This window comes from Nicotiana tabacum, chromosome 10, assembly GCF_000715075.1.
Source record: "Nicotiana tabacum cultivar K326 chromosome 10, ASM71507v2, whole genome shotgun sequence".
Taxonomy (NCBI): Eukaryota; Viridiplantae; Streptophyta; class Magnoliopsida; order Solanales; family Solanaceae; genus Nicotiana; species Nicotiana tabacum.
In genome coordinates, this window is record NC_134089.1 from 165483568 (window position 1) to 165555656 (window position 72089).

General features: G+C 41.3%; 2 protein-coding genes across 2 annotated transcripts; one reads left to right on the forward strand and one right to left on the reverse strand.

Annotated features, from left to right (window-relative positions):
• Nucleotides 1-20095: 20095 nt before the first annotated feature.
• On the forward strand, nt 20096-24326 carry LOC107779379 (uncharacterized). Its single transcript, XM_016599813.2, has 6 exons — nt 20096-20540; nt 21417-21524; nt 22207-22368; nt 22450-22621; nt 23689-23762; nt 23875-24326. Exons 1-6 carry the CDS (start codon nt 20205-20207, stop codon nt 23953-23955), a joined length of 933 nt encoding a protein of 310 aa, XP_016455299.1. The 5' UTR covers nt 20096-20204; the 3' UTR covers nt 23956-24326.
• Nucleotides 24327-50577: 26251 nt separating this feature from the next.
• LOC107780902 (pentatricopeptide repeat-containing protein At5g50390, chloroplastic-like) lies at nt 50578-53305 on the reverse strand. Its single transcript, XM_016601518.2, has one exon. The coding sequence runs from the start codon at nt 52882-52884 to the stop codon at nt 50779-50781; it is 2106 nt and encodes a 701-aa protein (XP_016457004.1). The 5' UTR covers nt 52885-53305; the 3' UTR covers nt 50578-50778.
• Nucleotides 53306-72089: the final 18784 nt, after the last annotated feature.

The window sequence follows — 72089 nt, forward strand, 5'->3', positions numbered from 1 at the left end:
AGGTGTTCATGGACGACTTCAGTGTTGTGGGTGACTCGTTTGATGAATTTTTAAAAAATCTTGATAGAGTGTTGGCCCGTTATGAAGAAACCAACCTTGTGCTTAATTGGAAGAAATGCCACTTTATGGTTGAGTAGAGCCTAGTCCTTGGCCATAAAATTTCAAAGCATGGTATAGATGTAGACAAAGAAAAAATTGAAGTGATTTCAAGGCTCCCTCCCCCTACTTCAGTCAAGGGAGTTAGAAGTTTTCTTGGGCATGCGGGGTTCTACCGGAGATTTATCAAGGACTTTTCAAAGGTAGTAAATCCTTTGTGAAAGCTTTTATAAAAGGATGCCAAGTTCGTGTTCAATGAGAGATGTATACAAGCTTTCGAACTTCTCAAGCACAAGTTGACCACCACTCCTATTATTACCGCACCCAATTGGAGCTTGCCTTTCGAGCTTATGTGTGACGCGAGTAATGTTACGGTTGGGGTGGTCTTGGGTCAAAGAGTGAATAAAATGTTTCATCTGGTGTACTACACGAGCAAGACAATGAATGATGCTCAAGTGAACTATACGGTGACTGAAAAAGAGCTTTTGGCTATTGTGTTCGCAATGGAGAAATTTTGGCTGTATCTCATGGGTGCCAAGGTCATAGTTCATACTGATCATACCGCACTCCGGTACTTGATGAAGAAGAAGGATTCCAAAGCTAGGCTGATGCGTTGGGTCTTGTTACTTCAAGAGTTTGATTTAGAGATTGTGGACCGGAAGGGCAGTGAAAACCAAGTGGCGGACCACTTGTCCTGCTTGGAGGAGGAGGGGAGGCCTTGTGATGGCCTAGAGATCAATGGTTCATTTCCCGATGAGCAACTCTTTTCTGTGTCGGTGAATGGTATGCCATGATTTGCGAACGTTGCTAATTTACTTGTGACTGGTATAATCCCGTGTGAGCTCTCTTCTAACCAAAGGAAGAAGCTTAAACGGGATAGTTGGACTTCTATTGGGATGAGTCGTACTTATTTAAGATCAACACTGACGGTGTGATCCGGAGGTGTGTCTTGGAGGAGGAGCAATTGAGTATCTTAAAGGCTTGTCATTCCTCTCCCTATAGTGGTCATCATGGCGGGGCGGGGACAACTTCAAAGGTTCTTAGTTGTGGGTTTTACTGGCCAACTTTGTACAAAGATGCAAGTGAACTTGTGAAGAGATGCGACGAATGTCAAAGAGTGGGTGGAATTTCGAAGAAAGATGAGATGCCTCTCAATACTATTCTCAAAGTTGATATTTTTGATGTATGGTGCATTAATTTCATGGGCCCATTTGTTAGTTCGTGTGGGAATACATACATTCTAGTGGCAGTTGACTATATTTCAAAGTGGGTTGAAGCCGTGGCTTTACCCAATAATGAGGCCCGGAGTGTTGTTGCATTCTCAAGAAGAGCATTTTTACTAGGTTTCGCACTCCTCGAGCAATCATAAGTGATGGGGGTCTCATTTTGTAATCGAACTTTTGACACTTTACTTACAAAGTATGGTGTCAATCACAAGTTTCTACTCCTTATCACCCTCAAGTGAGTGGCCAAGTTGAAGTCTCAAACAGAAAAATAAGAGTATATTGTCAAAAACGATAAATGCAAATAGGACCGATTAGTCAAAGAAATTGAATGATGCTCTATGGGCTTATAGGACTGCTTACAAAACTTCGAATGGTATGTCTCCGTACCGGTTGGTGTTTGGGAAAGCTTGCCATCTACCAGTTGAGTTAGAGCACAAGGCCATGCGGGCTTTGAGAAAGCTGAATCTTGAATGGGATGTGGCAGCAAATCTTCGTGTGGAGCAACTTAATGAACTTGATGAATTCCGATTCCATGGCTACTCCAGTTCGTCCTTGTATAAGGACAAGATGAAGTACCTTCATGATAAGTATGCTAGTGGCAAGGAGTTCAAAGTGGGTGATTTGGTTCTCTTGTTCAATTCGCGGTTACGTCTGTTTCCGGGAAAGCTTAAGTCAAAATGGAGTTGACCTTTTGAAGTGGTGCTTGTGACTCCGGTTGGCGCATTTGACTTGAAAAACAAAAATGGGGAGGTCTTCAGAGTTAATGGGCATAGAGTCAAGCACTACCTTGGCAAGATTGATGACAACCATGTGGTGGCACTGATCTATCTAAAGTGATTTGATGGTAACTTGCGTCGTGCCACGATGTTAAATCAGACACTTCTTGGGAGGCAACCCATGTGTCTTTCTTTTTGTTTTTTCTTTGATTTTCTTTTAGTGTAGGATTTGCTTTTGGACTAACTGGTTGTGATATGTGTGTAGGGTTGTTTTGATGTAGTGTATGACCAAATTGAAAAAATATTGCACTCTCTGAAGTTTGGACCACTGCCGCAATTGCGTTATTGTGGGGGCAAATTATCATTGCGGTCCACAGTGTTGAATGGTCAAAAGTGGGGTTTCTCTGAAGTTGTCACCGCGGCCACAATGCATTTTATGCTGTCCGCGGTGCCCTACCGCGGCCGTGAAGCATTTTCTGCAGTCCGTAGTGACTGCCACCCCAGTGCTTCATGCGTTTATGTACCGCGGACCGCGGTGCATTTTGTGTGGTCCGCAGTGGGTAAGTAACGTGGGTCCCAGATCCTTTTTCTATAAATAGATTTTTAGCTTAGGGTTGCATAATGTTATTTAGATTAGGCTTAATTAGTTAAATATAATGGTTGACTACCTAGTGGGTTTATAATATGTGGATTAAGGCTAAAAATGAGAAAACTTTTGAAACCTTAGGTTGGTATTGTTGAGTGTGGCTTACCATGACCGTGGTGCCTCTCTGCGATCGCGATAGTTTTTCTGCGGTCCGCGGTGGAAAACTTCAAAGGGGTCAATTTTGGGGACCGCGATCGCGGTTCATATTTTGCAGTCTGCGGTGCCTTACCGTGGTCGCATAACATTTTTTGCGGTCCGCGGTGTCCTGAATCAGAGAGTGGGTATTCTGAACCCCACTTCAATGCGGATCGCGGTGCCATTTTGTGCGGTTCGCGGCGGTTCCTTTGCAGTCGCACTACTTTTTATGCGGTCCGCAGTTAGCTAATTTCAATCATAATCTTCATTGCTTCATCTGGTACTGTGATACTAACAAAAAAACTGAATGAATTCTCCTTATAGATAATGGTTAAATCACGAGGTGGAGGTGAAAAATATAAAGGCAAAGGAGAGTCCTCCCGGGGTTGAGGACGAGGTATGATCAGATTGAGCCCCTAAGTCCGGAAAGCAATTAGGGACACCAGAAAGTCAATAAAAGCTGCAGATAGAGCTGCTTCCCATTTAGAGGGAAGTGAGTATTTGCCCTCTCGGGAGGCATCTGACTCCGATTCAGTGCCGGAGTATCTTCCTGACTGGCCGGAGAGGCGTAGATTGAGATATGAGTCCACACCTCCGGGCTCTCCTACTGCTCAAGCTTCTGTTCAAATTTCTTCTGAGTCATCTGAGGGCTCAACTTAGGGCAGTGACAGTGCAACATCTACTTCACCTAATGGACACGGCTCCGAGACATCCTAGGACACTTTAAAACCTTAGGCTCTGATACCAAGTTTGTCACGCCCCAAAACCCGAGGGGCGCGACCACCGCTCGACCGGGTAGCCCCCAGCCAAGCGGACCTGGGTGCCTTTCCTATTCCACGTGATACCATGCGTTTCCATTACCCATTAACCAAGTGAAATAGCCATTTATAAATTTAAACACATTCTTACGAGATTTACATAACATACATAGTTACTTAGCCTGGTTTACAGTTATACTGCCAAAAATACATAAGTACATAACCCACATTTCCTGTCTACGGAGCCTCTAGAGATACAGAAGAGTGTTACAATACTTGCCGGTAACAAGGCTCCGGCTATACCTTACGCAAATACCAAAATAATATTTTTGGGAGGATAAGCGGTATGAGCCACGTAGGGCCCCGAGAGGAAAGGGGCTCACCAATTCAGCTGACGGGAGGTGAAGGCGTGCTACTGTCGGTGGACTGGAGTACCTGTTATGGAACCACCTACAATTATAACACGAATGTAGCGCCCCCGGCAAAAGGGACGTTAGTACATTTGAATTGTACTGGTATGTATGAACAAACTTTACCCCAAGTAAAATTAAGAAATACACAGATAACAAACAGTAATAGAATCAACAATCAAATGCACATGAAAGGAACAACCAACTCCACAATCTCTCCTTTTCCCCTTTAAACATTATTTCATCACATCAATGATTTCACAACTTTCACATATTTTTATTTCAATAGTGATTTCGATCACTTTTCCACCCTTATTACCTCGTCCACCCTTATTACCTTGGCTACCCTTATCACCCCAACCCACACCTTATAACTTCGTGTTGCGGCACGCAACCCGATTCCACCGGACAATCACATTTAACACGATAACAACAACAATTCACAAAGAATTTTCATAAACGTCAATACCATTTCCATCATATGCAACAGCCCGTATACAACTTAAGTCACAACGATAATTACTCGCGACAAGTCACGTATGATATTACCACAATTGTTTCAATTGCATCAATTACGATTTCTTTCCATCATTTGTTACACAGCTCTTACCACATAAACACGTTCACACACACACTTGGTTTGTTGCCATTTACTTACACCCTTATATTGGGAGACTTAACCAACAACATTCAAGGCATATTAATCACAATAATTAGCAAATAGTCCACATAAGTAACACATACCAATTACTCGTACACCAAACAAAGTGATTTTACAAAGGTTAAAGTTAGCAATACATACCTGGAGTCGAATTCCCCCCCTTTTTTTCTTCTATTTCCAATTCACCAAAAACCTAGTACCGTCAATCTAGTTCACAAGTTAATACATATAACTTAGAATTGAAGTTCACAAACTCAGCCCGAACTTACTTAGGTTATCAACCCCTCTTTTGCAAATCTTTAGTTCTACCCAATTTCTCTTACTAGATTCTAGGTTTTAAAGGACATGCATGTGTATCTCAACTTCTATTTTCAAGAATTAACGCATGAGAATCCCCCTTTTTGTTTAAATCTGAAAACAATAAAAAAGGGTTGGGGATTTTACCTGCAAGAACGGAGATGAAGACAATTACTTGAAATTCCCCGGCCCCAGTGACTTTGAAGAATCAAATTGATGAAGGTAGACCTTTATCTCTCAAGAATTCTCTCTTCCATCTCTCTAGTTTTGTTCAGAAAATATGTTAAAATAAGGGGTTGGGGTGTTTTATTGAAGAAGGGGTCAGATTTAAAATTTAGAAAAATAGGAGCCCGAGTTAGGTATGCGATCGCACTTTGCGATCACAGAGTGGAAATGCGGTCTGCATAATGGACCGCAAAAGTGCTCCCAAAATCTGAACACACTGCCTAGGTATGTGGCAGAAATGCGGTCCGCATACCCATTATGCGGTCGCATAGTGCACCGCAGAACTGCCCCTCATAAAATCCCAAGGGAAATATGCGACGACTATGCGGTCCGCATATCCGTTATGCGATCGTATATTGGACCGCATATTTAACCTCCAATTCGACCAACACACTGACTCACTTTGCGGCGATTATGCGGTCCGCATATCTGTTATGCGACCGCATTCTAGACCGCAGAATTGTATTTTCTGGAAAACAATATTTCTTGACTTTTTATATCATAGATCAGTACCAAAAGGGTCCGAACCGCGACTTGCTTAATTTTACACATTCCAAACATATATTCGGGACTTGGAACCACGAGCTACCCGATTTTGAGTACAAGTTTTCACGGGGCCTTACATCCTCCCCCACTTAAAATCATTCGTCCTCAAATGAGGATTTTGGAAATCGGTTGGTTTTGAAAATATGATATGCAAACTCCCAATTTTTGAAAAATAAAATAAAATTTGCCAGAGTTCCCTTTGTAATTAGACTTATCTACCTGTCAGAGAGCCCCCAAAACATTATTTCCAAGCACCATTACGCTATCCCTATTATCCCTACAACTGGTATACAATTCATTACCTCAACACCTGCACATAATTTGGCCACTTCAATGAGTTCCATACAGTTCAACCACTCCAATACACTATACGTATTCCAATTAATCATTACCAATCTACACTGCCTTTAATCATTCACTTATCACATGAGTTCTTACAAAACTTTCATTTACCAAAAAGGGGCTTGTGCATGACTCAATTAATCACAACACATACAATTCTTGCACAACTTGAGGAGTTACAATAGTAAAGCGTTTAGGGAAAAATATGGGGTGTCTTTGCACTAGATTGAACACAACATCAGTTTACTTAGAGACAAGAGTTCGCACGATCACTACTAGACTTGTTCAAACAGATGGGGATATTTTTCTTTCATTTCACTTTCCGCTTCCCACGTGGCTTCCTCGACTTGTTGACTTTGCCATAGCACTTTAACTGAAGCAACTTCCTTGTTTCTCAATTTGCGGACTTGCCTATCAAGAATAGCGACCAAAATTTCTTCATATGATAACTCTTCATTGACCTCGATAGCCTCGATTGGCACGATGGTGGATGGGTCTCCAACCACTTTCTTTAACATAGACACATGGAACACCGGGTGCACTAATGACATTTCAGGGGGCAATTGCAGTCTATAGGCCACCTGTCCTATCCTTTGAGTGAGTCGATACGGCCCGACATATCTAGGACTCAACTTCCTTTTCTTCCCAAATCGCATGACTCCCTTCATAGGAGATACTCTCAAGAACACCCAATCATCTACTTGGAATTCCAATTTTCTTCGACGAATGTCCGCATAAGATTTCTGGCGACTCTGAGCAGCTTTCAGCCTTTCTTGAATGATTTTAACTTTTTCCATAGCCTGGTGCACGAGATCTGGCCCTAACAATCCTTCTTCACCCACTTCGAACCATCCAATCGGAGACCTACATCTCCTCCTGTACAATGCCTCAGATGGGGCCATCCGAATGCTAACATGAACGCTGTTATTGTAAGCAAATTCTATAAGTGGCAAGTGATCATCCCAATTACCTTTGAAATCCAAGACACAAGCTCGTAACATATCTTCAAGCATATGAATAGTCCGCTCCGCTTGACCATCAGTCTGCGGATGGAAAGCCGTGCTGAGATTCACCTGAGTACCCAAACCTTGCTGAAATATCTTCCAAAAATTAGCTGTGAACTGGGCCCCTCGATCTGAGATAATAGAAAGTGGAGTGCCATGAAGCCTTACTATTTCCTTGATATACAATTGAGCATATTGTTCCGCAGTATCCGTGGACTTGACTGGCAAGAAGTGAGCTGATTTGGTGAGTCGATCCACTATTACCCAAATTGAGTCAAACTTGTGCTGAGTGCGAGGTAACCCTACCACGAAATCCATGTTGATCATCTCCCATTTCCACATTGGTATTTCCATAAGCTGAGTTAACCCACCGGGCCGCTGGTGCTCAGATTTTACTTGCTGACAATTCGGACATTAAGATACAAAGTCCGCCACACCCCTCTTCATACCGTTCCACCAATAAATTTCCTTGAGGTCACGATACATTTTCGTAGAACCTGGGTGCATAGAATACCTGGAATTATAAACCTCCGCCATTACCCTCCCCCCGAAGATTATCCATATCTGGAACACATAGCCTACCTTGACATCGTAATACACCATCCTCACCACCGAGTGAAAATGTCGAAGTCTTGTTATTCAAAACTTCCTCCTTCATCTGTGCTAATGTTGGATCAATGAGCTGCTTTTCCTTAACTTCCGCTACCGGTGACGATTCTGCTCCATTACGCACCATAACCTTCCCACGTCTGAGGTCGAAATATGAACCCTCAAACTGGCCAATTGATAAACCTCCCAAGCCAAAGGCCTCTGATCCGCTCCCAAATGAGCCAAACTACCCATGGACTTCCGACTGAGAGCGTTGGCCACCACATTCACCTTCCCTGGATGGTATAAAATATCAATATCATAATCTTTGATAAATTCTAACCACCGCCGCTGCCTTAAATTCAACTCCTTCTGCTTGAAAAAATATTGGAGACTCTTGTGGTCCGAGAACACATCCACATGGACCCCATAAAGAAAATGCCGCCATATTTTCAAGGCAAATACAACTGCCGCAAGCTCCAAATCATGCGACGGATAATTCTTCTCGTGATTCTTGAGTTGCCTTGAAGCATACACTATAACCTTCCCATGTTGCATCAACACACACCCCAAACCGACCCTGGAGGCATCGCGATAAACCACAAATCCTTCCGTGCCTTCCGGCAAGGTCAATATCGGCGCTGAGGTCAATCTCGACTTCAATTCCTGAAAACTTTTCTCACAAGCGTCGGACCATTGGAACTTAACTGCTTTCTGCGTCAACTTAGTCAAAGGGGAGGCGAGGATAGAGAATCCCTCCACAAACCTCCGATAATACCCCGCTAAACCCAAGAAGCTACGGATCTCCGTCGGGGTCGTGGGTCTAGGCCAATCTTTTACTACTGCAATCTTCTGGGGATCCACCTGAATCTCTTCACTGGAAACAACATGGCCCAAAAAGGTAACGAACTCCAACCAAAATTCATATTTTGAAAATTTAGCATACAACTGGTATTGATAAAGGGTCTGCAGAACTGCCCTGAGGTGATCGACATGATCCTCCCGGCTCCGCGAATAAACAAGGATGTCATCAATGAAAACAATCACAAAGGAGTCTAGAAATGGCTTGAAGACCTGATTCATAAGATCCATAAAAGCTGTCGGGGTGTTGGTTAGCCCAAAAGACATGACCAAGAATTCAAAGTGACCATAGCGAGTTCTGAAAGTGGTCTTAGGAATATCCTATTCTCTGATCTTCAATTGGTGATACCCGGACCGTAGATCAATTTTGGAAAAGAACCTCGCACCTTGCAATTGGTTGAAAAAATCATCTATCCGAGGCAAAGGATATTTATTCTTGATGGTGACCTTGCTAAGCTGCCGATAATCAATACACATCCGGAGCGACCCATCTTTCTTTTTGACAAAAAGAACCGGGACACCCCACGGTGACACACTTGGCCGTATGAACCCCTTTTCTAATAAATCCTTCAGTTGTTCCTTTAACTCCCTTAACTCCGCTGGTGCCATTCTGTATGGTGGAATAGATATCGACCGCGTATTTGGCAATACATCAATCCCGAAATCAATCTCCCTATCTAGAGGGATCCCTGGAAGCTCGTCCGAAAACACTTCAAGAAACTCATTCACTACTGGCACGGACTCGGGGACAGACACTTCTGAAGTGGTGTCCGCTACCCGGACCAAATGGTAGATACACCCCTTCCTAATAATCTTCGAAGCCTTAAGGTAGGAAATAAACCTACCTTTCGGCACCACACCATCTCCCTTCCACTCAATAACCGGCTCATTAGGGAACTCAAGCCTCATGACTCTCATTCGGCAGTCAAGTTTAGAAAAGCACGAATAAAGCCTGTCCATTCCCATAATCACATCAAAATCCACCATTTCAAGCTCAATAAGAACGGCCGTGGTAGCATGACCACATACCACGACAACACAATTCCTATACACTCGCGTGGCTGTAATAGAATCACCAACCGAAGTCGATACAAAGAACGACTCATGAAGCTGTTCGGGTTCTACCCCAAAACTTGAAGCAATGAATGGGGGGACATAAGACAAAGAGGACCCCGGATCAATAAGAGCATAACAATCAATGGCCTAAACAGACAAGATACCTGTAGCAACATCTGGGGAGGCCTCTATACTCTGGAGACCACTCAAGGCGTAAAACTGGCTGGGTACACCTCTACCACAAGCTCCACCCCTAACTACACCGCGCCCTGCTGGGGCTGGAGGATGCACGGATGATGTGGCAGCTAAAGAACCGGATGACTGAGCAAATCCCCTACCCATGCCCTGACTGGGCGCACGGCAGTCCCGCTGGATATGACCTCTCACCCCACATCTATAACACACCGGAATATCCAAATAACAAGTCCCGGAATGGAACCTCCCACACTTGGGGCATGAAGCCCTCCCCTGCTGCTATGATCTCCCTCCTGGACGACCGGAATGATGGGGTCTCCTATTGTCTGAACCTGATCTCAAGTGACTGCTCTGCTAATAACTGTGCACAGATGGCGGTGCGCTTGCTGAGGACTGGGCATATGACTGGGATGGCCCTGATGGCCCTCTCCCCGGAACTGGTCTCCCTGAGTGACTTACTGATCGGGCCCTGCTGCTACTCTCCCTTTCTGCTCATATTTTCAACTTCCTAGCCTCTCTGGCTTGAGCAAACCCCACAATCTTCCCATAATTCATATCTGAGTGTAAGGCCGCTGTAGCAGCCTCATTCACCACCAAAGGACTAAGACCCTGAACAAATCGCCGAACTCGAGCATCCATGGTCGACACTAACTGAGGAGCATACTTGGACAACCTCACAAACTCCATGTGGTACTCCCAAACACTCATACTGCCCTGCTTGAGGACCTCAAACTCTGTGGCACGGGCCACCATTGTCTTGGCAGGCAAGAAGTGGTCCATGAATGCATCTACAAACTCATCCCATCTAGCCGGAGGTCTTCCCTCTCCACGGGAATCTTCCCACATCTCGAACCACGAATACGCTGCTCCTCTCAACCTGTATGAAGCCAACTCAACCCCTTTTGTCTCTGTAGCCTTCATCACTCGAAGGGTCTTATACATTTCATTAAGGAAATCCTGCGGATCGGCCTCTGGGTCTGTGCCCGTGAACTCTGGAGGGGCCAACCGCAGAAACTGGTTGACTCTGGAGCTGGCGGAATCTCCCTGTCCGCTGGGGGGGCGCAGGGGGCATCATGAGATCTCTGGGCCTGAGTGGCCACTAACTGGGTCAATATATGGATAGCTCCTCTAAGGTCCCCATCAGAAACCCCGGGACCGGAAGTTGGAATTGCATCAAGATCAGGAATATCAGCGGGAGGGATGGTAGCACCCTCTGCCGCAGCTGGAACACGAATACTTGGATCTGGAATAGATGGGCCAGGCAGATTCAAGACCGGGGAGTCACTCTCACCCACGGCATCAGGTACATGATTCACAGCCGCACTTGGGGTGGCATTGGCCCCGAGGCCGAGTATAGCTCTCTTCTTAGGTGCCATTACTGAAAATTTGGAACAGAGCACGAGTTAGATGTAAATACTTCCACTTTTCACTTCACCGCACGATATAGAGTAACAAAGAAGAAGGTAATTTCCTAAATGCCCATGTAGCCTCTAACTTATAGATGTGGTCGACAACACACCGATAAGGTGGACTCTACTAGACACGGCTCCGAGACATCCTAGGACACTTTAAAACCTTAGGATCTGATACCAAGTTTGTCACGCCCCAAAAATCGAGGGGCGCGACCGGCACTCGACCGGGTAGCCCCAGCCAAGCGGACCTGGGTGCCTTTCCTATTCCACGTGATACCCTGCGTTTCCATTACCCATTAACCAAGTGAAATAGCTATTTATAAATTTAAACACATTCTTACGAGATTTACATAACATACATAGTTTCTTAGCGTGGTTTACAAGTTATACTGCCCAAAACACATAAGTACATAACCCACATTTCCAGTCTACAGAGCCTCTAGAGATACAGAAAAGTGTTACAATACTTGCCGGTATCAAGGCTCCGGCTATACCTTACGCAAATACCAAAATAATATTTTCGGGAGGATAAGCGGCATGAGCCACGCAGGGCCTCGAGAGGAAAGGGGATCACCAATTCAGCTGACGGGAGGTGAAGGAGTGCTACAGTCGGTGGGCTGGAGTACCTGTTATAGAACCACCTACAATCATAACATGAATGTAGCGCCCCTGGCAAAAGATACGTCAGTACATTTGAATTGTACTGGTATGAATGAACAAACTTTACCCCAAGTAAAATCAAGAAATACACAGATAACAAACAGTAATAGAATCAACAATCAAATGCACGTGAAAGGAACAACCAAAGCCAAACAACTCCACAATCTCTCATTTTTCCCTTTCAACATTATTTCATCACATAAATGATTTCACAACTTTCACATATTTTTATTTCAATAGTGATTTCGATCACTTTTCCACCCTTATTACCTCGGCCACCCTTATCACCCAACCCACACCTTATAACTTCGTGTTGCAACACACAACCCGATCCCACCGGACAATCACATTTCACACGACAACAACAACAATTCACAAAGAATTTTCATAAACATCAATACCATTTCCATCATATGCAACAGCCCGTATACAACTTAAGTCACAACGATAATTGCCTGCGACAAGTCACGTATGATATTACCACAGTTATTTCAATTGCATCAATTACGATTTCTTTCCATCATTTGTTACACAGCTCTTACCACATAAACACATTCACACACACACTTGGTTTGTTGCCATTTACTTACACCCTTATATCGGGAGACTTAACCAACAACATTCAAGGCATATTAATCACAAGAATTCGCAAATAGTCCACATAAGTAACACATACCAATTACTCGTACACCAAACAAGGTGACTTTACAAAGGTTAAAGTTAGCAATACATACCTGGAGTCGAATTCCCCCTTTTTTTTCTTCTATTTCCAATTCACCAACAACCTAGTACCGTCAATCTAGTTCACAAGTTAACACATATAACTTAGAATTGAAGTTCACAAACTCAACCCGAACTTACTTAGGCTATCAACCCCTCTTTTGCAAATCTTTAGTTCTACCCAATTTCTCTTACTAGATTCTAGGTTTTAAAGGGCATGCATGTGTATCTCAACTTCCATTTTCAAGAATTAACGCATGAGAATCCCCCTTTTTGTTCTGAAAACAATGAAAAAGGGTTGGGGATTTTATCTGCAAGAATGGAGATGAAGATAATTACTTGAAATTCTCCGGCCCGAGTGACTTTGAAGAATCAAATTGATGAAGGTAGGACTTTATCTCTCAAGAATTCTCTCTTCCCTCTCTCTAGTTTTGTTCAGAAAATATGTTAAAATAAAGGGTTGGGGTGTTTTATTGAAAAAGGGGTCGGATTTAAAATTTAGAAAAATAGGAGCCCGAGTTAGGTATGCGATCGCACTTTGCGATCGCAGAGTGGAAATGCGGTCCACAGAATGGACCGCAAAAGTTCTCCCAAAATCTGAACATACTGCCTGGGTATGTGGCAGAATGCGGTCCGCATACCCATTATGCGGTCGTATAGTGCACCGCAGAACTGCCCCTCACAAAATCCCAAGGGAAATATGCGACGTCTATACGGTTCGCATATCCGTTATGCGATCGCATATTGGACCGCATATTTAACCTCCAATTCGACCAACACACTGACTCACTTTGCGGCGATTATACGGTCCGCATATCTGTTATGCGATCGTATTCTAGACCACAGAATTGCATTTCCTGGAAAACAATATTTCTTGACTTTTTATAACATAGATCAGTACCAAAAGGGTCCGAAGCGCGGCTTGCTTAATTTTATAGATTCCTAACATATACTCGGGACTTGGTACCACGAGCTACCCGGTTTTGAGTACAAGTTTTCACGGCGCCTTACAGGAGAGGACTAGAAACCCCGAGGTATGGAGAAGAATATTTGTTAGTGAGATTGCTTACCACAAATTCCAAGAGTGGTGGCCTGAGAGGAAATTGATACTTGAGCAGAGATTCATTAAGAGGGACCTTCTGCCTCACAACCCTAATGTGAAGAGGCAATTCAGAGAGAGACCGAGCTGGGAATATTTTACAAGTAACGTTGAGGAGGCAAATGAGCACTTAGTCAAGGAGTTCTACGCTAATGTTGCCCACATAAAAAAGGTCACTAAAGTGACTAAGGTGCGGAATTTGACAGTGAAGTTCGATGGGAAGACAATCAATGACTACCTGGGCTTTCCGGAGGAAGATGAATCATTACACTTAGAAAATGTAGCATTGGATGAGGTAGCCCGTCCATGGTTGGCAGAATACCTGGCACTCCCGGGTACCACCCCACCATGGTTGACATCAGGAGTCCAAATTTTAAGGCAAACTTTAAACTTCGAGGCAAAGAGGTGTGAGACTTTCGTATGCAGCAGGCTAGACCCCACTACTCATGAGAAATCTCTACCTATCTCCCGGGCAATATTGGTGGCTTCTATCATAACGGGGTACCCGATCAACATTGATAATGTTATGTCTAGGGTGATCACAAGGATGGTAAATGAAGGTGATAGATCCTACCCCTTCCCAAATTTTCTGACAATGTACTTTGAGGACCAGGATGTGGAGAAAAGAAAGTTTGATTTGAAGGTGAACCAAAGATGCCTTTCTCCTGGTATAGCCTCAAGGGTGATGACAACCCCAAAGGCAAAGATCCTAAAGGTAAAGCTACTACTTCTACTAGCTATTCTGAAGAGCCAGTAGTGATAGTCCCTTCTTCTCAGCCACCTACAGCCATACATGATACTGCCCCAGGACCCTCTACTTCTACCACTCCAGATATTCCCTCATCCACAGTACACTTTGACTGCCCACCATTTGAGCCAAACCCTTGCCAGTATTAACAACTGGATGCAGTCAACTACTTCTAAGCTGTCTGTGCTTTCTAGCTCGGTAGTAGCCCAGTCCGTACCCGCACAGCCACAGGTTCCAGAGTTAGTGGAGGAGACTCTCAAGGAGCTTCTAGACAACTAGAAGAAGCTCTTGGAGAACCATCAATTGATATTGGATGTTGTAGGTACTCATGGGAAAGCATTGAAGGAGCTGACAAAGGAAACAAAGAAGCTGAGAAAGACTCGAGCATCAAAGGAGTCTGTGAAGGAGTTGAGGGTAGAAGTGGAGAAAATGAAGGTTGCTGATCACTTGCCATTGGAGTTGCTATTGTATGACTCGTTTCCAGTAGCCCAGCCTGAGCCGGAGTAGGAGTTAGAGAGGGCATCAAAGAGGAAGAGGGTGATCCCCCGAGCTGATAATGCAATGATAGAGTTGGAGGACCCGCAAAGAGGTTCCTCTAGCCAGCCTCAGGCCCCAGAGCAGCCTCAAGTCCCAGTGCAGGCACAAGATACCGGGATCCAGTCACAGGTTCCCGAGCAGTCATAGGACCCAGGGACCCAGGCTCATGATCCCATGCAGATGGAGGGCCAATAGGGAGTTTCTCTTTACTCTCTATATTTTCTTGAGCTATTTTTGGTTAGTTAGCATTGAGGATAATGCTAGCTTTCATTTGAGGGAGTAGCCCTATGTTGATGATATTGGGTTGTAAGTGATACTATTTTTGTTTTATTATACTTCTTCTTACTTTTGGTATGTATATAATTTTATCAGTTTATTTCATTTTTCGTACTTTGCAACCTTGGTCTATATATAAAGTTATTTTATGATGTATATATTCATTCCCTCTTATGTATATTCATCTAAATCCCCTATTGTACATATTCATTTTATTTTTCGCATTTTCTTACTAAGCTTTTTACTTCATTTTCGTAGCTTCTTATTTTGAGTTTTACGTGCAATAAGCCTTTGGTTTTCTTGATATTACGATTTTTTCCAAAGATGGAATTTGTGTGAACCGGATGGCTCTTCCCGATGATGGATGGCATGACAACCTTCTTAACGGTTTGAGTCTGTTTTCTTTTCGTTTTTGTGTAAATAGTAGCTAAAGAGTAATAGTGCCTCAAGCAAAGCTTCACTTGGGTCTAACATATTTGACTTTGATCTTATGGTCAAAAACAAATTGGTGTGTATAAGATGGTGAAAGTTGTGACCTTGAGACTCTTGTGTTGGCCGATAATCATCAAGTGGTTTTTCGGGACCATTTGTGTTGCTCAAATCTTAGCTAAGGTTGTTGTGGGTCCCCAACTCTGTCTCTTTAGCAATCCTACAGCTTGTGTGGTAAGAATTTGAATTACAAGTCCAAGTCCCGTGCCATTAGTCTAGAACTTGCCCTGAATATTTGTCTAGGCAAAATCCTAAGTGTAGTTTGACTTGAGAAGTGATTATAAGCTCTCCTTGATCCGAATGATATCTCGAAAACATCCATAGCCTACCAATGATAATATTCCTAGTCAACCCTTTTGAGCCATAGCCCTTTTTCTTTCAAAAACCATGATACAAACCTTTATCCATTCTAAAAAGACCCTCTCTTGGCACCCGATCTTTCCTTAGCACAAGGCAAAAACATAAGTTTGGGGGAGAGACAAGGATTATAACAAAGTGGTAAAAGGTACAAAATGAAGAAAAGGAAAGGCACAAAGAAAAAGAAAGAAAATTCAAAAAGTCAAAAAGAATGAACAATGTAGAAGAAATAAAGAGATTCAATAAAAATAAAGAGATGAAAGGCGTGGAAAGTTTAGAAAGGAGAAAAAGGTTTGAAATGAACAAAAAAGAGTGATAGTGTGTCTCTCTAACCCCTAAGAAAGAAGTAAATGACTCAAAAAAGTCAAGAGAATGTGTGCCAAAATGAAGAAATGAAGTGCTTAAGGGAAGATGAAACCTACTTAGACCAAATATTTCCTACCCTGAACCAAAAGCCTTCACTATATCTCCACAAAAGCCCTATATGATCTTGAGTTGAATGAAGCTTATATTAGTGGTGACTCACATAAGGGGAAAGCTTATGGTACTTAGAGCCGAACTTGTGACCTTTCTTTGAGAGAGAAGAGTGTGCTTTCCACAATAGTCGTTCTGAGTGATACAACCTAAAAGTGAGGTTTGCTTAGGGAGAGTTGAGGATGTATGAGTTTGGATTCCACAATGACCAAAGTAGTAGAAAGAGTTTCCTTGATGAGTTGAGTCAACTCTTGATGCTTTTATGTCGCACTAAAACCATGGTGCTTAAAAGGTTGAATGTTGTTAATGATTCATTTGAATTAAGGGCAATTGTCAGTCCCAATTAATGCTAGGTGAGGTCACTTTAGGTCAGCTGATTTTTCTTCGTTGTATTCTTAAGGAGGTGGGACTTATTTTATTTGCTTGAGGAAAGCAAAAGCTTAAGTTTGGGGGAGTTGATAAATAGGGATTCTAGTACAAAGGCTTACATGTTGTACTTGTTTGCAGGGTTTGGTCAACAAAGTGATAAGTAGCCAAAACCAGCTCAAAAAGGAGTGAAACCTGCACAAGTACCAAGAACAAGTCAAGGCACCGCTGCAACATAAAATTCACTACAACCGCAACAGACCCACCGCGGCCGCAGACCGTTTAGTGCGGTCTGCGGTGGATAAGTTCAAAGAGGTGCATTTCTGGGGCTTCAAGCAGTGCGGTCCATGGAAGATTGTTTGCGGCCGCAGTAGCCTCAACGCGACCGCAATCCATTTTATGTGGTCCGTGGAGAGGGGATTCAGAGAGTTGGGAGTTTGGAAGATTAGAAGCCATCGCGGTCCATTTTCTGCAGACCGCAGTGAAGCCATCGCGGCCGCGGTGCATTTTATGTGGTCCGCGGTGGCCAGATTCAGAGACTCAAAATTAAAGTCAAAAAGTCTCACCGCGGTTGCGGTGCATTTTCTGCGGTCCGCAGTACCTTCGTCAGGGGTATTTTTGTCCAGAAAATTCGTCCTTATATAAATACTTCTTTTTCATATTTTAGGTTATCTAATTCGTAGCTGAGCACGTGAAGGCCGTTTTGGACCTATTTTGAGTATCTTAGCTTGTAAACATATTATATGGGTTATTCTTCATCTAAATATCTGATATCTTCCATTATTATAAGTAGCTAGACCCATTAGCTAGGGTTGTGGCTCAACCTTAGTGTGGGTATTTGATGGGTCGTTTGTTTTAAGGCTTAGATGTTTATGGCTAGTTGATATTTGGACTGATTTGTATTTTTCATGTTGAATTAGTGGTTGCAAAGACTAATTTGTGCCTTTTTGACTTGGACTCTTCTTGAGAAAGAGAGCTTGAGTCTAGGAAAATCAGTCTAACAAGGGATTGGGGTGTATTCAAGAGATTGATAGCCTCAATTAAAGGGTTAAACCTATAGATAGTAATACCTGACTTAAGCCTATATTGCTTGCACAATTTTGACACCCAATTGGTCTTGAGAAAGTCAATTAGGGCAAAGTCACTCGAGCTACCGAGAAGTATAGAGTGAGTAGTTTCGTGCATTGGCTATATTGTAATCCCCAACATAACAACTTTGCCTTAGGATTTAGAACCTGTCAAGTATTCACCTAGGAGAAAGTCACTGCCCTAGTGCCTCGTTATCTATTTAGAAAACCTTACAAGCATTTATTCTTAGTAGCATCTTATTAGTATAAAATTAGAAGTAACAAACGAACAATTATGATTGGAAGTGTAATTAAGAGCACTACGCATTGGTAGTTTAGACAGGAATCCAAATCTCAAACAATCTAGCTTCCTGTGGATTCGATCCCGACCATCTGGGGTAAAAGCTGCATCGACCGCTCTTGCCACTTTATAGTGGTGTAGGGTTGGACCCGATCAAACTCCCAAGAGGATGATTTCAATAAGTGGAGGGACTAACTGTATAGATCAAAATTAGGTCTAGCTTAGCGGATGCAGACAGACGAGCTGAGGCCGAGGTCGAAACCAAGTATAGTCTAGTGGCGAGGAGGCGCTCGAAGGGCGAGACCAGTGCCGAGGTCGAGTAGAGAGCAACAACTACAATTGTTAGAATATTCCAATGATTGTGAATAGGAATATTCTGTTGAATATTCCCCCACATTGTACCTTTTTAGGGTTTTCTAAGGATATCCCTTATAAATAGAAAGAGAGAGGAAACAAAGAGGGATCAGAACCTTTGTGGAAAAACATCTTATAAGGAGTTGACTATCAGGAATATACAAAAAACTTGCTTTGTCTCTGTTTTTTGGTTCCATCACGTAACATCCCCCTTTAGCTCACAAGATCCAAGAACACACAATCCACTTCATTTGTTTGCTGTCACATATTGTAGTCAAAGGAAAGAATCATCCATCTCATCCAACACTTGGGTGGCAAATTCCTTCTTATTACATTAAATTCCATTTATCACATTTGTTGTATGTTTCCATCATTGTATTAATTGCTAGTCATTGAGCATTAATTCGTCATTCGTTAACTTAAGCACGGACTCGTACCACCTAGGTTGTTTAATTTCGAATCTAGAATTTATTACTTTTAACTTGGATTCACCCCTCATCTCTTTATCTAATTGGTTTAATTAAAAAGGATTCAAAACTTCTCGGTCAAACACTTTTCTCTAAAACCAACAGGAACAACACGCCAGTCGCATGTGAAAGTTAATTAAGCAGCTATAATAAATCATTGTGGAAGCCAATAAAAATGCACAACGTGGAGCTGGACGATCCCAAGCTCCTCAAGATGTGGTTTCTATATAAGTATATATAGAAATCAAAAGGCAACTATTAGAGCCCACTTTTAAGTACGTACAAAATGATTTCAGGTGGGACCCACAAGGAAAAATGTACTCGCATTATTGCACTTAGCATAACATAACTGAAGCATGAAAATATATTGAAATACTAGAAATACCCCTAATGGGCAAGCTGACATTTGCTATTCCCAAAATACCCTTACCACCCCAAGCTCCTCTCTTAGTCCTTTCTATAATAGTAAGTAAAATATTTTTTAAAACAATTTTTGGGCGAAAACATCCATCAAATGTTTGATATATTACAATTTGCCCCCTCAAGTTTATTTATTTGCCTCACTTAAAATCCAGTGGCTTCTGTTATGGCCCTTCACAGGGAATTATGGAGGTCGAGCATTAAGGTTGTAGGTTAAGGGAAAGTTGTGAATATTTCTACAGCACAATAGAGTGAGACTAGCTAGTTAGGAGTTAGACTAAGAATATAATTGGTCGTCTATTGATGCAGGGCTTTACCTGCTAGTTTTACAATACTAGCCATTTATTTCGTATTTCGTATTCTGTATTTCATATTCTTATATTGCTATGTTATTGTATTATGCATTTTTATGGTACTAATATATCGGCTCCTGTTGCTTTTTTGAGCCGAGGTCTCCTGAAAATAGTCTCTCTATCTTTCGGGGTAGGGGTAAGATTTGCGTACATAATCCCACTTGTGGAATTATAGTGCGTTGTTGTTGTTGTTGTTAAAATCCAGTGGCTTCTACATTTGACAAGTAGCAGCACTACACAACATTTACGTGGAACCTTTCCTGATATTCATGCTCACATTTATATACTTCAATTTTCTGTCTCTATTGAGCTCCAAAATAGTAGCAGAGAAAATCGTCAACAATGTATCGATCGGCGGCGAAGTGGTTACTGCCGGCAGTTTACCGCCGGCTTAACAGTCGGCCGGAACTTGCAATATCGCCTATTCGAACCCTAACAGCAAACAATTCCACTCGATTTATGACTTCAGCTGCCACCGGAAACATAACGGATCAGAACCCTACTCTGGCTAACCCTATTCCAGCTGACTCTATTCCGGTTGACTATACGGCGTCGTCATCGTTCAAGGAAGAAGAAAGGACACATCATCATGAACAATCGAGCTCGAGATCAAAGCGACCTAAAGCTCATTACAAGGACGAAGAAGCACGTGTGCTCAGCGCCTCTCTACCTCACGTGGTTCGTTACATTTACTATCTCTCTGTTTCGCGGTGTGGATATGAATTATTGAACTGTATTTGTGTATATTTATGTGATTAATTTTTTGTTGTCTGATGTGTTTTTGATTGAATTCGTTTTTGGGGATAATGTTGTTGATTTGGTGGAATTGGCTGAATAAATTGTTGTATTTGACCTTAGAATTTGTGGAACATGCCTTGTAATTCTACTGCAAAACTTCTTTAGTTTAGAAGTAGTTTCTGTAAAAATAAGTGAAAAAATGAACCTCATCAAAAAGTTAATGGAGCTTCGGTGATATAAGGAAGATGATGCCCGTAATAGAAGGTTAACCTAAGTCCTAATATACATACCAAAAGAGAAAGGAAAAAAGAAACCGGATATTTGGATGTTCAAATGTTTTTGGTATGGAGGAACATATTTTCTTGAAAACTATTTTCTGGGGAAGATGTTTTACTTTGAGAAGTCATATTTTGGGATTGTTTTCCTCTGTTTGATTAGGTATAAAGGTCGGTGATATATGATTAACCCTACAAAGTGTATGGTAAGATATGATGGATAATGATTTAGTGGTAATTCTGAGCATACAAGGTTGACAACAAAGTCTGAGTGTTGATTAAAGTAAGTGATGTCGTAAGAATTGATATATCTGTAAAGGAAGTTGACTCTCCCAGAAGCGAAGGAAGTCATTTTCTCCCTTTTGGTGGAAATATTTTCATTGGGGAGACATTTTTTTCTCACAATTTAGGCTAACCAAACACTGTAACGATCTCATCAAGGAAAGTTCTTTTGAAAAATATTTTGTCATACAAACACACATCCCCCATTCCATTTTGAATATATTGGACTTGAATTTGGTGCTTGGTGACTTGTTTGCAGCTTCGGCTAGGATGGACTGAAACAGCCATGATTTCAGGTGCAAGGGACGTTGGGGTGTCGCCTTCCATTGTTGGATCATTTCCTCGGAAAGAAGCTGCACTAGTGGAGGTAAATGATGGGTCACCTACATTTACTCATAGTTCTAGATTCTTTAATGTGATTGGTTTTTTGGGGGCATTATAGAGCTCTAACATCTTTGGCTTTGCTAAAAAAGTTGATATAAGCTTGTCTGCCTTTCAGTTATTAATCTTTTCTTCTGGTTTTCTCCTTATTCTATCTGGCACCTGTTTTGTCTGGTAATAAGTGTTAAGTCAGAGAACTCCATTGAGGTAAATTACGCAAAGTAAAAAAAGGTAATGATCGTGTTTCCATGATAAAGGGTTTATTAATGATATATTCCTGCTAGCTTATTTTATGTAACTATATATGCCATTACGCGCTTTGTATGATGAACATACCAAAGAAAGAGCTAAATCCTAATATATTGCTAATTTGCATAGGGTTTGCGAGAGGGGCTTAAAAGCTTATACCTTGCAGCTGCAAACCTCTAACCGTTTCCCTGACTTTGTTTTTAACACAAATTGCCATTGGCAAGGTGCTTAGTGCTCTGTCATTCAGCAATCAATCTTCGTCTGTTCTTGAATCAACATCATGTTGTAACTTAAACTGGTTTTTTTACCTGTATTAACAATAGCTTAGCTGACCTAATTAGTGCTTGTATTTTCTCTTTTTGCGGGTATCAATAAGTTAATCCTGTATTAACCTTTTATATTGAACTTCTTTTTCCCAGTATTTTATGGATGAGTGTCTCGAAAGACTCATCGATATCATTGAATCAGCGGAAGATCTGAAAAACTTGATACCTAGTGAGCGGGTGGCAAAGCTTGTTAGAATTCGCTTGGAAACACAGGCCCCGTACATATCAAAATGGGCCCAAGCTCTCAGTATACAGGTACTTCCTTAAAGTTTACATCTTTTCAGGCCCCTTTCCTTTTTGGTTTGCAGAAATTCAGACAACAACTTCTGATTGTAGGCTCAACCCTTGAATGTTCCTACAAGCTTCAAGCAGCGTGCAATTCTGGTTGATGAGATCTGGCATGCTGTTGGTGATGATGCCAGTGAAATTGATTGGTATGTGAAGCGCACTGTCCTAGGTGGAATATACTCCACGACAGAACTATACATGCTGACAGATAGCTCTCCAGGTGTGTCATCTTAACCGTTACGTGTTTTGTCTGATGCTCATTCTTCTCCTGTGACCCTTCTAATATTACGGTTTAAGTCTTATTAAAATTTTATGATCAATTAAAATTGAGCCCCTTTATAATCCTAACATGCCCCACTGTCAATAGTTCTTCCTGTTTCGTATTGTTTTATTGACATGGGACTATTTCATAGAGTTGGCTGGAAGCCTCTTAGGTTGTTAGTAACTATTCATACTCCATCTTTTCGCTAAATCACTCTTTAAATATATGGAAAAAAGCATTTTATTTTTTATGTAAGAAGCATGACAACAGAATTATCTCTTGGAATAATAATCCAGCAAAAGATGTACTCTTGCTGGAGCCTTGGTTCATCAAACTGAAGTTGCCAATGTCACTTTTCCAACTCTCCTAACACTGTTAAGTGAAAAAAAGAGGACACTTGCTCCAAAAGGAGTATTTGGTACGAGGTCCTCTTTTGATACCTTTATGTAACAACTTTGCTCTCACTTAGCCAATGTATCCGTAGTTGCATGCTTTTCGCTAGAGATGGCTTTACAGCGTGATTCCTCTGCCAGACGTTATCTGTTGGATTAGAAATCTTTTGGGTGAAAGGATATAAATATGAATGACTTTAGAGTAGAAAGGGAGGTGGCACCTCATACCAGATATCCTAGGGAAATGGATTTCATATGGTTTTGGTGCTTTTTAAGAATCTAAGCTTCATGAAGCTCTTGACGCAACCATGCCTGCCATTATTTCCAAGTTGCTTTGCAGTCTTATAATTCATCTTCCCTCTGCTCTCGTTTCTTGTATCTCTACTCTTTGGTTTTAGAGGCACAGTTGAAGCTTAACTTCCTCCAACCCCTCTGATAATTAGTTGGGCAGCTAATATAGAAAACAAAACTTCCCTTGCAAGCAGCCTCTTATTGGAATATTCTTCCACTTTTACCAATAATTTCCATGTATTTAGAAAGGTCTCTTCTCTGCTCTCTCTAGAAGGTGTTGTTCGTTTTATTTACTTAGCATCTGTCTTATATTTTTCGGCTTTATTGTTTATCTGTTGACAGATTTTCGTGATACATGGGCATTCTTGGATGCACGAGTCAAAGATGCATTTGATCTGAAAAAGACTGCTCAAGAGGTATTTTGCTGCTAATGTGATTATTTTGTTTCAACTACCCCTGAAAAGAGGCGACTAGGATTCTATCTTGCACTTCAAAGTTTTGGTTGAGAACAAACCTGCAATTTTGCAGGCACAGCGTTTGGCTGAAGCAGTTGGTGCAGGAATGGGAGGCTCTTTGCAAGGTTTTATGCAGAGGGTCTTCACGCGCTGAATACAGTTTGCACAGTGGCTAATACGATTTAATGGGCGTGGTGGTTCATAAAATAAAAATCATAATTTGTGTCTATCAGCAGAGCTGCTAATCTGAATTAGCGGAATACCATGCACTCGACTTGCCATTTTGGCCACAGCATTTGCTTATGCACGTTGATACTGCTTATTTCTGGCAAAATGAGAATAATGTTACAAGTAGAAAGCTGTTCCATTTGTTTATTTGCTGTCTGAGCGGCATGCATAGATGAAAACATTTAGTCTTCTCATTAGTAACTTTAAACATAAGGTTTGACTTGCTTCACTTGGTTTCGGTTTAGCTTGTAATTGTGTTAAGTAATGGACGATAGAGAAAGATCAATTATAGAAGACTAATGACTGTGAGCACGTGATTTTTGTTTTGCGCGACAGTCGTTCCAAAAGAATAACAATTGGTCCTGCTGTACAATTTTTGGATTTCTGTGCAGCACTTTGTTGATTTACTTGTAACTTTTGTCCATTTTTATTTATTTAGCTATTTAAAACAAAATACAAAAAATGTGTGGGTCATGCATAATTCGAACCGTAATCCGGTCATCAAGTAGAAAATCATAAATAGGCATCTTCGTCCGTGATTTTGATTGGTTTGATTTTACCTATTCTGAAATATTTTAGTATGTGTGCAAATAATTGTATTGAGTGTGTATTTAATTTTTAATTTGATTTTTTGCTTAAGTTTTGTTTTCAAAATAAAAAAAAAAGAAAAAGAAATAATCTTCTTCCTCCGGATTGGGCCAATTTATTAAAATTGGCCCAAACAAACAATGCCCAAACCAGGCCTGCCGGTCCAGTCCAGCTGATACCCAGGGTGTCCAAACGACGCCGTTTTGGTCCAAACTGATCTGGGCCGTTGATCTCAGATTGATCAACGGCCAAGATCACCTCCCCTTAACCCACTAATGGCCCCGACCCGTTTTCACCCGGACCAACCCAAACCCTTTACCCTCAAAACGACACCGTTCCACTTAAGCCCTCAGATCCAGACCATAGATCTAGATTGATCTAACGGTTGAGATCCGCCCACCCACTAACTATATAAACCCTTTACCATACCCTGCCCCCTAGCCAACACCCCTGCCTTCGTCTTCACCAAACCCGTCCCCTTCAAACCCTAGCCGCCCCTGTATCCTTCACCATGAAAGCCGGCGGCACGGACGCCGGTGACCTTGCCCTTAACACCATAGAACCCCCTTGCCGTCCTGAACCCAAATCTATCAACCACACACCTCGAATCCTATCCCACCTTCTCGAATCTTCATTTGAAGATTCGAGTCGGAACCTAATCTACACCGATCGGCCCTAAATTCATACCAGACATTCCCCAGACCCCCCTCGTGACCAAACCATACTTGGTTTGGTCCGAATCTGACCAGGGAAGCACGAATCCCAGATCTGAGTTTTGAAACCACAAGGTTCCTCGTCACTGGTTCATACCCGTTCGAGCCAAAGAAATTAAGGTCTAATGGACCTTAATCGAAGTGTTTCTCATCTGAGAAACACTTCGATTAAAGTCCGTTCAGCCTTAAGAAAAGCCTGTCCAAATCCGAGTTCAAACTTTTGATTTTTCGAGTTTTAAGGTGAGTTTGCTTTCTTTCCTTTACTTGTTTTAGTCCGTGTGATTTGTTTTAAAAGTCGGTTCATGTTTGTCTTTGAATTTTTACCAACTTCTGTTTGTCCACTTTGCCTGAACCACTGTGTTTGTTTGAATCCCTCCTTTATTCTGATAATGCGTGTGTATATGCTGTGCGAATAATTGAGCTCCAAATTTTGGACTGACTAGTTGACTCCTCGAGTACATTTCTGCTTAGTCAGTATAATTCGAATCATGCATCGATACTGTTTAAATGTCTGATTTTTTGCTACGATTGTGTATGTTAATGCTAATATAGTCGAGTCGACATGTGTCGTCAATTAGTTTCAACTGTCCGAACAATAACAAATCGACTTACTTCTGCTAAGCATTTGTTGAATCAATTAAGAACCAGTTTTGTTTACTTATAGCTGTTGATTTGGATCAGTGATGTAAAAGGGATGTTTGGTTTAAAATCTGAGGGCATGTGCACTCGTGCACAGCATGTGCATTAGTGCACCTCATGTGTTTTGTGCACAACCTGTGGCCTGCATAAAGGTCTTTGTTAAGTTTTAAATAATTTGACAGCATATGCTGTCAGATACATTCTACTGCCCATACTTTGCTTTAGTTTAAAAGTATTAAACCTTTTAAAAGTTAAGCCTGCCAAGGGAATGATGGGGTTTAATATTTACTTAGCTAAAGTGGAACTGAAAATGGAAGGCACATGGGAGGGGTATTGGTGATAATCTATCAGGCTGTAAAAGGGGTAATGGGAAAGGCTTATAAAAGGGAAGACATCTGATAGAAGAAAGGACCGAGAGGATTAGAGGTTAAAAAAAAAACACATAGAGACGTATACAGAATTAGGGGGGAGATACAGAATTAGAGGTTAGAGAACCCTGAAGATTGAGAGGAAAGAAATACACACACTGTGAGGATAGAAGAGAGAGCTGATAGAGATAACACATACAGAGCATACAGAGATAGGGAGAGACACTGAGAGGGAACATCTGAGAGTTCAAATTTGGAAACAGAAAACTGGAAAAGAATTTTTTGTCTGATAACTCAGACAGACAAAACTAGAAGTTATTTCCTTTCCTTTTGTTTTGATTTCACTAAATCTGGACCTGTTTTGTGCAACACTGATTTCTCCCAACTGAGTCTGCTTGGTTGTTGTTTGTTCTACTCGAGAGTTTGGTCTAGTTGGGGTGTTGATCTCACTCCAATTGTTGTTGTGAGTTGTGGCTACTACTCTTCTGTTTCCTGTTGCTGCTGCTATCCTGTTCTGCTGCTACTGCTAGTCCTGTTTCTTGCTGCTGCTGATTTCCCCATCTTCTTCCTCTTCTCCTTTGCATTTTTCAGTATTTCCAGGTACACATCTCAAGTCTCACATTGGTGTAGCTGACTGTAACATTGAAAAGCATGAATAGAAAGATTTGAAGGAGTTACAATCGCCTGTTATTTACTGACTGCCTTTTCATAAATATTGTTAAGTTGTGTAAATTTCAGTTTATAGCTAATAGAGAATACATTAGTAAGTCTGTACTTAAGTAAAGTTTATGTTAATCTGAAACTGCAATATTTGATTCGTTTAGTAGCATACAGGATGTAAATACAATCCATGGAATGTGATACTATTTATACAATTGTTAAACTTAAATTCATTTTTTTAAGCATGCTTGAATAGGTAGGGGCAAATGGCTGTTAAATTTAGCCAAATATAATACAGTTTTGAATCATCCAGTTTCGATTCTTTTAGGCAGTTTATAGGACTAGTTTTGAACATCATCAGCTATATCTTTTAATAAGAAACTCCCTTAATCCTGTTTAAGCAATTTGGTTTGAATTCGACTTAAGGATGTTGTTCGGATTTAAGTATTGCATTTCATCAATCTCATATGTAATCTCTTTGTTCGACCAAAGCATTTTCGTAAGGCATGACATCTTTTCACTTTATAAGTAATTAATCAGAAATTGATAGGAGTCTGGTTTAGGCCAAAGTATATACTTCAATTAGCATACATTTTTCTTTCTTCTATCTTTGGAAATAAAATAATAGAAATGTAGTCACTGTAGGATACCCTTCTAAAATAATGAGACGAGCCTCGCCAAATAAAAAATGCAAATTGCGGGGCCCTCAACAACTAATCATAATATTTAGAATTCGGGCTAGGCCGTTTAGTGAATCTCATGGCTTTCTCAAAAATAATAACGCGTTAGACTCTTTAGGCGCGGCTTAATTAAATCATATTCTTAAATTCGGGTGCACATTGATGTGACCCAAATCCAAATCTCAACGGAGTCGAAGTGCGTTAACAACTACAGGTGCATTGATTGTGACGTGGTTCGAGATGCATTTTCACGACGTTGCAATTCTATAAATGATAATGATAAAAGCAGTTTAAACTTGATAAAAGCACATAAGTCATAACATGTATTTAAATCAGATATTTAGCCATTATGACAATTTAAGCGACCGTGCTAGAACCACGGGATTCGAGGGTGCCTAACACCTTCCCTCGGGTCAACAGAATTCCTTACTTAGAATTTCTGGTTCGCAGACTTCATTCGGAAAAGTCGAAAATTTCCTCGATTTGGGATTCAAGATAAACCGGTGACTTGGGACACCAAAAGCCAAACCTTTCCCAAGTGGCGACTCTGAATTAAATAAATAATCTCATTTCGAATATTGTCACTTAAATTGGACAAACTCCACCCGCGCATTTAACCCTTCGGGGCGGGCGCGCAAAAAGGAGGTGTGACAGCTCTGGCGACTCTGCTGGGGATTTAACCCAGAACCACTGGTTCAGGGTTCAAGAATTCGAGCTTAGAATAATTGTTATATTTGACTTTATTATCTGATCTTTATTACATGTTTTTGCATAACGTGCTAAAAGTTGTCTTTTACCGCTTTGATATTATCTGATCTGTATATAAATTGTGCCGAAACCCTTCTTTTCTTACCTCCGGGGAGAAGCTCGCTGGTCGAGACTCCCTATTCTGTTAGTGTCAATACCTGAAATAAGAAAGAGGTCGGACAAGTTACAAAGCCGGACGATCTCGCGGGTCCCCGGTACGTAGCCCCCTCCTCGACTCGAGTTGTCCGCTCGGGTACACAGTCTAGAACAAATACCCAGGTTACGAACCTAGAATAACTTGACTTCATGCCGGATCCCTAGTAGGAACGCTTATTTGCATCATGTTGCATTTGACTTAGGGGACTCAACACAGGGGTTGGGTCCGTCTAGGACAGGCAACCTGAAATGAAAAGACCACCCTGCTGCATCCTTTTGTTTTGCGCATTTATTTGCTTCAGTTCCGCATGCTGACCGATTTCTAAAAAAAAAGAGGAAAATAGCAGCGTAGGGAGATAATTACTTATTTTGGAAAAATAAAACCAATGTCCAAGTAGTGTCAAAACCTCGCCGGAATTTTTCGAAAAAGAAAAAGAAAAAGAATAAAAGAAAAATTTGTTTTCTTAGTTTGAATTATTAAAAAAGAAATATACAAAAATTTTCTTTTCATCATTTCCAAAATAAAAAAAAAAGGTATTTATTTAAAAGAAAAAAAAACGGAAATTCATAATTCAAAAAAAAAACGTTGTTTCTTTTGTAGTACCCCTTTTTTATAAATTCAGGCTAATAGTCCAAATATCTCCAAAAAAAATAGTGATAAATATTTTCTTAATCTTTATCTCTTTTCAAAAAATAACAAAAAATACGTATTCTTGATTTCTAGGTTTATTTGATTTTCTCTATTCATGATATGCCCGAACTACGCCGGTTTGATTCTCACCGGATGTGAGATACGTAGGCAACCCTCGTCGGGTTCAACCCCCATTTTGCTAAAATAGCCAAAATCAATAAATGAATAAAAAAATGTGTGTCAATTTTTTAAAGAGTCATAAATAAGTCAGGTGACGTTGTTTTGTCATAAATAGCCGAATGTTCCCAAAAGGGACGCCGGAAGGCTGACTTTGCATAAACAGCCACCTTTGGGTCTTGTTTAGCATTTTTATCTAATAGACCCACACAGCCTTAAAATCTTCGTCCCCGAAGTGTTTAAGGGTCATGTTCAAAACTTGATCTCCTCTGTAAAAATATTTTTTGAGTCAGTCATTTTTGTTAAAATCACTTTAATAAATGTGCAGGATGAGCACGATGCAAAATAAATATTTTTCAATAATGACCAAAATCCCTGTCAAGTTACGGCTATGGTGGAATGATCTAGGTGTTGAAGGACAAAATGAGGTTAAGAAATATCTGAAAGGTCTTGTGGGTCTGTTGGAAATCCAACCTCGGGGAGATATCATAAGGGCTTTAATCACCTACTGGGACCCGGCGCACAATGTTTTCCATTTCTCTGATTTTGAACTCACCCCGACTTTGGAAGAAATGGCCGGATACATCGGGAATACCGAACTTCCTTTGAAGGAAAAATACTTGGTCGCCCCAAGAGTCGTCACGGTACATCGGTTCCTAGATTCATTGAAGATACCTAGAACAGTCCACAACCCGGATCTGGCAGCCGGATTTTGTACTCCATGCTTCATATATGATAGGTACGGTCATGAGGGGGGATTCAATAATCCAATCAACAAACTGTGCAGCAAAGGAGTTCGTCAGAAGTGGGACAAGCACAGACGGGTAGCTTTCATGGTGATGTTCCTAGGCCTTCTGGTATTTCTAAGGAAAGACGGAAACATTGATCTAAAGATATCCGGGGTCGTCAGCAATTTACTCACGCAAAGTGACAGTACTCTAGCGCCTATGGTGGTATCTGACATATTTCGAGCTCTTACAGCTTGTAAAGCTGGGGGAGATTTCTTCGAAGGTTGCAACTTGCTCCTACAACTATGGATGACCGAGCACCTCTGCCGTCATTCCGGGATTTTGAGCCATGGTTCCCCGGAAAAGACCCGCATAGAAGAATCTTACACGAGAACCAAAGAGATCATTTGGCCCAAAGGAGTCCTGGCATGGACCTCGTTCTTGCAAGCTCTTACTGCCAGCCAAATACAATGGACGTTGGGATGGTTGCCTGTTGATGAGATCTTATATATGTCGGCGGCTAAAACTCATTTCTTGCTGATGGGGCTTAAGAGCATTCAACCTTACGCACCCGGCCGAGTTTTGAGACAGTTCGGAAGATGCCAGACAGTACCTCATGAGGAAGATCTTAGCGCTCAAGCAGTTGAGATAAGTCCTAACGGACAGTTCCCAGAAGCAAAGATTCGCCAAATCTGGAATGAGGGTCAATATTTGAAGTCAGATACTTGCGTGCGGGATCGAGCCAAAGGAGAAACGGCGCCAGGTTACCTTGCATGGTATAGAAGGGAACTCGAGTATGAAAGGCCAGCTAAGAGACCCCACATCCGGAATTTCACCGAGTCATCGCAAAGGCATTGGGATTGGTTAGCAAAGGAAAGAGGCTATTGTGCCGAAATCAGCAGGTTAAAGCAACAAGTAGAAGGCATGAAATACGAGCACAACGTGCAAATTGCCACCGATCTGGGAGAGCGGAACAGGTTAATTCAAGAAAATGAAATGCTAAGAGCCCAGATCAAACAGATAAGGTTGGATGCAGATAAACAACCAAGGCGTCGATCAGACGAGCACCTGATAAAAAGGCTAAAAAGCGAGATCAGAGAATGGCAAGATGGTTTGGAGAAGTCTGAAAACGTCATAGCAGAGCTCAAAGCGCAGTGGGATACAAGAGCAGATAAGCATCGTCGATACCTGAATCAATTGGAAGGCGACCACGAGAAAACTGTTGCTAAAATAAAGAGAGAGATGGCTGCACTTGAGATCAAAGCAGTTAATCAGGCCAAGGATTTCCAAATTGAGAGAAGATACTGGTACGACTCAATAGCCCAGATGAAGTTGGAAGTACGGCGACTGAAGCATCAGCATGTACAAGATGCTCAAGTCTTCTGGATATGCAGCGATCAGATAAAACGCCTGCTCGTAGAGAAGAAGCAAACCAGAGATAAGATCAAGGCCATTGCCCATGCCATCACCAGACGATGCTTACGATGTGAGAACATGTCCAGCGTTACCGTCCTCTCGGCAGTAATGGGTTATGTCAAGCAGACTATGCACGAGCTGGAGCAACTTGAGAGGTATCTCACGCCTAGGACCGCGGCGAGGCCGAACGATGCCCCGCGAACACCAATTTTCAAAACCATAATGCATTCATAAGTCAAATCTGTATCTTAGCATTTTTTGCCTGTTTTCCATCAGGGTGATTTTAGTCTATGTTGAGTCTAGGTTTATTTTCGAAGTTTGCTTTTTTCTTTCGCAAAATGTAGTTGTAATAGACAACTTCGACAATAAAAAGGTTGCTTCTTTTACGCCATTTGTGTTTTTCGAACTACGTAATGATCTGATTCACGTAGGCATCGTGATACGTAGGCAATCCTCATCGGATCCGGTCGCATTTCTTTTACTGCAAAATAAAACAAAAAGAAAAAAAAAAGAAAAAGGAAAGAAAGGAAAAACTAATAAAAGGAAAAATGCCGGAATGACGCATGCTCTCGTAGCAAACATATAGTAATCCACTTAACTGTATAGGTGCATCATGCCCAACGTGAGATTAACTATCTGTTATTTGCTACAAATTAACCGTGCGTTTGTCGTTGAGTATTTCCAGGGTTTTGAAAGGACGTTTGGTTTGGTGAAAGTCTGGCCTCGCACTCATATTTCACGAGGTCAAGGAGAAGTGTTCAACTACCTGTTGTTAGGGCCAGAAGCAGTACTCACACTTACTTCACCAGGTCAAAAGAGAGTGTGGAAATGTCTTCAGAAATGCCATTGCTAACGATCCCTGTTTCTGAGGAGAGCTCAATCTCAGCCGTCCTCACACCTGAATCCGCAACTGCGGAGGAAAATAGAATCCTGCGGCTCCGCATGTTGGAAATGCTGGACGACTGGAATAATGGGAAAGAGCCGCCAAGTGTCGTCCCCGGATTCCCCGAATTATTCTCCAGATCAAGTGGGACTTCTAATGTCCCCATAAATTATCCTGCTACCCCATTCGGTTACCCAGCCACCTCAGCCTTCTCTGCTGGATCGCCTTCTGAGCCTCATCCCCGAATGTCGGCCACTGATGCAAGCATGAACATCTTTACTGCATCGCCTTGCCCGGTTACGGCACAACCTACCACATACAAGCCAAGCTTTGACTCATCCTCTTTTACATTCCAAGCACCATCATTCTCAATGGAACCAACCAGGTTCGCTACCAACACTAATCCTCTACCGCCTCAGTGCGAGCTTGCACCCGGGCAGGATCAGAACCCCAGAATTGCAGAACAAAATGAGATTGCCAAGAGAATGAGAAGCCTTGAACAAAGTTTGAAGAATATCCAAGGATTGAGCGGACAAAAGAGCGTCTCTTACGCCGACCTGTGCATGTTCCCTCACGTGCACCTGCCAACGGGTTTCAAGACCCCCAAGTTTGAGAAATACGATGGGCACGGTGACCCCATCGCACATCTTAAGAAATACTGCAACCAATTGCGGGGAGCCGGTGGAAAAGAAGAACTGCTAATGGCATATTTTGGGGAAAGTCTAGTAGGGATAGCTTCGGAATGGTATATGGATCAGGAAATGTCCCGATGGCATATATGGGATGATCTCGCCAGAGATTTTGTAAAACAATTCCAGTATAACATCGACATTGCGCCAGACCGAAACTCTCTGTCGAATTTGAAGAAGAAACCTTCGGAAAGCTTTAGAGAATATGCTATTAAGTGGCGTGAACAGGCGTCGAGAGTAAAGCCTCCCATGGATGAAGTGGAAATGGTCACTACCTTTCTCCAGGCTCAAGAGTCTGACTATTTCCAAAACATGATGTCGGCCATGGGTAAGCCATTCGCGGAAGCGATCAAGATTGGAGAGATGGTGGAAAATGGGTTGAAAACGGGTAGGATTCTGAGTCAAGCAGCCATAAGGGCAACTTCCCAGGCCGTCCAAAGCGGGTCTGGAGGAACGACGAGGGGGAAGAAGAAGGAAGAAACGACTATGGCAGCCTCTGAAGCAAGGGAGTATCGTCATCCCAGGCCCCATTTTCCGGAAAGAGCCCCACAACACTATTACCCCCACTCAAATTTGGCATATGCTCATCAGCCTTATATGGTCATGAATGCCCAACCTTATAACCATCCACCACAACAAGCCAACCGAGGCCCAGCTCCACCTCCCAGAAATCAGCCTCCTTACCGCAACCACTATAACCCACAACCCCCGCAGAATAACTACCGCCCCCAGGAGCCACCTCGACGGCGGACTTTTACGCCCATCGGTGAACAATACTCTACTTTGTTCCCTAAGCTAGTCCAGTTGGGTTTCTTGCAACCAATTCCCCAAACGAGGCAAAACACAACATCGCCTTCTTACAAAGCCGGAGTCAGATGCGCCTATCATTCAGGAGCCGAGGGACATGATACAAACGACTGCTGGTCATTGAAAAGAGTGGTCGAAAATTTGATAGAGCAGGGGAAAATAGTGCTAAGGGACGAAGAGATCCCAAATGTGACTAACAATCCATTGCCCGCTCACAATAATGGGCCGCTGATCAGAATGATTTGTGAAGACAAAGAGTTCGACCCTGCTTTGAAAGCCATAATTGCCATTGTCGACACGGGGAAGAGGCCTGAAATAGACCAGAAATCAGAAAAGGGGGAGGAGGCCAAGGCTGTAAAGAGCAAGCCTGAAAAGAAGGTGGAGAAGAAAGTGGTACCAGCAAAGGGTGGAGTTCTTTACATACCACGAGGTCAAGCCGAGAAGACGCAGAACTTCGGGATCAAAAAGACAAAACCTATGTATGTGCCGAAAGGGGCCTATGTGGTCCGGGGGACGATTCAACCACCTCGGCTGAATGAGCTAGTGGTTATCGGACGCGTGCCACAAAATCCAATAACCAACCCGTCCACAGAACCGTGGAATTATCAAAAGACTTTGGTAATGTACAAAGGTAAAGAGGTCATAGGAGAACTTCCAGGAAATACTTTCATTGGAGGGTACTCAAATACCCAAGAACTGAACAACGCCACACAAAGGCGCTTCCCTCCAAAGAAGCCTGTGAGTGTTGAAGAAGCGGAAGTGTTCTTCCAACAAATGAAGATGCCGGATTACGAAGTGATAGATCAGCTGCGCAAGTACCCTGAGCAAGTATCCATGCTGTCATTATTGATGAGGTCGACTGAGCATCAAAAGATCCTATTGAAAACCCTGAATGAAGCATATGTACCAGTTGAAACCTCGGTGGAACAACTAGAGCGGATGACAGAAAGATTCTTCGTTGTCAACCAAATCTCTTTCAGCAAAAACGATTTACCCCCGGAAGGAGCAGCACACAACAAGGCCTTGCATTTAACAGTTAAATGCGAGGACTACTATGTCAAGCGGGTAATGTTGGATGGAGGCTCAGGCGTTGACATTTGCCCGCTCTCCACGCTACAAAAAATGGAAATTGGGACCGGAAGAATCCGACCCAACAATGTCTGCGTAAGAGCTTTCGACGACATCAAGAGAGATACCATGGGAGAAATAGACCTGTTGTTGGTCATAGGACCAGTCGAATTTCGAGTAACCTTCCAGGTGATCGACATGGACACATCCTACAATTTCCTCCTTGGCAGACCTTGGATCCATGCGGCAGGAGCCGTGCCTTCCACTCTTCACCAGATGGTGAAGTTCGAGTACGAAGACCGAGAGATCGTGGTCCATGGGGAAGATGAGCATGCCATTTATCGGGACCCATCCATCCCGTACCTTGAACCAAGAGAAGGAAGCGAACATACGGTCTATCAAGCTTTCGAGGTTGTACTGGCAGAGCAGCACGAAGAGGGAATACCCTGCCCCCAGCCTTTCTTGTCTAACGCCTCGGTTATGGTGGCCAAAGAGATGATCCGGCACGGATTTAGGCCAGGGAAGGGACTTGGACGAACCCTTCAGGGAATAACAGAACCTATTACTTTGCCAGTCATCAAGAAACCTTTTAGACTAGGCTTCAAACCTACTCCAGCAGACGAAGAATGGGCAAAGAAAAGGAGAAATGAGGGTTGGAAGTTACCTCAACCACTGCCGGATTTATATGCAACTTTCATCAGGCCAAGGTACGTTGAAGAAGATGATGAGGTCTTCACAGCTGAGGAAATCGAGGAGATATGTGGGGCAATGAGGGAAATGCTCTACGAGATCCACATGGTTCAACCAGGTGAAGGAACGAGCACTGCTGAGATGCTGTACATGGGGCCGAGCGCCCAACTCCAAAACTGGGAGGCCACGCCATTCCCGACTAGACGGAAGTCCGGGTAGACATGTCCTGCCACCTTTCCTGTGTCACAAGTTATCCCAGGACATAACTTGAACGTTTTCTTCTTTTCAATTGTTGCTTTGAATTCCTAGTTGTAAACATTGTTGTCTTCCAACTTTCCAAAGAAAATATATAAAAAAAAATCATCATTGCTTTCCTATTCTTTCTTTTGTTCTGATTTTTATTAGTTTTCCTTTTATCTTCCTTTTTCAGTCCTAATAATGCGGCTTTAAATATGACATGCTTGCGGACTTCACGCCCAGATCACAATGAGTTATTTAACTGCGAATTAATGAACCCAGAACCAGAATATGATGCGGAAGAGGCTTTTAGGGAGATAAACCGAGAGTTGGAATATTTCGAGAATAAACCTAAGCCAAATCTGAATGACACTGAACCGGTAAACTTAGGAACCCCGGAAGAAGTCCGGGAGACCAAGATAAGCATTCACACGGACAATAAGACGCGAGAGGAGATAATTCAACTTCTTTTTGAATTCAAAGACGTGTTTGCTTGGTCATATGATGACATGCCGGGACTAGGTGTTGATCTAGTGGTTCATAAATTGCCGATTCATCCTAATTGTCCTCCAGTTCAACAAAAGCAACGAAAGTTCAAAACTGAGGTCAGTGACAAGATTAAAGAGGAGATCACCAAGCAGTTGAAAACAGGAGTGATCCGGGTAGTCCAATATACAACATGGTTGGCGAATGTGGTTCCAGTACCAAAAAAGGACGGGAAAACTCGGGTATGTGTAGATTACAGAGATCTAAACAGAGCAAGTCCTAAAAATAATTTCCCGCTACCCAACATCCACATCCTCGTTGATAATTGCGCCAAACACGAGATACAGTCTTTTGTAGATTGTTATGCTGGGTATCATCAGGTACTGATGGATGAAGAGGACGCCGAGAAAACTGCCTTCACCATGCCTTGGGGCACCTACTGTTACCGGGTCATGCCATTTGGCCTGAAGAATGCTGGGGCTACTTACATGAGGGCCATGACTGCCATTTTCCATGACATGATGCATCAGGAAATAGAGGTGTACGTGGATGACGTGATAGTCAAGTCCAGGACGCAAGATAATCACATCCAAGACTTGAGGAAATTCTTCGAGAGGCTAAGGAAGTATGACTTGAAGCTAAACCCAGCCAAATGTGCTTTCGGAGTTCCGTCGGGCAAACTTTTGGGCTTCATCGTAAGCAGGAGAGGTATCGAGCTAGATCCAACTAAGATAAAATCCATCAGAGATCTGCCTCCCCCAAGAACAAAGAAAGACGTGATGAGTCTTTTGGGCAGGTTGAACTACATCAGTCGGTTTATTGCCCAGCTGACAAGCACGTGTGAGCCCATATTCAAGCTGTTAAGGAAAGATGCGGCGATTAAATGGACAACTGAGTGTCAAGAAGCCTTTGATAAAGTCAAAGAATACCTTTCGAATCCCCCGGTCTTGGTCCCTCCAGAACCAGGAAGGCCACTTTTCTTGTATCTAACAGTCTTGGAGAACTCTTTCGGCTGCGTCCTCGGGCAACACGACATAAGCGGAAAGAAAGAGCAAGCAATTTACTACTTGAGCAAGAAATTCACCGGCTACGAGGCCAAATACACTCTGCTAGAAAGGACATGTTGCGCTCTCACATGGGTTGCTCAAAAGCTGAGACATTATCTCCAAGCCCACACTACGTTCCTCATAAGCAGGTTGGATCCTTTGAAGTATATATTCCAGAAACCAATGCCTACTGGGAGACTGGCTAAATGGCAAATCTTGCTTACGGAATTCGACATAGTTTATGTCGCTCGCACGGCAATGAAAGCCCAGGCATTAGCAGACCATTTGGCCGAAAATCCGGTCGATGAGAAATACCAGCCATTGGATACCTACTTTCCAGATGAAGAAGTAAACACCGTAGAAGTGATCTCGGAGGAAGCTCATGTTTGGAAGATGTTTTTTGACGTAGCCGTGAAAGCCAAGGGTGTAGGGATTGGGGCAATTTTGATCTCGCCTTCCGGTCAGCATTATCCCGCCACAGCTAGACTTCATTTCTTTTGCACAAATAATACAGCTGAGTATGAAGCCTGCATTATGGGCATGCATATGGCAATCGATCAGGATGTCGAAGACTTACTGATTATGGGAGACTCTGACCTGATCATCCGACAAGCTCAAGGCGAATGGGAAACTCGGGATGTCAAACTTATCCCATACCGACAACATGTGGAGGACCTCAGCAAGCGCTTTACATCAATAGAATTCAGGTACATTCCGAGGTGTCACAATGAACTGGCAGATGCACTTGCTACTTTGGCTTCAATGCTACCCTACCCGGGCAACGCCCACGTCGATCCTTTGGAAATCCAAATCAAGGAAAGACACGGTTACTGCAGTGTAATTGAGGCGGGATCAAATACGCAGCCTTGGTACCATGACATCAGGAAATTCCTGAAGACGCAAGAATACCTCGAGCATGCTACTGGAGATCAGAAGAGGACCATTAGGCGACATGCAAGTGGTTTCTTTCTAAGCGGTGAATTGTTATATAAGAGGACCCCGGACCTCAATCTCCTAAGATGTGTCGATATCGAGGAATCAAGAAAGATCATGCACGAAGTACACGCAGGTGTGTGCGGACCTCACATGAACGGGTATGTCTTAGCGAAGAAAATCCTTCGAGCAGGTTATTACTGGATGACCATGGAAAAAGATTGCTTTAGCTTTGTCCGGAAGTGTCATCAGTGTCAGGTGCATGGTGATTTGATTCATGCACCTCCCACGGAACTGCATCCCATGTCCGCCCCTTGGCCATTTGTCGCTTGGGGCATGGACGTCATTGGACCAATTGAACCAAAGGCTTCGAATGGACACAGGTTTATACTGGTAGCCATCGATTACTTCACAAAATGGGTAGAAGTTGTCACTCTCAAGTCGGTCACTAAGAAAGCTGTGGTGGATTTTGTACACTCAAATCTTATCTGTCGCTTCGGTATTCCTGCGACTATCATTACAGATAACGCAGCAAACTTGAACAGTCACTTGATGGGAGATGTATGCGAGCAATTCAAGATAACGCATAGGAATTCCACTCCTTATCGGCCGAAAGCCAATGGTGCTGTGGAAGCTGCAAATAAAAACATCAAGAAGATTTTGAGGAAGACCATCCAAAGTTCCCGACAGTGGCATGAGCAGTTACCATTTGCATTATTGGGGTATCGCACTACGGTACGCACATCAGTAGGAGCGACTCCTTATCTTTTGGTCTATGGGACCGAGGCTGTAATACCGGCAGAGGTAGAAATTCCTTCGCTTCGAATCATTGTCGAAGCAGAAATCGAGGACAGCGAGTGGGTCAAGACTCGGTTAGAGCAATTGACGTTCATTGATGAAAAGCGAATGGCCGCAGTTTGTCACGGACAGTTATACCAACGAAGGATGGCCCGTGCTTACAACAAGAAAGTCCGACCCCGGAATTTCGAAGTAGGTCAGCTGGTACTAAGGCATATTCTGCCGCATCATGAAGAAGCAAAAGGAAAGTTTGCCCCAAATTGGAAAGGCCCATACATCGTAAGGAAGATATTGCCGAGAGGAGCATTGTATTTAGGTGATATCGAAGGAAATGACCCCGACACAGCAGTAAATGCAGATGCAGTCAAGAGATACTACGTCTAGATCATACTCCCGTGATCCCGACACATTTGAAAATGGCGAAGGTTTTATCCCCCACTACTCCCAAACACTACCCAATCCTCTCTACAAAAAAAAAAACATTGATTGAGGCCTGAACTACGTTTGACTTGATTCCGAAAGGATACGTAGGTAGCCTCTCCCTGAGGTTCAGTCACACCAACAATAAAATCCCATCCACCCTGAAATTGAAACCGGGGCACGTTGAGCAGTTGAGAAGTTAGTATCGTCTACCTCTTTTTACCAAGCACAAGCTTTCAAATCAGTTGCCAAATATGGTGGGGAACCAATAAGCGTCGCAAATGGAGACCAGCACACTCTGAATTGAGAGAGATAAAATGAGAGAGTCTCGTCGGTGAAAACCTTCGGGCACCACGAGGCGACGGGAGTAGAGGAGCCAAAATGAGAGAGCTTGTTTAGTAAAAACTCGCAAAGAGTGCTATCAAGCGATGACAGGAAGAGAAATGAGAGAGGTCAGCCAGCGAAAACCCGCAAAGGGCGCTGTTGGCCGAAAAAGAATGACTCTACCCCAAGGAAGTCTCAGCAGAGTTTCCGCCGGTTTGGAATCACAGATCCGTTCTGGTGCAGGGAAACGCAAGTTCATGAAAGATCAGGCGTCCAGTCCAAAGAGCATGTCATGTCATTTAAAGCCAGCGTTATCTTCCTCAGATAAGTCTTTCTCGTCCCAAAAAGGACACTCCCTTCTTGAAATTTGTTTTCTCCTTTCTTTGCCTCTCTTCAAATTCCTTTTGTGTTTTAACCCCAAGTTCAGGATACACCGAAAAGGGCAGGTGGCAGGTTTGTTTGCACGGAATCCCATCTCATGAAAGAAAGCGCCTCATTTCGTTGGTACGATTGCCCAAGCCTGATGGATCGTCACGTTTGATGGTGTTTAAAGAGGAAAGAGAGAAATCTTCCCCAGCAAGACCGCCTTCGGACAAATCCCCAGAGAGCCTCCCCCTGTACAAATCCCCACAGAGTCTCTCCTTTTGTACAATCTCCCACAGAGTCTCCCCAATATATATAAAAAAAATGGAATCTCCCCAGCACATCCCAGCGAGTCCCTTTGTAAAAATTCCCCAACAAGCTTACCCCAACAAATCCTAGAAAGATCGCTTTGAAATAAATCCCCAACATTCCCCATTGAACAAAATCCACACAAAGAATCCATTTTGTAAATATTCCCCCACAGAGCTTCCTTTTTGTACAAATTCCCACAAAATACCTCCAATAAAATCCCCGTTGAGAACCTCCAAGCAAAACGGGACACAAAAAAAAAAAGAGCCTTACGAAGCAAGTCATCACAGAATCAGGAAATACAAGCCTGAGCAGTCTAAAAGTTTCGCCATTCGAATCAAATCAATGGCGGGACTTCGCAACAGAAATAGAGACGCAACAAAGCAATTGGGAACGATCAAGGTCACCGAACTGACCGTCATTTCCGAACTAACAATTGTTCTTTGTCTGAAAAGTTGAAACAGGTATAATCCAAGACAACCGTGCAAGAAGCAGGTGTCGCCCAAAGAAGAAGGTACACGGGTACAAGAAACATTTTAGCAATAAGGAATTCACTCAAAAGGTAAGTTCCCGCAAAACTCCCTTTTATCTTCTATTAAAACAAGAAAACTCAAAAAAATAGATCGTGTAGTATTCTCGAGCTTTATCCCCAGCCGATCAGCATTAGGGTTTTAAACCCTAAACTGAGCTTTTTCATGCAATCAGCATTAGGGTTTTAAACCCTAAACTGAATTTTCCTTTTAGTCAGCATTAGGGTTTTAAACCCTAAACTGAACTTTTTCCTTTCAGCCAGCATTAGGGTTTTAAACCCTAAACTGAGCTTTTCCATGCAATCAGCATTAGGGTTTTAAACCCTAAACTGAATTTTCCTTTTAGTCAGCATTAGGGTTTTAAACCCTAAACTGAACTTTTCCTTTCAGCCAGCATTAGGGTTTTAAACCCTAAACTTAGCTTTTCCATGCAATCAGCATTAGGGTTTTAAACCATAAACTGAATTTTCCTTTTAGTCAGCATTAGGGTTTTAAACCCTAAACTGAACTTTTTCCTTTCAGCCAGCATTAGGGTTTTAAACCCTAAACTGAGCTTTTCCATGCAATCAACATTAGGGTTTTAAACCCTAAACTGAATTTTCCTTTTAGTCAGCATTAGGGTTTTAAACCCTAAACTGAACTTTTTCCTTTCAGCCAGCATTAGAGTTTTAAACCCTAAACTGAGCTTTTCCATGCAATCAGCATTAGGGTTTTAAACCCTAAACTGAATTTTCCCTTTAGTCAGCATTAGGGTTTTAAACCCTAAACTGAACTTTTTCCTTTCAGCCAGCATTAGGGTTTTAAACCCTAAACTGAGCTTTTCCATGCAATCAGCATTAGGGTTTTAAACCCTAAACTGAATTTTCCTTTTAGTCAGCATTAGGGTTTTAAACCCTAAACTGAACTTTTTCCTTTCAGCCAGCATTAGGGTTTTCACCCTAATATGGTGGGGAACCAATAAGCGTCGCAAATGGAGACCAGCACACTCTGAATTGAAAGAGATAAAATGAGAGAGTCTCGTCGGTGAAAACCTTCGGGCACCACGAGGCGACGGGAGTAGAGGAGCCAAAATGAGAGAGCTTGTTTAGTAAAAACTCGCAAAGAGTGCTATCAAGCGATGACAGGAAGAGAAATGAGAGAGGTCAGCCAGCGAAAACCCGCAAAGGGCGCTGTTGGCCGAAAAAGAATGACTCTACCCCAAGGAAGTCTCAGCAGAGTTTCCGCCGGTTTGGAATCACAGATCCGTTCTGGTGCAGGGAAACGCAAGTTCATGAAAGATCAGGCGTCCAGTCCAAAGAGCATGTCATGTCATTTAAAGCCAGCGTTATCTTCCTCAGATAAGTCTTTCTCGTCCCAAAAAGGACACTCCCTTCTTGAAATTTGTTTTCTCCTTTCTTTGCCTCTCTTCAAATTCCTTTTGTGTTTTAACCCCAAGTTCAGGATACACCGGAAAGGGCAGGTGGCAGGTTTGTTTGCACGGAATCCCGTCTCATGAAAGAAAGCGCCTCATTTCGTTGGTACGATTGCCCAAGCCTGATGGATCGTCACGTTTGATGGTGTTTAAAGAGGAAAGAGAGAAATCTTCCCCAGCAAGACCGCCTTCAGACAAATCCCCAGAGAGCCTCCCCCTGTACAAATCCCCACAGAGTCTCTCCTTTTGTACAATCTCCCACAGAGTCTCCCCAATATATAAAAAAAAAATGGAATCTCCCCAGCACATCCCAGCGAGTCCCTTTGTAAAAATTCCCCAGCAAGCTTACCCCAACAAATCCTAGAAAGACCGCTTTGAAATAAATCCCCAACATTCCCCATTGAACAAAATCCACACAAAGAATCCACTTTGTAAATATTCCCCCACAGAGCTTCCTTTTTGTACAAATTCCCACAAAATACCTCCAATAAAATCCCCGTTGAGAACCTCCAAGCAAAACGGGACAAAAAAAAAGAGCCTTACGAAGCAAGTCATCACAGAATCCGGAAATACAAGCCTGAGCAGTCTAAAGGTTTCGCCATTCGAATCAAATCAATGGCGGGACTTCGCAACAGAAATAGAGACGCAACAAAGCAATTGGGAACGATCAAGGTCACCGAACCGACCGTCATTTCCGAACTAACAATTGTTCTTTGTCTGAAAAGTTGAAACAGGTATAATCCAAGACAACCGTGCAAGAAGCAGGTGTCGCCCAAAGAAGAAGGTACACGGGTACAAGAAACATTTTAGCAATAAGGAATTCACTCAAAAGGTAAGTTCCCGCAAAACTCCCTTTTATCTTCTATTAAAACAAGAAAACTCAAAAAAATAGATCGTGTAGTATTCTCGAGCTTTATCCCCAGCCGATCAGCATTAGGGTTTTAAACCCTAAACTGAGCTTTTTCATGCAATCAGCATTAGGGTTTTAAACCCTAAACTGAATTTTCCTTTTAGTCAGCATTAGGGTTTTAAACCCTAAACTGAACTTTTTCCTTTCAGCCAGCATTAGGGTTTTAAACCCTAAACTGAGCTTTTCCATGCAATCAGCATTAGGGTTTTAAACCCTAAACTGAATTTTCCTTTTAGTCAGCATTAGGGTTTTAAACCCTAAACTGAACTTTTCCTTTCAGCCAGCATTAGGGTTTTAAACCCTAAACTTAGCTTTTCCATGCAATCAGCATTAGGGTTTTAAACCCTAAACTGAATTTTCCTTTTAGTCAGCATTAGGGTTTTAAACCCTAAACTGAACTTTTTCCTTTCAGCCAACATTAGGGTTTTAAACCCTAAACTGAGCTTTTCCATGCAATCAGCATTAGGGTTTTAAACCCTAAACTGAATTTTCCTTTTAGTCAGCATTAGGGTTTTAAACCCTAAACTGAATTTTTCCTTTAGTCAGCATTAGGGTTTTAAACCCTAAACTGAACTTTTTCCTTCGTTCGGCGTTAGGGTTTTAAACCCTAAACTGAACCTTTCCCCAGCTAGTCGGTATTAGGGCTCCAACCCTGAACTGAGCATGTATATCCTCTTTCATCAATTTTATGAACTTCCTGGCGAATAATTAATGAAATTTTCCTAGTGAAACTGGGGCAGAAAATTTCGTTCGTTTGTTTTCTCCCGCAGGTCTAACCTCGACCCACATGGATCGAAATGACCCCACGAGATGAGTCCCAGTTCGAAATCAACGAAGAAAAAGAAGAAAAAGAGAGAAGATGTCCCGAGCTATCGGAGTAAATGGAAAGCAAATTGACTCCAACATTTGGTTAAGGTCCTGAACCCTGCCAATCGCGTCTCACTCAGTATCCCAGAGGTTAAACAAGTCGCCGCAACTCGCAAGCATCAAGATTCAGATCGGAGTCTACAAGCAGAATCAGACCCAAGATCAAGTCGTAAAAGAATCATAGATAGGAATCTTGTAACTAGCAGTTGACATGCATATAACTAGTTAGTTCAGTTTCCAATTTTCGTTTGGTTGTAATAAGGCGGTCAGTGACGCAGTAGTGACAACAGCAACAGCAGTAGCAGCAAGCATTGCAATCCCATGGTAGTCCCAGCTACCAAAACTTCTCGAACTACATTGACCTGATTCCTGTTTAGCCCAGGATATGTAGGAAATCTTTGAAGCAAGATTCGGTCAGATCTTTCAAAAACATGCTTCATACGGAGTGGTCCATAGGCAAAAATCGCTCATACACGCTCACTTTATCTTTGCACGAAAACTCTTCGTGTTTCCGAACAAAGAGGGGCAGCTGTGAGCACGTGATTTTTGTTTTGCGCGACAGTCGCTCCAAAAGAATAACAATTGGTCCTGCTGTACAATTTTTGGATTTCTGTGCAGCACTTTGTTGATTTACTTGTAACTTTTGTCCATTTTTATTTATTTAGCTATTTAAAACAAAATACAAAAAATGTGTGGGTCGTGCATAATTCGAACCGTAATCCGGTCATCAAGTAGAAAATCATAAATAGGCATCTTCGTCCGTGATTTTGATTGGTTTGATTTTACCTATTCTGAAATATTTTAGTATGTGTGCAAATAATTGTATTGAGTGTGTATTTAATTTTTAATTTGATTTTTTGCTTAAGTTTTGTTTTCAAAATAAAAAAAAAAGAAAAAGAAATAATCTTCTTCCTCCGGATTGGGCCAATTTATTAAAATTGGCCCAAACAAACAATGCCCAAACCAGGCCTGCCGGTCCAGTCCAGCTGATACCCAGGGTGTCCAAACAACGACGTTTTGGTCCAAACTGATCTGGGCCGTTGATCTCAGATTTATCAACGGCCAAGATCACCTCCCCTTAACCCACTAATGGCCCCGACCCGTTTTCACCCGGACCAACCCAAACCCTTTACCCTCAAAACGACACCGTTCCACTTAAGCCCTCAGATCCAGATCGTAGATCTAGATTGATCTAACGGTTGAGATCCGCCCACCCACTAACTATATAAACCCTTTACCATACCCTGCCCCCCCTAGCCAACACCCCTGCCTTCGTCTTCACCAAACTCGTCCCCTTCAAATCCTAGCCGCCCCTGTATCCTTCACCATGAAAGCCGGCGGCACGGACGCCAGTGACCTTGCCCTTAACACCATAGAGCCCCCTTGCCGTCCTGAACCCAAATCTATCAACCACACACCTCGAATCCTATCCCACCTTCTCGAATCTTCATTTGAAGATTCGAGTCGGAACCTAATCTACACCGATCGGCCCTAAATTCATACCAGACATTCCCCAGACCCCCCTCGTGACCAAACCATACTTGGTTTGGTCCGAATCTGACCAGGGAAGCACGAATCCCAGATCTGAGTTTTGAAACCACAAGGTTCCTCGTCACTGGTTCATACCCGTTCGAGCCAAAGAAATTAAGGTCTAATGGACCTTAATCGAAGTGTTTCTCATCTGAGAAACACTTCGATTAAAGTCCGTTCAGCCTTAAGAAAAGTCTGTCCAAATCCGAGTTCAAACTTTTGATTTTTCGAGTTTTAAGGTGAGTTTGCTTTCTTTCCTTTACTTGTTTTAGTCCGTGTGATTTGTTTTAAAAGTCGGTTCATGTTTGTCTTTGAATTTTTACCAACTTCTGTTTGTCCACTTTGCCTGAACCACTGTGTTTGTTTGAATCCCTCCTTTATTCTGATAATGCGTGTGTATATGCTGTGCGAATAATTGAGCTCCAAATTTTGGACTGACTAGTTGACTCCTCGAGTACATTTCTGCTTAGTCAGTATAATTCGAATCATGCATCGATACTGTTTAAATGTCTGATTTTTTGCTACGATTGTGTATGTTAATGCTAATATAGTCGAGTCGACATGTGTCGTCAATTAGTTTCAACTGTCCGAACAATAACAAATCGACTTACTTCTGCTAAGCATTTGTTGAATCAATTAAGAACCAGTTTTGTTTACTTATAGCTGTTGATTTGGATCAGTGATGTAAAAGGGATGTTTGGTTTAAAATCTGAGGGCATGTGCACTCGTGCACAGCATGTGCATTGGTGCACCTCATGTGTTTTGTGCACAACCTGTGGCCTGCATAAAGGTCTTTGTTAAGTTTTAAATAATTTGACAGCATATGCTGTCAGATACATTCTACTGCCCATACTTTGCTTTAGTTTAAAAGTATTAAACCTTTTAAAAGTTAAGCCTGCCAAGGGAATGATGGGGTTTAATATTTACTTAGCTAAAGTGGAACTGAAAATGGAAGGCACATGGGAGGGGTATTGGTGATAATCTATCAGGCTGTAAAAGGGGTAATGGGAAAGGCTTATAAAAGGGAAGACATCTGATAGAAGAAAGGACCGAGAGGATTAGAGGTTAAAAAAACACATAGAGAAGTATACAGAATTAGGGGGGAGATACAGAATTAGAGGTTAGAGAACCCTGAAGATTGAGAGGAAAGAAATACACACACTGTGAGGATAGAAGAGAGAGCTGATAGAGATACACATACAGAGCATACAGAGATAGGGAGAGACACTGAGAGGGAACATCTGAGAGTTCAAATTTGGAAACAGAAAACTGGAAAAGAATTTTTTGTCTGATAACTCAGACAGACAAAACTAGAAGTTATTTCCTTTCCTTTTGTTTTGATTTCACTAAATCTGGACCTGTTTTGTGCAACACTGATTTCTCCCAACTGAGTCTGCTTGGTTGTTGTTTGTTCTACTCGAGAGTTTGGTCTAGTTGGGGTGTTGATCTCACTCCAATTGTTGTTGTGAGTTGTGGCTACTACTCTTCTGTTTCCTGTTGCTGCTGCTATCCTGTCCTGCTGCTACTGTTAATTCTATTTCTTGCTGCTGCTGATTCCCCCATCTTCTTCTTCTTCTCCTTCGCATTTTTTAGTATTTCCAGGTACACATCTCAAGTCTCACATTGGTGTAGCTGACTGTAACATTGAAAAGCATGAATAGAAAGATTTGAAGGAGTTACAATCGCCTGTTATTTACTGACTGCCTTTTCATAAATGTTGTTAAGTTGTGTAAATTTCAGTTTATAGCTAATAGAGAATACATTAGTAAGTCTGTACTTAAGTAAAGTTTATGTTAATCTGAAACTGCAATATTTGATTCGTTTAGTAGCATACAGGATGTAAATACAATCCATGGAATGTGATACTATTTATACAATTGTTAAACTTAAATTCATTTTTTTTAGCATGCTTGAATAGGTAGGGGCAAATGGCTGTTAAATTTAGCCAAATATAATACAGTTTTGAATCATCCAGTTTCGATTCTTTTAGGCAGTTTATAGGACTAGTTTTGAACATCATCAGCTATATCTTTTAATAAGAAACTCCCTTAATCCTGTTTAAGCAATTTGGTTTGAATTCGACTTAAGGATGTTGTTCGGATTTAAGTATTGCATTTCATCAATCTCATATGTAATCTCTTTGTTCGACCAAAGCATTTTCGTAAGGCATGACATCTTTTCACTTTATAAGTAATTAATCAGAAATTGATAGGAGTCTGGTTTAGGCCAAAGTATATACTTCAATTAGCATACATTTTTCTTTCTTCTATCTTTGGAAATAAAATAATAGAAATGTAGTCACTGTAGGATACCCTTCTAAAATAATGAGACGAGCCTCGCCAAATAAAAAATGCAAATTGCGGGGCCCTCAACAACTAATCATAATATTTAGAATTCGGGCTAGGCCGTTTAGTGAATCTCATGGCTTTCTCAAAAATAATAACGCGTTAGACTCTTTAGGCGCGGCTTAATTAAATCATATTCTTAAATTCGGGTGCACATTGATGTGACCCAAATCCAAATCTCAACGGAGTCGAAGTGCGTTAACAACTACGGGTGCATTGATTGTGACGTGGTTCGAGATGCATTTTCACGACGTTGCAATTCTATAAATGATAATGATAAAAGCGGTTTAAACTTGATAAAAGCACATAAGTCATAACATGTATTTAAATAAGATATTTAGCCATTATGACAATTTAAGCGACCGTGCTAGAACCACGGGATTCGAGGGTGCCTAACATCTTCCCTCGGGTCAACAGAATTCCTTACTTAGAATTTCTGGTTCGCAGACTTCATTCGGAAAAGTCGAAAATTTCCTCGATTTGGGATTCAAGATAAACCGGTGACTTGGGACACCAAAAGCCAAACCTTTCCCAAGTGGCGACTCTGAATTAAATAAATAATCCCATTTCGAATATTGTCACTTAAATTGGACAAACTCCACCCGCGCATTTAACCCTTCGGGGCGGGCGCGCAAAAAGGAGGTGTGACAATGACAATGTGTATTTGCAGTTTTACTTGGATGAAATGTCTAATGCTGCTGGGGATGTATGATGATTTCAGTCTCTCTTAATATAAAGTTGAGTCTTCTATGCTAAGGTGGGCTTGTCATATGGTCTAAATCCGAGAGAAATTCAAAAATAGCCGGATTTACAAGTGGTAATTCAAAAATAGCTACAGTTTCAAAAGTTATCGAAATTTAGCCACTTTTTATGTAAAGATAAGTCTGAACGAAAACACTGTTCAAAATTTGAAAAATACTCCAGCATAATATACTGGAAATTCAGCAAAGTATATTGGAACTCCAGTATATTATACTAGAATCAACAAAGTATATCGGTCCGGTATAATTGCTGGAAGTTCATGCATAAGTGCACCGAACTTCTATGCTGGACCAGTTTCTGTTGCAGCAAAATAGTGGCTACTTTTCAATGACTTGACTAAAGTTGGCTATTTTTGAATGACCAATTCGAAAATTGGCTAGCCCGTGCTATTTTAACTCTAGGATATAGTGACCTCTATTTTTAATAATATTGAAATTACCCACTAGCAAATACAAGTATGTAGTAGCAGAAGTCTAACGATAATAAAAACGCTTCGGACCAACATAAACTGCATTAGGTGAAAATGAAATTCAGCGAAATAAATGAAATAAATCAGCACTAACAGAGAGCTAATGGTCCAGTCTATCTTCATAAGAATCTCGCTTTCCTTTAATAACTGAGGAGAAAAAATTAATTGGAATGGGAATAATTGACATCAGGTAGGTTGGAATGCCATCTAAAACTAACTAGCCTTATTGGCCAAATTTCTTTTTGGTCAAAAGTATTTTTTTTTTTGCCAAAAACAGTTTTGGCCAAAAATTGAGGTGTTTGGCCAAGCTTTTGGAAGGAAAAAAAAAGTGTTTTTGAGGAGAAGCAGAAGCAGTTTTGGAGAAACAGAAAAAAGTAGCTTCTCTCCAAAAGCACTTTTTTGAGAAGCATTTTGAGAAAAATACACTTAGAAGCAATTTTTTAAAGCTTGGCCAAACACTAATTGTTGCTCTGAAGTCTGAAGTGCTTTTCAAACTAATTAGCCAAACACAAACTGCTTCTCACCCAAAGTACTTTTGAAAAAAATACTTTTAAGAAAAAACACTTCTCAAAATAAGCTGATTTTTGCAGCTTGGTCAAATGGGCTATTAATCAGAGTAATCTTCTACCAAAGGATAAATACTACTACTTCCGAGGGGATAAAAGATAAGAAATGCAATATTTGCTCTCTTTTTTTTTTTACAAGTAGCATATTTAATAACATTAACTAGTCAAAACTCATAATGTGTTCTTTAAGGCACCAAAACTAAGTCCTTGTTCACATTAAAATAACTGTATGGACATTGCACCATAAACATTTTTAAATCCCTAGCACCAAAAGGAAATTGAAAAAGAGAAAAACACTAATTCAGATGAAACTTTGAAGTTTGAATGTAGACAACAATAACAAACTCAAGTATAGTTCCGCAAGTGGAGTTTGGGGAGTGTACTGTGTACGCAGACTTTACCCCTACCTGGTGAAGGTAGGAAGATTGAATTTGGACAACAACAATAACAACAACAACAACAACAAAAAACCCAGTATAATCCCGCACGTCGAGTCTGGGAAGGGTAGTGGGTACACCGACCAATAATTTTCTCCGGGAGAAAAGGAAACTTGCATCACACTGATAATGATGCAGAGATTACATACATGCACACAGTTTCTTGGCTTGGTGGTGGAACTAATTTGGTTATCATGGGTAGAATAAGAAAGTCATCAGGAAAGATCATATGACAAAATTTGTAATGATCTCCGATGCCAACAGCAAGGTATATCCATATGATTATTCTCATAACAACAAAGAAGAATCAGTAAAAATAAATGAATTACATACAAAGGTATGGTTCACATATAGGTTAGAATTGAATCACCAGTAGTCACCACAAGAACAAGTGCTGTTCTTGAATCTATGAAATCTGCTGCCATCCCTAACAACAATTTCTCGCTTAGTAATCATGGCTATCAACTTAATCGCATTGTGACAATCGCTGCAAATCCTATGGCTTTGAACAAGTTGCAGTGAGGTTGAACTGGATGTGCTTATGAGCCCAAAAGATATTGCCAATTTTTCACTGTGATAATGTGGCAATTTTTGTTCCCGTTCATCTACATCGGGTAGTAAGGTTTTTCCCTCTGTAACATAGCCATGCTTGGAAATCTCCAGCATAAGCTCATCCAATTTTTGATATATCTCCTTCGTCTGCTCATGGCAGTTATCTCCGGACAGGAAAACATGTGGCTGCTTCTTTATTTCTATCCATGTACATGCCGGCTTTATCCTCAGACCTTTTCTCTTCAATGTTTGAACAACTGCAGCAGCTTCTTCTTGCTTGCCGGAACTGTTGTAGATATTTAAAAGCATCACATAATTGCTAAGTTTTTCTGGTTCCATACCGTACAGTTTCTCAGCTGCAAATTTTCCAAGCTCAAAATTCTTGTGGACTCTACAAGCTGTCAGTAACGCCGCCCACATATTAATAGTAGGCCTAAAAGGAGCATCTTTGATTAATGCAAAAGCTTCATCTAAAAGTCCTTCTCTACCCAACAATTCAATCATACATGCATAGTGCATTGCTCGAGGCTTCACACTGTAATCTCTACTCATTGATTCAAATATTTCCCACCCACGATCTGATAAACCAGAAAAACGACATGCAGATAAAACAGCCAGAAAAGTAACATGATTGGGCATCATTCCTTCGCAAACCATTCGCTCAAATAGCTCAACAGCCTCAATCCCTTGGCCATGATTACCATATCCACCTATTAAAGCATTCCAGGAAATAACATTCTTTTTGGGCATCCTCTCAAAAACATTCCGAGCATCTTCTATCCTTCCCCATTTGATATAGAAATCAACTAGTGCTGTGTTGGCAACTATATCAAATCCAAATCCATGTCGAACTAGCCCAGCATGAGCTTGTTTAGCATGCTCTAGTGAAGCTAATCTAGTGCAAACTCTGATTATGATTGAAAATGTGAAGTGATCCATTTTGACATCAGCATCTCGCATCTCATAGTACATACGTAAAGCCTCCTCACTATAGCCATGGAGAGCATAACCAGCAATAATCGTATTCCACCCTACTGTAGTCTTCACCGGCATCTGATCAAAAACAAACTGTGCATCCTCTATGCTACCGCACTTGCTGTACATATCAATTAAAGCACAAGACATGAAAACATTATCGTCTTCCCCCATTTTCAAAGCACAACAATGCAACTGCTGTCCCAAAGAAATAACCTCTAAACCAGAAGATGCTCTAATCATCGTGGCATATATCCGAGAATCGGAACCAGAGAACTCCTCCTCCTCCTCCAGCATCACGAAAAACAACCTAAATGCCTCTACATAATCCCCTAAATCCACTAGCCCACCAACCATCGTATTCCAAGAAATCGAGTTCCTCTCGGGCATTTCATTGAATACCATACGTGCATCTAGCATCATCTTACATTTCACATGCATAGACAACACCCTATTCCATAAATACTGGTCTAATACCAATCCTGAACTAACCATATGATTATGCACTCTTTTAACACCTCTGATTGACCTTAACCCAATACAAGCAGTAATCAAAGCATCATAAGTGCTACTACCTAACTGACAACCACCTTCACATTCTAACAGCTCGAAAAAATCAAGCGCCTCGTGATACCTTTTATGAAAAACTAACTTCTCTATTTGTGCACTAATCCCTGAACTTGAAGAATCCTCAATTTGGGTCACTTTTTCTTCAATCAAATTTTCCTCCCTTTTTGAAGGTTTTAACATTGGTCTTGGCTTTATAAACCTATGTTCAGAAAGTGAGCCTTTGATCTTTAAAAACGCATTTTTGTACCTTTTCTTACTGAATAAAGAGCAATGCCCATAAAGATGAAATCTTTCCTTTAAAACTTGTGGGTTTTTCAAGAAAGCAACATACTTACAGCTGCTCCTTAGCTGATCCAGTGGCAACGATATGTCCATTTTCAGGATTATAGCAACAGAAAAATAAAAGGGCGTCTTAAGAAATTAGTTAAGAGTTACAGTTTACCTCCAAATTTTGAATCAGATTTGGAGAAATTGCATCAATTGGACATCAATCAACCCAGTTTAGAGTGTGTACAAGTGATGATGGCGAAATGAGTGAATTTTTTGATCTCCACAACGAACTCCGCAACTGTAATTTTGATATTTGCAGCTTCGAAAAATCCGCCACTTATTTTATTTTATTTTAGTTTTTTCCTTTTTCGGCTTCGGCCGTTGGGTAGTTGATAGTTGGTAACCAATGAAGAAGATCTTTCCTCTTTCATGGGAAATATCACGACCTTCAATGGTTTTTTCAAACTTTGGGCTCAGTGAGAAATAACTTGATTGGGCTTATATAAGATGATTGCATAATTAGCCCATTTCAAGAAGAGAAGTGCACAAATAGCCGCTTGAAGGCAGGACATTACACCAAATGACCTTGAAAATAGACGGTTTTGATTTTTTGACCTCCGTTTGCCTCATGATCAAACTTTTAAGGTTAAAAGCCAAAAGTCTTATCTCTGGGACAAGCGAGGGGCAATAATTGTTAAACTTGAAGTATTGCCCCTCGGGCAAATGGGGTCAAAAAATTAAGAATGGCAGCGAAATGTCCTATTTGTGCAAATCACCTGCTTAAAGGACCGATAATTTGAGACATAGCTAGGCTTAGCTGAATCTTTATTGCAGAAGCAAAATATAGTTAAGTGCAATATTCTTCTACACTAGAAGTCATCATTAGTTGTTATTTAGTTCAATTGGAGAAGCAAATCATTGAATGATCCTAGAGTTATTTGTACAAAAGTATTATTTGCATTTTCATATTGAATTTAGATAAGGTATTCTCACCAAATAACTGCTGCCCATGTTCTACTTGCACCATAGTTGATTATATTATTGACTAATCGCGTGAAAATGATGGTACAAGAAATAAGTAAAAACTGTTATAAATAAAATTGCATTTAAGATGAATCTCTATATTTAGAGAGATTTTAGGGTTTGTTACTTTGTGGCTAAGTCACTTTTCTCCTATAAATAGAGGGGTTCTATTCCATTATGAATAATTCCAAATCAATAAGAATTCTCTCTTCCTACTTTTCTCTACAATACTATTCAGCGCGAGACTCCAACCAATTGAGTAGAGGCTTTGGGATACGTGCATGGTGCTCAACTTATACATAATATTGAGTATAATGATGGTCAATTGTTCCACGAACTTCCCTCAGGAATAAATTCTAGATTTAAGGTAAGTATTTTACCTTATTTTTCTCTTTTAAAATTCTTGAAATTCTATAATCTGATTTTAAATACAAGCAAGACAATAAATTTTGATTATAACTCTAATAGAGTTTGTAAGAAATTATGACCGTTCAAAGTGGTAAAATTTCTATGTCTTGCCATGATCAAGTTCATGTATGATTGTAAACACAAGAAGTGAAAAATCGTCCCATTGAATTTATTTCATTCTCATTCCCTTAAGAGAATGTGGTAGCATTATGTAATATTTCTGAAAGAAGATAAAATTATTACCGTGAAGATATCAATGGATGTAGACATGACAATAGATAAAATTATAATCGTCATCATTGTGGTAATGAGAACAGTAAAGATTCCCAAAATAATCCTCCACTATGTGGAAGTATTGTTTGTCATCGGTTTGACATGAGATTTTGTAAAACATATATAGATGATTATGGTCCATTCATGATGCGCATATGACAACATGTGATTTATGAATACATATTCATTCTTGAAATAATATAAACATGTTAGTGGTAGTAAATATACCACACTCACCTCTAGAAGGAAGTTTGAGAGGAAATAAGAAAATAATGTCATTATTATGGCATGAATGATCATTGGTCGCGTACTTATTGTATGCCAAAATATTTTAGCATTGTGATTATTAAAGGATAACAGTAATGCAAGAAAAAGATTTTGCATATAATTTTGACCACGACCACAACAACAACAACAACAACCCAGTATGGTCCCACAAGTAGGGTTTGGGGAGGGTAGTGTGTATGCAGATCTTACCTCTATCCCGATGAGGTAGAGAGACTATTTCTGAAAGACACTCGGCTCAAGAAGAAGAAAAGACAAAAAGAGAGAGATATTCACCACATGGATGTTGATGAATATGTGGTAGTACAAAATTAATTGAGAGCTCTAGAAGAGCCAATTATACTATTTTGAAAAATTAATATTGATTATCAATAAGGTATTGTGTCATAATAAATCTCAAAGAAACTTATTGAGTTTCTAAAGTATTCACGAAAGCGGATGGCTTTATTGAAACTATAAATAAAGGAAAGATTTAATATCTTCTAATACTACAACAATTTGTACCGGGGTAATATATATGAGAAAAATTACCCGCTTTATTTTCTAGTTTGTACTATACAAATAAGATACTACCATAATAAAGTAGAAGTTTATTGATATAAAAACTCATATCATAGTAAACTTGCAGCTTATTGATAATTGCACACGTCATGGTGTAATCTTGAAGTTTATCAATATTGATAATTTATTCAGTTGGCATAATTGGTGTAGCCATATTAATTTAAGTATGATGTGTAAAAATAAAAGAGAATTCACATGGGTAAATATTAAAGAACTAGAAAGTTCTTTGCGAATTCTCTTATTGTCATGCCCCAAACCTTGGGAGGCGTGGTTGACACCCGGTGTTGTGTTGGCCCGAGCGAATCACTCTGTAACTCATGATGGTTCGACCAAAACTAGAACATACATAGGTCTAGTTAGCTGAACTCATTACTTTTGTAACTATCATGGGCCAACATGGCCACAACTCATAATGCATAACTATAAGTGGGCAACACTGTATCAATAAACTATTATTCTTAAAACATGAATACATATGGGCCGGCAAGGCCTCTGATAAACTGTATAAAATGAACCTTTGTCTATAAAGCCTCTAAGATTATTTGACATAAAATCGGACAGGGTACCGGCCTACCCATAAGTATGTAGCAAAATTCTTACACGATCATTCATAGACTCGGTTGCACTCCGAATGAGGTGGAGTCTTACTGATCCTTTGCTGAATGCCAATCTCGTCTACTATGAGGTCTCGTCAAACTGATTATCTATACCTGCAGGCGTGAATGTTGCGTCCCCAACAAAAGGACGTCAGTACGAATAATGTACCGAGTATGTAAGGCATGTAAATCAGTATATAAAGGACATGGAAGAAACATGGAGTAAATGACTCAACCTATAAGTTTGGATAGATCTGTAAATCATGAAACATTTATAATGTCAGGCACATAAATGTCATGTAATGCATAGGTCTGTATGTACATAACATCATCAAGCCTCTGAGGGCATCCCATCATATAATATCGACCACTATGGGTAAATCATCAATCTTATGCGACACGAATCGCTTATTATAAAATGGGAATTGAAGAATTGTAATAGTACTACAAATGTGATTCGAGATGTTTTACTGGCATGGTTGGTTGGGCTATGGTCGTCACCATGCGGAAGGATATTCTATCATTTTAGCTCGGTAGCTGCACTTCTGAGAGCTTGAGGCTATGTGCGGATTGCTATGATTGTTCATGATTGGTTATCACACGGTATTGACATGATGATAGGATACTTGCCTATGTGTTGGGGCAGTGAATGACCTAGAAGGAGGTTTTCTCAGTGCATGATTCAGATATTTGGTGTTGTATTTTCGGCGAAGGAAGGTCAATCGGACTATGAATGACCAGGTTTAGGTTGATGGAGTAACAAGACTAGGTGTTTTCAAGTGTGGTAGAATTTTCATCTGCGACGAGGTATCGTCGTCCTCGATTGGATGTGTTAAGTTCGTCGGTGTCATAGTCTTCTACAATTCGCCTTTAGGGCAGGATATTGTGAAATAGTATTGGAGGAATGGTTGTCAGAGATATATTTGACTTAAGGTATCAACTGGGCAGCGAAGTATGGGGAAGGACACATACGGAGTGTCATGCGGTGGTTAAACTTCTAGAAGGCTGGGTGTAAGAAGCGGAAGTCGAATAGTTTCTTAAAGAAGTGAGTTTGCCCAAAGTGGGAGAGTGGCAGAGTAGCATATGGGTTTAGTGGTAGGATAACTATACACCTTGAGGAAAAGTTAGAGTGGTTTGGGAATTTTAGTGGATGGTGATTGGGTCTACGAGCGTAAATTAAAATATTGGCTAGCATATGGCGGGAGGTTTGATATGATAGAAAGGAGCTGCTTGATATGAAGAAGGGAACAATGTAACCTTGAAATGGAGAGATATTGTCGTGTATTTTAGTGGATGTCCACGAGGAATGAACGGATTCGTTCAGCTAGTGAATGAGCATGGGCTCAGGATGGGTTGTTGATTTCGTAGTAATGGTGCATTGCAACGTTGTTGGGAGATGACAACATGTAATTTCTACAAGGGGTTATCTCCTGTAAGCAAATCAGCGGTCGCGTGGTTGGCGAAGCTTCTGCGAAAAATCCTACTGACTATCCAGTAAGAGGTCGAATATGTTAATGTTTCTAGGGATTTTGAGTATTCATGAAATGCTAACGGAAGGATTTCGAGAATTTGGCGGTTTAATTGCGCAAGGTCATGTCAATAAGAGATAAAGAACCTTGGTGGGTTCCAGAGTTGGGAAATAGTGGCCTCAAACTAAGTGGGAGAGTCCCACCGCCTGCGGTTGGATTGCATGGTCATCTATTTGTGAGATTTGTGGTTGTTAGCACATTGATGGTACATTTCGCCTAAGGAAAAGAAATATAAGTGGTAATTTGAGTAGAGGATTTGATAAAGGTGTGCTATGGTTGGCCTTATTGGCTCATGTTCAGGCTTTGGTAAGACTCAGGATTTATGCTTGGTGTAGACGTGAGTTACAAGGAAAGTGATTTGGTGGAGTGCTTCGTCGACAGGGTGTTCATGTGCTAGAAGATTCATGGAGTTGATTATATTCGGGACCAAGTTAGAGTGGGTGGCTCTCAACAACGGTCCTAGTAGACTCGAAAGTTAAAGTGTGGTGCCTAATGATTTCGAGCCCATAAGTATGGTTAAGAATCGAGCTTTTGTAGCAGATTATGAAAAGAGGCTTGGAATATTCTATGATATCTTTGGTTTGTAGTATAGCTTTTAGAGGAATGAAAGAGAATGATTTCGAATTCGTAAAGGGATTTTTAGAACGGGTATACCAGATGAAGATGCAAATATGCACATAAGGAGGGTATGAGATGGTTTGTGGGATTTGAGACAACATGGTCTCGTGATACAAGGCCCCTCGGGAGGAGTGCAGATTGAGTTCATTATGTGTCAAATGGAGTTATTATTATTTCTGAGGTGATTAATGATAAATTAGAAGAATGTGGGATTGGTTAGCCATGGTTGAATTGACATATTGGTGACAGTGATCAGTTCCTCTTGCGTGATTGAGTTATGCATGTAATTTGTGACGGTACGTGTGAGGCTTGACGACCACCGTAATTGATTTTAGATGGGAGTATTTAAGTGTTATGGCCTATTATGTGTGAGCGAATCCCGGAAGGGTTATGGTGGCTTGGACCACTACTTGAAGATTTGCATATTCTATGGTTATGAGAATTCACTTGTGTGTTGCTATGGTTCTCCTGAAGTGAGTTAAGTGAAAAGTTTTATGATGAAGTATTAGTCTATTAGTGGTTCCAGAGTTATGATGAAAATCTTGTACTATCGCATATTGGCATGTTAGGTGTGGCGAGTGGTATGGAATTTGAAAGTGAGGATCAGGGTCGCGGTTCGGTGATGACAAGGATGTCACGAGCTCGGATGAGCAGGAAAGGGATTTGAATGTTTAGAGAAAGCTGGCATTGTTTTCAACGTCACCTGAGATTGGTGTTTTGTGAAAAAGGCTTTGCATCCTAGTTAAGGATTCTTGATCGCTTTTCAGCGTTAGTGCGGTTGGTGGTATGGATGTACAGACCTGTTATCTATTACGGAAGGTCATGGGAGCATGCCCCACGGGAAGGTTGTATATGAGTGGCATGTAGTCACTTGATTGATTGAAGAATTAAACCAAGTATGAAGATTGTGGTGATATCGTTAACTTGAGAATTGATGCTTGGAAGGCACTCGAATTATTGGGTTGTGAACTGTGGGGGATTACTCCGGTTATGATGGTTATTCTTGTGTGTTATGGGAAAAGGGGGGTTATTATGGACCCAGGAAAGATTATGAACCTAGTTCGGTACGATCAGAATCGGCTTGAGGTCTGTGAATGGATTTAAGTATGAATATGGGCTTTATATAAGGCCGGATGTGTTCATTTCAGCATAGCACTCCTTATGGAGGAGTATTCGGACGTTGGATGTTATTTCGTCGTCGGCTATTTCATGTAATGCTATATTGTGTCATGTGAGTTGTGAACGGCTCGATAATTTTCTCATGTGTCGAGGTTCCGCATAGCGATGGTGTTATGTGAGCAGGATGACTCTTTAGTTTCAAAACATCTATCACACCTCAGTTGTGCTTGAGTTTGTTAGCTTATGGCGCTATATGTCTCCCCAGGGATGGTATTATGCACTTAGCGTGCTTGTGACCGATATTCGATATTTTGTTGAAATGAGCAATTTAGCTCGATGTGTATCTCCTTATGTAAATTTTATGCGTGGATCGGGTGGCACGCCGTCATGGGTATGTTGTTTGGATCAGGTTGCATGCCGCAACAGTGTGATGTTGAGTACTGTTCCCTATACCTGTTTTTGTGTGTTTTGTTTCCCATTTTCTGAGGAAAGTTCATATTAGTCGCGTGAGTTGAGTAGTCCCTTCCTGAGTTTGCTTTCCTTATGTATCACGTTCGAGCTTGCAGCCTATTGGCACACTACGTCATCATATGGGACTTTTGATCATGACCGGGGTGGCTTATTGCCCAAGCAGTTCGTACTGGGTGAGACAAGATTATTGGATCTAGGATCAGTGCAGTCGGATTATATGAAGTATATTAAAGAGCAAAGATCATTAATTGGTTCAGAATGAGGTAATGGTTTTTTTCAGAAGTATAGACTCAATGATTTGTTAACTTGGCAGTTGGTTATAAATTTCTACACATCTCTTCTGTCGTGGCGGTATTGCGAGAGTTGGAACAAGACTTATACATATTATGAGGTGCGTTGTGAGCATCAGATTTGGGGAATGTTGGTTATTATGATCATAGAATGTTATTATGGTCCTGTGAATGATGTGGTGCATGGTGAAAATTTAGCAAAGGTATGCAATCATGTATCGGTGCATCGTGTGGTGATTGATACGGTGTTCGTATGTTGGAAGCAGGCATGGCAGAGAATTTTGGATGTTGGAATTGGGCTCTAAGCTTATTTGCTTGAATAAAAGAGAATATCTTCAGATTTGATCAAGCTAATGTGCCCAACTAAGTTGTGGTAGCACAGGTAGTACACGAGGTGTTAAGTAGTGATTTCAGACTAATTCAGTGCAGTTCTCAGCACGTTCGAGGACAAACGTATGTTTAAGTAGGAGAGAATGTAACGACCCGACCGATCATTTTGAGCTCTAGCGCATCAATCAGCGGTTTGAGGCCCTGAGTAGCTTCACTTCAGGTATTATAACTTGTACGCATGGTCGGAATTGAATTCCGGGAAGTTCGGGGTTGATTCGGAGAGAAAATTCTCATTTCGGAAGCTTTAAGTTGAAAGAATTGACAAAGACTGGATTTTTGAGTAAACGACCTCGGAATCGAGATTCGAAGGTTCTAGCAAGTTTGTATAATGATTTCGGACTTGGGCGTTGTCACGACCCAAAATCCCAACCCGGTCGTGATGGAGCCTCTCGTGAGGACAAGGCCAGCCTATCAACAAAACAGTACATCTCTTTATAATTACTTAGTAGGAAAAATTCTAAATCATGGGCAATATAATCTTAAATGCGAAATAAACATGATAGAACAAGGAAAACTATCCCAACTCAGCCCGAAATCGAGGTGTCACAAGTCATGAGCTACTACAGAGTTTACTAATATTTTACAAAATCTGGAATTATCATAAATTAAAAAGATAAGGGAGAAAACGGGGTTGCGGACGTCAACAGCTAACTCGTTACTCCTAGTCACCGCCTGGCCTGGAAAGAATCAGCGCTCAGGAGCGAACTCAGCTATGCCTGTATCTGCACACATGGTGCAGGGAGTAATGTGAGTACTCCAACCCAGTGAGTAATAAAAATAAATAACGACTGAAAACATGAAATCTCATAACGGCACAATATAGCGTTATCCCAAGCAGCAAAATCAGTTATACAGTAAAACAGTGAGTATCAGATAATTCTTCTTTTAAAACAGTAAAGACAAATAATTTCCACAGTAAGGATAAATCAAAAGCTTGCCCCTTGGGCTCAATATGTAAATCTCAGTATAGTATCAGCCCCTCGGGCTCACTCCCAACTCACCAGCACACAACATCATCCCCTCGGGCTCACTCCCAACTCACCACACACAAGCAACGGCCTCTCGGGCCCACTCCCAACTCACCTGGGTACCCTGCACTCACTGGGGGTGTGTACAAACTCCGGAGGGGCTCCTACAGCCCAAGCGCAATATCAATAGGCCTGAAAGCCTTCACACATCATACTCGAAGCCTGAAAGCCTCCTCACATAACACTCGAGGCCTGAAAGCCTCCTTACATCACTCAACATATCCTCACGTATGGCCCTCGGCCTCAATCAGTCTAGAAAAAAATCATAAGCCTCTTGGGCATCAGTAAAACAATAGTGCTCAGCTCAACAACATTATAAATATCATTAAATCTCGAGTTGAGTATAAATGTAGCTGAGTTCACAAAATAATATAATTCAATTGGACTGAGTTCAAATAATATTTCAATTCGTGAGGAAAATAGTGATATAAATTCACAAAAGATTTCAGATAATTGGCACGAAGCCCAGATATGGCAATAAGCCCCAATCATAGTGAAAAACAATAAATTTTTATCAATTACGCGGTAAAAATATCAACTGAGATGGACCAAGTCACAATCCCCAATAGTAAATGACCCCGCGCTCGTCATACAACGCGTGTCTCATCTCAACATAGCAGTATGTTGGGCAATCCAGGGTTTCAAACCCTCAGTGCATCATTTAAAATCATTACTCACCTCGAACCGGTGAAATCTATAGCTTGCATCGCCTTTGCCCCTCAAATCGGCCTCCACGCGCGTCGAATCTAACCAAAATCAGAGCGAATACATCACAATATGCTAAGGGAACAATACCCAATCGAAAATACTCGAAAAACGCTAAAAATCACAAAGTTGGCAAAACCCGAGCCCCGGTCTCACTTCTCGAAAAATTACGAAAGTCACATTACCGGATTCCTTGTCTCGCCACGAGTCCGTACATATAAAATTTACCAAAATCGGAGTTCAAATGACCCCTCAAATCTTCAAATATTATTTTCAAATCTCTAGGTCCAAAATCCCCAATTTACATCTCAAAAACATGTAATCTAGTCGGATTATTCGATGATAATTCAATATTATGGAGTAGAAATAATCACAAGTGACTTACCTCAAGATTTCTCATGATTTCTTGCTCAAAAATCGCCCCAAACTGTGTTATTTCGCAAGAAAATAGGTAAAAAAAACGAGCAGAAACGCAGCAGCTTTTAATAAGCAAATCTGGTCACTAAAGACCCAAATCTGATCGCTAAAGGTGCTAATCTGGTCGCTAAAAGTGCCACACCAGACCTGATGCACCAGCACTCTTTAATTTCACTAAAAAGGCTCTAACTTCTTGATACGAACTCGGAATTAGACGATTCTTATTCCTATGAGTCACAAATAATAATACGAACACAACCCTTCAATCGAGAGACTCAATTCGGAGCTCATTTTCCCAGTGCGATATCCATTTCGCTCGTTAAACAATTACTCATGTTTCGCGTCAAAAACTCAATCGCGACTTGATGAAATTAGACCAAAATTTCCAGATCAGTCCTATAATTCATTATCAAAATTCCGGAAGTCTCGGAATCAAATTTGGATCTCTAGAACTAAAAATGAACCTTTAGATCATTACATTTATACTCAAAACGGCAAAAATCTTCCAAAAACTCTTCCAAAATTTGTCTGAGCCTCATGGGATCCCAACGAAGTATACTAACAAGTCCCTAATATGACACAAACTTAGTTGTTTCTTCGAATCACCAAAATCAATGCAAAAATACTAAATTCACCTCGGATTCAAGCCTATGAACTTTGAAACTTCTAATTTTCACATCCGATGTCGAAACATGTCAAAACTAGTCCGAATGATCTCAAATTTTGCAGACAAGTCCAAACTGACATAACAAAGCTACTGCAACTCTAAGAATTCCATTCCGAGCATCGGATCAAAATCTTACCTATCAACCGGAATTCGCCAAAATACTAACTTTGCCAATTCAAGCTTAATTCTACACCGGTCATCACAAAAATATTCCGGACACACTCCTAAGTTCCAAATCACCTAAAAAGCTATCCGAACCATAAAATTTGCATTTCGAGTGCTCTAACACATAAGTCAATATCCGGTTGACTTTTCCAACTTAAGCTTCCTTAAAAGAGACTAAGTGTCTCAAACCTTACCAAAATCATTCAGGAATGACTTCAAATTTTGCACACAAGTCACATTCGACATTACGGACTTGCCCCAACTTTCGGAATCGCATTCCGACCCCGATATCAAAATTTCCACTTCCGGTCGAATTTTCTCAAAAACCTTCAAATTTCTATATTTAGCCAAACGACTCCAAAATGACCTACGGACCTACGAATTCATTTCCGATCGCGCTCCCAAATCCAGAATCACCATACGGAGCTACTCCCAGTCTCGGAATTCCAAACGGACATCATAACACTGAACTGCATTTTAAGCCAAACTGATGCAATTTCTTCTAAAATGCTATCTTTCACAATAGGCGCCAAAACGCTCCTGGGTTATCCAAAACCCGATCCGGGCATACGCCCAAGTCCGAAATCATCATACAAACCTGTTGGAACCTTCGGATCCCAATTCCGAGGTTGTTTACTCAAAATTCCAATCCTAGTTCATTTCTTCAATTTTAAGCTTTCAAAATGAGAATTTCCATTTAGATTTGATTCCAAACTTCCTGAATTTTAATTCTGACCATACACACAAGTCAATATACCAGAGATGAAGCTGCTCATGGCCTCAAACTGCTGAATAACGCGCCGGAGCTCAAAACGACCGATCGGGTCGTTACAATCTCCCCCACTTAAACATACGTTCGTCCTCGAACGTGCTGAGAACTACACTGAAGTATTTTGAAATCACTTGTTTAACATCTCATGCACCTTCCCGTGCTACCACCACTCAGTTGAGCACATTAGGTCGATAACTTTGTAGATATACTCCCTTATTCAAGCAAATAAGCCATTAGGTCCAATTCCAACATCCTGAATTTCCTGCCAAGCCTGTTTCCATCATACGACCACCATATCAATCTCCACACGCTGTACCCATACATGGTTGCATAACTTTTCTGAATTCACACTTTGCATCACTTTACTCATAGGACCACAATAACATTATTTAAACATAATAGTCGAAATTCCACAAATTTGATGCTCCCATTGCATCTCATGACCTACATAGGTCTTGCTTTAGTTTTTACAACATCGATACGACTGAAGAGATGTGCCGAAATTCATAATCAACTGTTGAATCAACAATTCATTAGATCTATACTCCTGACAAGTTCCATTACCTTGTCTCAAACCAAAGAATGATCTTTGCTCTATAATATACTTCATATAATCAGTTTGCACTGACCCCAAATCTAGTAACCTCGTCTCACCCAGTACGAACTGCTCAGGCAATAAGTCACCTCGGACATAATCAAAAATCCCACAAGACGCCACAATGTGCCAGTGGGCTACCAATTCGAACGCGATACAAAAGGAAGGCGAACTCTGGGAGGAACTACTCAACTCGCACACTAACATGGACTTCTTCAGAAAACAGGGAAACAGAACACATAAAAGCAAATATGGGCACTGAACTGAACATCACACTGTTGCGGAGCGCAACCCGATCCAAACAACATACCCATGGCGGCGTGCCACCCGATCCACATATAGAACTCACATAAGGAGATACACGTCGAACTGAATAGCTCACCACATCCAAATACCGAATATCGATCATAAGCACACTAAGGTGCATAATACCATTCCCAAGGAAACATATAGCGTTATAGGCTACAACTCAAGCACAACTGAGGTGCGATACATGATCTAAGTCTCAAGAGCCATCCTGCTCATATAACATCACCGCTGAGCGGAACCTCAACACATAAGGAATTTACCAAGCCGTCTCACAACTCATACATTGCAATATATCTTTACATGAATTATCTGACCATGAAATAAGACCGCGACTATCCTTCCATAAAGAGCGCATTGTTGAAATAAACACAACTGGCCTGACGTAAGGCTTACTTCCACATTTAAATCTATCCCCCGACCTCAAGTCGATCCTGATCGTGCCAAGCTAGGCCAATAATATTTCACAGGTCTATAACCCAATAAGCAGAGTGCCCTCCAGGCATAAATTCTCAAATGGATGATATTACCAAAATCCTCATACTTGGTTTAAATTTCTAATTAATCAAGTGACTACATATCACACTTATACAATCTTCCTGTGGGACAAGCTCCCACCATCTTCCGAAATAATTAATGGTTTCGCACATTCAAAGCACCGGCTGCACTAACGCTGAAAAGTGATCAAGAATCCCTAACCAGGATGCAAAGCCTTTCTCACAGAACACCGGTCTTAGGTGATACTGACATCAATACCCATCTTACTCAAAACATTGGAACTCCTTTCATGCTCATCTGAGCTTGTGACATCACAGTCATTGACCAAACTGCGACCTTGGTCCTTACTTCAAATTCCATACCACTCATTGCACCTCACGTGTCGATATACGATAGACATGATTTCCATCACAACTCTGGAACCGCTGATAGGCTAATATTTCATCACATAAGACTTTCCATTTAACTTACTTCGGGAGAACTATAGCAACATACAGGCGAATTCTCATAACCGTCGAATATGCCAATATCTAAGTAGTGGTCCAAGCCACCGTAACCCTTCCAGGATTTGCCTCCATATAACAAGCCATAACAGAAGAATGCTTCTGAACAAAATCAATTACGGTGGCCGACAAGCCTCACACGTACCGCCACAAATCACTTGCATAACTTGCTCACGCTGAAGGAACTGATCACTGACAACAATATGCCAATTCAACTATGGCTAATCAACCTACCTCCTTCCAATTTACCCTTAATTGCCTTGGAAATAATACTTCTCCATTCAACATATAACATACTCCATCTGCACTCCTCCAGAGTGACCTTGAATCACGAGACCATGTTGTCTCAAATAACATGCATTCAACAATTCATTTACTCAAATTACCACTCATGGTCCTTTTCCGTAGCCGCAATAACCCATCAATACGCTAATAACCAGAATTCATGCAGGTAATTAACCATGCAACCCAATCGTAAGCGGTGGGACTCTCCCACTTAGCTCAAAGCCACTATTACACGACTTTCGAACACATTAGAACCATTCTCTCAAGTCGTTTACTCTTATTCAAAATGCAATTCACCTGATCCAAGGAACATAACCACACGTGCCTCATTAGCACTCTGACACCGCAGGGTATGACCTCATTCCAATACAACCAAACATCTTCCTGCTCCATGCACCGAGCATTCTTTACCAACGACAGCTTAAGACATACTGTGATTCTTACACATCTATAAAGCACCATGTAGCCTTTGTCCAAGTTTTCCCTCACTCGTGCCATCTTCGGACCAATTTCCGTAACCAGAGCTGATTTGCCAGCATGCCTCGAACCGGAACCAACATAGCACATGACCGCACAATTATCTAATCAATAGAAAACTCCCCAACTTGGCTCGAAGCCATAGATCACAACACATATACACTATTGCTGCCGTAATACCATGGTGAGATTAAACTCACTCCTTCATTCACTCACACAACAGTTAAGCCCACTAATAGGCGACAATTATTTTTTACTAAGTCCTAAATTTTTCAAAAATTTCGGCAGAGTTTCCTTTGTAATTGGGCCTATCCATCTGCCAGAGAATCACCAAAACCATCCTAACAACACATCCACAACTTGACAAAGCATCACAATGAAAAATCAAACACTCAATAGTCCACCTATCATCCAACAAGTCTCTATCGTCACTTCCAAGTCATATAGATGGATCTCGCAGTTGTAACATAATCATCACGTAGCTATCCATCCATAATTCCCACTAATAGGGACAATACCGAACATATAAGTTCAAAACACTTGCTCACATAATCAACACCCCGGTGCTCAAGCCATAGCAATAATCCGGCCTCAAGTTCTCCCGATTGGCCTAACATCAAACTCACAAAGATTACACCTCGCCCATCGATCGGGGAATTACAAGCCATCAAGGCACATCTAATACTGAGCATTCGTTCGCACATACGAATATGTGGAAGGAACTGTAAAACTTACTTTTTCAAGCTGAATCAAGGAGGCACGATTAAGAATTCAAGAATATGAAGTTTTTCCTAAAGGTTCTGCAGCCTCCCGAGGATAAGTACAGGCGTCTCCGTACCGATCCGCGAGACTCTACTAAACCAGCTCATGACTCGCGAGACCTAGTAACCTAGGCTCTGATACCAACTTGTCACGACCCAAAATCCCAACCCGATCGTGATGGCGCCTCTCGTGAGGACAAGGCCAGCCAATCAACAAAACAATACATCTCTTTATAATTACTTAGCAGGAATAAGTCTAAATCATGGGCAATATAATCTTAAATGCGAAATAAACATGATAGAACAAGGAAAACCATCCCTACTCAGCCCAAAATCGGGGTGTCACAAGTCATGAGCTACTACAGAGTTTACTAATATTTTACAAAGTCTGGAATTATCATAAATAACAAAGATAAGGGAGAAAATGGGGCTGCGGACGTCAACAACTACCTCGTTACTTCTAGTCACCGCCTGGCCTGGAAAGAATCAGCGCTCAGGAGCGAACTCAGCTCTGCCTGTATCTGCACACATGGTGCAGGGAGTAATGTGAGTACTCCAACCCAGTGAGTAATAAAAATAAATAACGACTGAAAACATGAAATATCATAACGGCACAATATAGCGCTATCCCAAGCAGTAAAATCAGTTATACAGTAAAACAGTGAGTATCAGATAATTCTTCTTTTAAAACAGTAAAGACAAATAATTTCCACAGTAAGGATAAATCAAAAGCTTGCCCCTCGGGCTCAATATGTAAATCTCAGTATAGTATCATCCCCTCGGGCTCACTCCCAACTCACCAGCACACAACATCAGCCCCTCGGGCTCACTCCCAACTCACCACACACAAGCAACGGCCTCTCGGGCCCACTCACAACTCACTTGGGTACCCTGCGCTCACTGGGGGTGTGTACAAACTCCGGAGGGGCTCCTACAGCCCAAGCACAATATCAATAGGCCTAAAAGCCTTCACACATCACACTCGAAGCCTGAAAGCCTCCTCACAAAACACTCGAGGCCTGAAAGCCTCCTCACATCACTCAATATATCCTCACGTATGGCCCTCGGCCTCAATCAGTCCAGAAAATAATCATAAGCCTCTTAGGCATCAGTAAAACAATAGTGCTCAGCTCAACAACATTATAAATATCATTAAATCTCGAGTTGAGTATAAATGTAGCCGAGTTCACAAAATAATATAATTCAATTGGACTGAGTTCAAATAATATTTCAATTCGTGAGGAAAATAGTGATGTAAATTCACAAAAGATTTCAGATAATTGGCACGAAGCCCAAATATGGCAATAAGCCCCAATCATAGTGAAAAACAATAAATCTTTATCAATTACGCGGTAAAAATATCAACTGGGATGGACCAAGTCACAATCCCCAATAGTAAATGACCCCGCGCTCGTCATACAACGCGTGTCTCATCTCAACATAGCAGTATGTTGTGCAATCCGGTGTTTCAAACCCTCAGTGCATCATTTAAAATTATTACTCACCTCGAACAGGTGAAATCTATAGCTTGCGACGCCTTTGCCCTTCAAATCGGCCTCCACGCGCGTCGAATCTAACCAAAATCATAGCGAATACATCACAATATGCTAAGGGAACAATACCCAATCGAAAATACTCGAAAAACGCTAAAAATCACGAAGTTGGCAAACCTGAGCCCCGGGCTCACTTCTTGAAAAATTAAGAAAGTCACATCACCGGATTCCCCGTCTCGCCACGAGTCCGTACATATAAAATTTACCAAAATCGGAGTTCAAATGACCCCTCAAATCTTCAAATCTTATTTTCAAATCCCTAGGTCCAAAATTCCAATTTACACCTCAAAAACATGTAATCTAGTCGGATTATTCGATGATAATTCAATATTATGGAGTAGAAATAATCACAAGTGACTTACCTCAAGATTTCTCATGATTTCTTGCTCAAAAATCGCCCCAAACCGTGTTATTTCGCAAGAAAATAGGTAAAAAAAACGAGCAGAAATGCAGGAGCTTTTAATAAGCAAATCTGGTTGCTAAAGACCTAAATCTGGTCGCTAAAGGTGCTAATCTGGTCGCTAAAAGTGCCACACCAGACCTGATGCACTAGCACTCTTTAATTTCACTAAAAATGCTCTAACTCCTTCATACGAACTCAGAATTAGACGATTCTTATTCCTATGAGTCACAAATAATAATACGAACACAACCCTTTAATCGAAACTCAATTCGGAGCTCATTTTCCTAGTGCGATATCCATTTCGCTCATTAAACAATTACTCATGTTTCGGGTCAAAAACCCAATCGCGACTTGATAAAATTAGACCAAAATTTCCAGATCAGTCCTATAATTCATTATCAAAATTTCGAAAGTCTCGGAATCACATTTGGATCTCTAGAACTAAAAATGAACCTTTAGATCATTACATTTATGCTCAAAACGGCAAAAATCTTCCAAAAACTCTTCCAAAATTTGTCCGAGCCTCATTGGATCCCAACAAAGTATACTAACAAGTCCCATAATATGACACAAACTTAGTTGTTTCTTCAAATTACCAAAAACAACGCAAAAATACAAAATTCACCTCGGATTTAAGCCTATGAACTTTGAAACTTCTAATTTTCACATCCGATGTCGAAACACGTCAAAACTAGTCCGAATGATCTCAAATTTTGCAGACAAGTCCAAAATTACATAACTAAGCTACAGCAACTCTCGGAATTCCATTCCGAGCCTCGGATCAAAATCTTACCTATCAACCGGAATTCGCCAAAATACTAACTTTGCCGATTCAAGCTTAATTCTACACCGGTCATCACAAAAATATTTCGGACACACTCCTAAGTCCCAAATCACCTAACAAAGCTATCCGAACCATAAAATTCGCATTTCGAGTGCTCTAACACATAAGTCAATATTCTATTGACTTTTCCAACTTAAGCTTCCTTAAAAGAGACTAAGTGTCTCAAACCTTACCAAAATCATTTAGGAATGACTTCAAATTTTGCACACAAGTCACATTCGACATTACGGACTTGCCCCAACTTTCGGAATCGCATTCCGACCCCGATATCAAAATTTCCACTTCCGGTCGAATTTTCTCAAAAACCTTCAAATTTCTATATTTAGCCAAACGGCTCCAAAATGACCTACGGACCTCCGAATTCACTTCCGATCACGCTCCCAAATCCAGAATCACCATACGGAGCTACTCCCAGTCTCGGAATTCCAAACGGCCATCAATAACACTGAAATGCATTTTAAGCCAAACTGATGCAATTTCTTCTAAAATGCTATCTTCCACAATAGGCGCCAAAACGCTCCCGGGTTATCCAAAACCCGATCCGGGTATACTCCCAAGTCTGAAATTATCATACGAACCTGCTGGAACCTTTGGATCCCAATTCTGAGGTCGTTTACTCAAAATTCCAATCCTAGTTCATTTCTTCAATTTTAAGCTTTCAAAATGAGAATTTCCATTTAGATTTGACTCCAAACTTCCTGAATTTTAATTCCGACCATACACACAAGTCAATATACCTGAGATGAAGCTGCTCATGGCCTCAAACCGCTGAATGATGCGCCGGAGCTCAAAACGACCGATCGGGTCGTTATTGACATACACTATCATCCCTATGATCGTTGCAGACATGTACCAGGCTTTGGAGCGACGTCAGAAGGGGTTCAAGTTCTCTGAGGGTTGCAACTTACTGCTACAGGCCTGGTTGTTAGAACATCTCTAAAAGGGACAATACCGTCAAGAATTTTCGCGAAGGCCATGGAATGATCACATAGCTTTTCATCTTCCCAAAAGAATGAACTACATTCCAGACATGTTTGCTCAGCCAGAGGACGTTGTGGGATGGGTACAACATTTCAAAAATTTAACCGAGGGTCAATTCCAGTGGATGTTCGAGTGGTTCCCTACCGATGAATTCATCATCAGATCCAGGGATTTTCCGCACTTGGTGTTGATTGGGTTGAGGGGCATATACCCTTACGCTCCTCTCAGGGTTATGAGACAAGCAGGCAGGAGACAAATCATACCACGGGTCACTAAAATGTGTCACTTCAGAGCCAATTTCCAAGGTGATGCCATCCCGTATAAGAATTAAGCACAACATATGTGGACCATGAAGATTATTGTGGAGAAGGATACTATTGAGCCGGGCCGATATCACGCAGGCCACTCATACTTTACCCTTCGTGGTTGGAGGATAACATAATTGGGGTCATTGAGCCAAGGGCTAGGCCAGGAAATAGGGTCATAGACGAGATTGCTGAAGTCGAGGTGAAGTACAACAAACTGCAGAAAAGAGTTCGAGAGTTTGAAGTCGAGCATATGGCACTGCACAAGGCTGATATGGAGATGATTAACGAGTGGAAAGAAAGAGGTGTTAAATCCAGCGAAAGGCTGGAACATCTGGAGTATAGTTTAATAGAGTTGGAAGGGAAGATGAGAAAAAAGGTCACTGACTGCCAGAACACTGAAGGAAACGAAGGAGGGCATCTAGCAAGGGCATTCCTGCTGCTGAACCAGTTCGAGTTGGGAGAGTTGATCGACAAGAGCA

What these genes read in the sequence shown, in the direction of transcription:
- LOC107779379 (XM_016599813.2), top strand. Translation starts at nt 20,205, where the DNA reads ATGTATCGATCGGCGGCGAAGTGGTTACTGCCGGCAGTTTACCGCCGG. An exon ending in GCGCCTCTCTACCTCACGTG is followed by an intron (nt 20,541 to 21,416) that starts GTTCGTTACATT and finishes ACTTGTTTGCAG; the next exon opens with CTTCGGCTAGGATGGACTGA. An exon ending in CCCAAGCTCTCAGTATACAG is followed by an intron (nt 22,369 to 22,449) that starts GTACTTCCTTAA and finishes TTCTGATTGTAG; the next exon opens with GCTCAACCCTTGAATGTTCC.
- LOC107780902 (XM_016601518.2), bottom strand. Translation starts at nt 52,884, where the DNA reads ATGGACATATCGTTGCCACTGGATCAGCTAAGGAGCAGCTGTAAGTAT.